Genomic DNA, 71,247 nt, shown 5'->3' on the forward strand with positions numbered 1-71,247 from the left:
CGGTGGTAGAGACCGACAACATTTGGTTGTCTATGGATGTGCAGAAGTAACAGGTTAATGTTGTCGGGCGTCTGTCCGATTACGACTGTTATCGGGCTTCATTTTGGCAACCTAGGCGGTGACGGTAAGACGGTGATGATGTGTATCTGAGTTTGATCTTTTAAATGTTGTACTTCTGGCTTCTTAAGTCGGTACAATTTCCATTCATATCCACATGTTAAATGTGAACTTCGTCAAGAGTTTGTTGTTTCACCTGTACGTGATTCAATTGTTTTTTCTGTGGCAGCGGCAGTGGCTGTCCGGTGGTTTACCCGTGAGTACTAATGTATATTAATGTTGTTGGGTTATGAAGGCCTTTGGGCCGGTTTTATTAGAAGGCCCGGTTTTGGCTCCTAATTATGTTTAACCCTAATCTTGTTTATTATATATATCCCATCATGTAATTGTAATCTTGGTTCTGAGCTAATAAGAAAACCTAGTTGCAGCCCGTGGACGTAGGTCCCCTCGCGGGGACCGAACCACGTTAAATTCTTGTGTCGTTTATATTTTCGTTTATGTGTGTTTATCGTTGTGCATGTGTGTGCTGTTTCGCTTCCGCGCGCCGCTTTGTTCCTAACAAGTGGTATCAGAGCTTTGGCTCGTTGTTTACACACGGTTTTGCACGGGTATCGATCGAAAAAAAAAAAAAAAGGTAGAAGAGGCTGGTTTGAGAAGGGCTGCTACAGTGCCGCCGCTACAGTGCCGCGGTGAACAGTATCCGGCATGAACAGTGTTTCCGGCCGTGAACAGTGATTCCGGCGGTGAACAGTATTGTCAGAGATCTTCGTTTTTCTGGTTAACAGGGCTGTTCGGGGCTGTTTTTCAGGGCTGTTTGGGACGGTTTTCCGGGTGATTTTGCAATTAGAATTCCTGTTTTGGACTTCTTGGAGTTGCAGGTTTCACTCGGGCGTTGCAGGTGAAGCACCGGGTCGGGTGTTTCGGGTTTTAGGGTTTTTCTTTGGAGGTTGCTCGGCTTCAGGGAACCGGGTTTTGTGAAGACCATTTAGGTTCGGGTTCAGATTTGTTTGCAAGAGATTAGTCTGAGTACTGGTGATGGATAAACTTGGAGAAAATGGAACCAGCGGGTGTGCTGGTGACGGCATAAGTGAAAAAAAAAAAAATGAGGTTAGTGGCAAGTCATGTTAACTATTGCTCGTTTGGATGATCTTTCGGTTAGGGTTTGAGTTAACTGATCGTGTGTACGGTCATAGAACCCTTGGTACCGCTTGATTTCATGAAAGTTCTACTGTTGTTATAGCTGTTTGCCTGTTAGCTGGTTCGAAACTGTGATTATTACTTCTTGTTCGTTTGGAATTGTGAAGTTATATCTTGTTTGGTGGTGATCAGTGGTACACCATTTGAGAGGTTCATAATCTCGTGTTGGGTAAAGTTATTTGCCGGGATAGTACGAGTGGGGTTCATCTCATGGAGTGTTGGTGTGGCATGGGTTGGGATAACAGGAACAGTGGGAGCTGGGCATAGTCGACTTGGTAGGTTGCGTAGAGGTGAGACATTTTAAGAGTCGATGTCGAAAGGTTTGGAATTCTGCTTTTGAGAATGTATCTGGGGTTAATGCATTGAGACTCAGTGAAGGCGGTGAAGACTCTTGGGTTCAAGATTCTAGTTTGCTTTATTTCTTGTTACTCACTTCAATGAAGCATTTGTTGAATCTTTTAGTTAAAGACTTTTGGAAGATACGGTCTCTGTATCGTCGGAAGAAGTGAACCAACTTCCGAGTTATAAGGTCTTGGCTCGCTGAATCGGGTAGAGCTAAGGGGTTTCAGTTTGCAGACATGAAGCCTGGAGCCACAGTGATGTTAGCTTGAGCGTATTCGGAGGTCTGAACATGTTCGGGGTTTTGGTAACAGTGGGAGCACGCGGTGTGTTCTAGGTTTGTTTCCAAAGGGACGTTGAGTTCGGAAGACTGGGAAATCCGAATGTGAAAATCTCTCCTGGTATAGTCTGCTGATTTTTGGAGAGTGATTATCCTCTGGAAGTCTTTGGAGCCGGTAGTGTGAGTAAGTGAGGGCCGGTTAAGATTGAGGATGAGCCATTGGCGGGTTTTGTCATGGCTGGGTCTGTGATGACCGGATTGGAGTTCTCGGGAGCTTCAATGGGCCTTTCAGGTAACTGATGGGAAGGGGCGCTGCAACTGGTGTGGATTGGTAGAAATCTTAGTTTGTTCCTAGAGAACTGGAGGCTTGGAGAACTTCTTTTGTTGAAGTTTTAGCTTGTTCTTGGAACTGGAGGCTTGGTTGATTTCTATTACTGAAGATTACTAGAGTTACTGGATGAATGAGATTGTTATATTTACTTGGATGGCAGGCTGGAATTTATCGCAAGGCCTTCAAGTGGGAGATTGTTGGGTTATGAAGGCCTTTGGGCCGGTTTTATTAGAAGGCCCGGTTTTGGCTCCTAATTATGTTTAACCCTAATCTTGTTTATTATATATATCCCATCATGTAATTGTAATCTTGGTTCTGAGCTAATAAGAAAACCTAGTTGCAGCCCGTGGACGTAGGTCCCCTCGCGGGGACCGAACCACGTTAAATTCTTGTGTCGTTTATATTTTCGTTTATGTGTGTTTATCGTTGTGCATGTGTGTGCTGTTTCGCTTCCGCGCGCCGCTTTGTTCCTAACAAATGTGTGTATAGTGTGCTGCAGTGGAATGATTTAATGATTTGTGGTTGTGTGAGCAAAAAACTCAAATTTTACCCATGTTAAATGTGTCATCATGTCATGGACTATTGGAGTATTGGACTTCAAGTACTAATGAAGGTTTGACTTTTATAAGTCAACAGTTCAGTTTTGAGTTTGTTTGCGAAAACATTGTGATCTCTGATCGTGGCGTAGCAAGATTTGGGTTCTTTCTCTTTTTAGTCGGCGATGATGGTGGTCAGTTACTTGGCATGGCAACCACGGTTGCAACCGTGATGACATTGAGCCGTACTTTGTTCACAATGGCAGTGAGGAATGGTGTATCTGAGCCTATAGGTTGGTGCTTTATGTTGTTTTTAGGCTATAATGATGCTTCGCTATATGTCATGCCAAACTATGTTGCAACCGTAGCGGAGATCCGAGCCTCAAGTAATTTAGTTTACCTTTCGAGCTTTTTTATAGGTTGTGAAATATGGTGGCCCGATTCGATGATGATGATGACCAGAAGCTCATCTGAGACCGCTTTACATGTTGATATTTATTAAAAAAAACCCATACTTTTTACGAATTGTTTGGTCCTCTAAACTAAATTTGGGCGTCTATTAGCATTAGATGTTTGAGGTGGAGTCACTGAATTTTGATTTCGCTTGATCTTGAAATCTCATAAATTAGTTGTCCGACTACGGGTCATAATCGAAGTGAGAGGAAGATTTGCAATATACATATATTTCGTACAGTTCGGGTACGGAAGAAAGTCGATGTTTGGAGTATTTGTTAACAGACCAGAGTGTTTGTTACCGGACAAACACGCTGTCAACTGATCAAGTTGATTTCAGTTGGTAATAAGGGTATTTTTGGGAATTCCAGTAGATTGTTTTTGGTTAATAACGGGTCAGCATTCGTTTTAATTGTTACATAACATTAAACACAAATTGTTGTAGGTGATCGTCCTGAGGATGTGAAAGAAAAACTCAAATATTGCCCATAAGCGATACCTTACACATTTAAATATTTTGTTAAATAAATCATCATATGAAAGAAATCTAAGATTTGGCCTTGAGATGGATGGTTGAGTTTCTGTTGATGAGGGGTTGCAAATTGCACTATTAGAAAGAGGCTGCAGGTTGTATTGCATATTGAAAGCCAAAGCCAGTTTGTTTTTCTTTTTTGCAAAGGTAGGCTGTTAGAATCATTTATTTGGTAACAAAATGGTTTATGTAAGAAAATAAAGTAAGAGATTCAATATTACCTTTGAAATTTGCGTTCTTGTCAACTGTTTTTAGCATTAACCAAGCTAGACGTTGTGGCTAATTTTATTGTAATCACAAACCCGCACAAAGACGGTATATGAAAGCTAGACCCAAACCCGCGCAACGCGCGGGTTATAAAACCTAGTTGTTTTTAAAAAGCTAAATTTATAAGGATTTTTACGATTACCAAACTCTCTTTAATTTATTGGGTTTTGGAAAAAAAATAATAAGTCAATAAGGTGTTTTCAAACTCAATCCCAAACACGTGTTAAGTTTTACATCAATCGAATCGTATCCTCCTCCCGATCAAAAGCCCTGAAACATTAGTTTTAAATTCATAAAAACATATAACACCGTTAAGTTCTTTTTAGTTGCGGGGCAGTGTGGAAAAAGTTTTTTTCTTATTTGGGACCACTAGAGGGAATAAACTCAATTGACAATATTAGGCTATGTGTAGTGGAGGGGTTACAATTGGGGGCGAATTGTGACACGTGGTGCACAGTCAGCAAAGGGTGTGAATTTGTTTTTGGGGTGTAATGGTGTAGGGGCTACAAGTTGAGCCCACAATATCTTTTTTTATTATTTTTTTTTATAATTAATCTAATTAAATAAAAACCAATTTATTTAAATAATTAAATAAAAATGCATTAAAATTAAAAAGAAATACAAAAAAATACATAACTAAAAAAATACGTAACTAAAAAAAATACTAATATCCATAATATTCGCGCAATTTTTCAATTCTTTGTCGTTGCAATAACGCGGCCTCTTCGTGTAACCCGGCCGCTTTGAGGGATTTGTATTCTTCACTCATTTCCCGCAATTTCAACATAGCGACAATCTTTTCGTGTTGTTTGTTGCTTTCTCTCATGGCATCGTTGAGTTCCTCGACACACTTTTTGTGTTTTTTGATGATTTATCTCAGGGTAGCGATGAGTTCCACGGAATTCGGTTGGTTCGGGTTGTTTGTAGGATTCATTTTGCTAGATTTTTTGAAGAATTTGGGTATGAATTGTGTATGGAATGGATATGAAATGGAGAAGAAGGTGTATGTTTATATATATATATATATATATATATATATATATATATATTGTTTTAATTAATTATTATTTTTTTAAATTTTGCCGTTGCAAACGGTCATTTGAATATAATAATATTATTTTTTAAACATCACGGCGACAAATACAAGCCGCCCCCGCCCCAAATCGCCCACATATTGCCCCGGGGGGGGGGGGGTGTTCGCGCCCAAATTCGCCCCTTTTCGACCCTGACCCACGCCCACTACGCATAGCCTTATTGGTCAATAGCATTTATCTTGGATTATTATTATTATCTAATTTACCTTTTCTTTATTTTTATTGAATTAATGATCGATCCCCGTTTTAGTTGCATCACGCCATAGGTGAAAGAACTTGGTAAGGTGAGGTAAGGTCAGTATCAGGGTAGTTGCCATTGACTCTTTTATAAATTTGAACAATTCAACTTCTTATGTCCACTTAAAGTGCTTTCTTTTCAAACTCAAACAATTTGTGAAGACACAACATTCCCGAAGTTATGGACGGATCTAATGTATAATGTAGTCAAACATTGAAAGCAATAAACATCAAACAATGTTTTTCGAGTCATCAAGCACATGAAAGGTGTGAGTGTATATGTTATGCCAAATGACATGACCAAACACTCATACTACCCGTCCTTCATATTGAACATTGTCTTCCATTAATCACTATGTTTGATTTAGATATGGTGACATACTTTTTTCATGTCCATATTCGATAACAACAATGATTCGAACATATTTTTCCAGTAAATTATCCAAGTGATTAATGTAATCTTGTATCTAATGTAATCTTATTGATAATAAGGTTGACCACACATGTTGTATTATTATTATTATTATGATGATGATGATGATGATGATGATGATGATGGTGCGAGGAGCTTGGATTTTGGGCATGTCACGAGAACTTGTGCCTTAATTAGCGTGGCATTTTTTTAACATCTCCTATACAACATTACGGCTACATATTGTCTTCCATAACACCATAGTCATTGGAATCCATTTGATAACATGGATGGTTTGGAAGACTCACATTAGGAGTGAAGTTTACATGACTAACTTATTTAGGATGCCCTCAAACATTGTGGTTTCAACTGACATGTCTTTATATGACCCATCATAATGTAGCACCCTAATTAAACTTGACATATGACTATTTCGAATGTAGATGCACAAATTTTTGGTATGTAGGTGTCGTGGTGCAGTACATTTGCTCAAGAAGCGAGAAGGAAGCATGTTTAATATGCTAACTAACGAGAAGGCGGTCATAATAGCTTCGTGGTTCTAAAAGACGATATTAGGGATGAACACGATTTGGTTCGGTTCGTAGGTGAAACCGAAACTGAATCATTGTTTTCTCTAATGTACAAACAATTCTGTTTTTGGTTATTTTTGGTTTCGGTGCAGTTATAATCGGGGTTTTTTAATTACGTGTAATGGTTATATCTATATTTTCACCGAGTACGGGTTAACAGATATAAACAGGCTAAAGTGAGTGAAGAATCCAACTGGATTTTAATATTCTCCAAAACAAATCATCATGAGCTTGTTAAGGGAATGGCAAAAGGGGGTGGGGGGCTTGTAACCACCATCCGACATGTGAATAAGTAGTGTTCTTATGGAGAGAGAAAATACAAAGTGATTAATGTAATACGTGAATGAATACCTCATGAAAACAAAGAGGGTTTTATAGTCGGGGATAAGCGAATACGATTGGTGGAGTTGTCACTATCTGAAAGATGTTTCCTTTTACCTGAATGGACACGTGTCTGCTTTTGATAGGAAATGACAACTTGGCCATGTGCCTGGTTATAACGGGATTGCCTAGATGGCCTCTTTTGACTGGTTGTGTTACCACGTGCTCTTCAGGAGGGTAATGTCACTATCAAGGAATATTTCTACCAACCTTATAAAAGGCATTTGCTGTAACTGTCTTTCTTTAATAAATATGAAGTCCTTCCTTTGTTCTCCTTTATGCGGGAGGCTTCCGCATCCAGGTAACTCATGGTTATTGGACTGACTTTTGGACTTCTATTCTTTGGTGTATAACCTCTGCGCACGGTATGCATGACCCGCGGGTGGCTTCTGCGGGTCTTCCAAATGACCAGCGGGTGCCATTACGTGGATCCTTTGATCTTTTTACTACCATACCTCTACAATGTAGACATTGCAAAATAAATTTAAAAATAAAAACGATGATTTTAACATTGTAAGAACGCATTATAGCACCACATATATATTGAATTCAAAAAACAAAAATAGATGCATGTTACGTGGAACTATACGAATACAAAATTGCTAGAATAGTATAATTTAAAATTCACCAAATTTATTAATTAAAAAAACTAAAAGTTTAGGTCCAATATTCTTTTATCATCTTTAAAGTTTAGTCATAATCTTCATCATCTACATAATCTTTATCACTATCAATCGATTCAGTTCGGTTTTTCAAAAAAACAAAAATTAACCAACAGTTATTTCTTCAATTCGATTTTTTTTAATTTTTTTCGATTTAGAGTCAGTCAATTCGGTTTTCTGCTCCGCCATAGAACTAAGAAGATATAGACACTGGAAGCATGTAATAACGTTTTATTACTTACCAAAAAAGTCCGCCAAAAAGTCACACTTCCTGTAATAATAATCACAATCAACAAATCACAGTCAACGTTAGAAACTACAACTCCAATCCAACGGTGGTAATCCTCCCAACCACGTCACTCAACTCTCTCAGATCAAATCAAACCCACCACTCTTTCACTCTCATCACTCAGATCCCAAATTTCCCAAACTACCCTCACCGGCACCGGCCACCATGCTTCCGCCGGATCTCCAACCTCGATCTTACCGTCCGTACATCTCTCCGTCCATCAGCACACCTAACTTCCCAACCACCACCACATTCAACCACCGAAACCCTAGCCCTAGCTACACCAACGGCCGTGTTAATAATAATAATAATAAAAACCAAAACCCTAGATTCTCGCCGTCAACGTTCGTTCACAACGGCCGTATTGCAATCGCACTGGTCCCGTGCGCCGCGTTTCTCCTAGACCTCGGTGGCACTCCGGTAGCTGCTGCGTTAACCCTAGGGCTTATGATCGCTTACATTCTCGACTCGGTGAACTTTAAGTCCGGTTCGTTCTTTGCGGTATGGTTTTCGCTTATTTTCGCACAGGTGGCGTTTGTGTTTAGTTCGAATATGTTCACCGCGTTTAATTCGATTGCCCTAGGGTTGCTTGGTTGTTGTGTGTGCGGTTTAGGTAACTTTTTGATAGGCGTGTGGGCTTCGTTACAGTTTAAGTGGATTCAGATTGAGTATCCGGTTATCGTGCTTGCGCTTGAACGGATTTTGTTTGCGTGTACTCCGTTTATTGCTTCGGTGTTCTTTACTTGGGCGACGGTTTCTGCTGTTGGGATGGTGAATGCTGCTTATTATCATATGATGTTTAATTGTGTTTTTTACTGGTTGTATTCCGTTCCGAGGGTTTCGTCGTTTAAGATGAAGCAGGAGGTTAGTTACCATGGGGGAGAGGTTCCGGATGATAATTTAATACTTGGACAGCTTGAGAGCTGTTTGCATACTATGAATTTGCTGTTCTTTCCGTTGATGTTTCATGTTGCGTCGCACTCTGCGATTATCTTTTCGTCGCCTTCGACTGTTTGTGACATGTTTTTGCTCTTTTTCGTTCCGTTTTTGTTTCAATTGTACGCGTCGACTCGTGGGGCGCTTTGGTGGGTTACTAAGAATGAGCATCAGTTGAGGAGTATTCGAGTTGTGAATGGTGCGGTTGCTTTGGTTATGGTTGTTGTTTGTTTGGAGGTCAGGGTTGTTTTCCATTCGTTTGCTCGGTATATTCAGGTTCCGTGGCCGTTGAATTATGTTTTGGTCACGGCCACAATGTTAGGAGGGGCTGCTGGTGCTGCGGCATATGAAATGGGGATGATCACCGATTCTTCTAGTTCACTGGCTTTTACTGGTTTGGCTGTCTTTGTGAGCGCTGCTGGAGCAATTGTCGTGGGATTTCCTGTGGTGGTATGTCATTTTTAATCGATGCTATTTTTTTAGTTTCAGGGTTATATTTGGTTATTTTCTGTGGTCGCATAGCTCTGTCATCAACTGCATTGGTCATCAACTAGATTATGAATAGTAATATAATTATGTTGCGATCTTTCTTTCTCATCCAATAATGTGCATTGTTTTGATTGAATATTTGAGCCACCAGTCCTTCCAGTCTTCTTCTAATTAGCTTGTTAAGTCATAAATGTTCAAACATACTGATTAGTGATGAAGTGGGATTAACGAATTTAAGCCTGATGGAATAAAGGGGACTGAAACCTGTTTTTTATTTAAGTGACCAAGTGAATTAAACATCTAAACAACTTTTTTTAGACGGTTACATTCCATGTGGTAGTGGAGATAGTTCCATTATCTCAAAAAATATTATTACATGTGTAATTTTCACCAATCTAGGAATAATGATGTTATTTTATTTTAGCAAATGCATGGGTTTTGCGTAGTTAAGTGTTGCTATTAGTTCATGAAGCTTAGTTTTTGGCTAGAAGTTCAAAGATTATATAGACTTTCTAGAAGTAGTAAGTGATTCATTTAAATTGTTGGAGATCCCTTTTTTTATGGTTGATGTATTCTTTTCAATTAGTTTAGTTCTATTAAGCCTATACGTAGCGTAGATGGTTTCACAAAACATGTCATAATACACTGTGTTATAAAGCTCACATTTTTACTTTGACAATCGTTCGCATGGTAAAATGTTTATACTAACCGTTAAAGATAGATGGCTCAATTTCTTGTCTAAAAGTTGACATGAGTGTGCGTGGATGAATATTAGTTGTGTGTCTAAAGAGGCCAAGAGGGTTTAACCTCTTTTATGTTTGTTTTGTGTTCTCTGCTTATGATCTCTTTTAATTTCATTTATGGCCTGATTAGATTGGAATAGAAGTCTCGTGTGGATAGCAATATATCAGTATCAAACATGAAAAGAGTGTAAAAAAGTTGTAACTTTGGGGGGGGGGGGTCAGGAATCTTATTTGATTATATACAATTTGTTTTTTCTAGTTACAAAAAGCTAGACATAACTTCAGTACCTACAGATTACAATTGATATGTCATCAAATCTTTCTAGTTAAAAATTCTAAACATAAGTTCAATACTTACAGATTACAATTGATATGCCATCAAATCTCATACCATCAATTTGATACATTGAAATTTAAAACACCCATCATTAACTGCAGAAAGAATAAGGAAGTTGGTGGAAGGAAGAGAAGACCATTAAGCAAACTGAAAACCAGTTTTGTTCGGCAACTGTTTGAAATAGGCTCGTCAAGCCTTAAGCCTTAACAAGCCTTGTATGGGAAACCACTTTAAAAACTTTTATTTTACAACTTTCTAAGTTTTTGGATATTATTGGTTACATAAAGTATGGATTTACAGATTTAACGATTCCAATATGACTTGACTTGGGTGTTATTTTGGTTGCTTTAGACCCTGTATCTTCTGAAAGTGTGTGTGTGCAGAAATGTGTATAAGGCAGTGAGCTTATTCACAGTTTGCTTATCATAGATTGCGTGATTTTTTTAGATACATGTGGACTTATTTCATTTGATTATATATATGAGGCATTATATATGATGTGTAAATTTTTATTTGAATTGTCTGCTACTTGCAATATTTCTTTTACCTACTATGAACTGTGTAAGAACTTATTGTTTTCATTGGTTGTTTGGTTCACTTTTAGACTACGCGTAGTATATACACACATACATATATGTTATTTATATTCATAGATCCTGTCAGAGTGTCAGATACAGGTCATTAATAAGCCATTTGTTTAAATAGTTATGTGGTCACTGTTTGAAAATGAAACCCAAATTTGATAGTGCTTGAGAAGTTTTTTTAGTTTAAAAAAGTATTATTTTAATATTGGTTTTCATTCACCCTGTTGCAGTTCATTCCAGTCCCTGCAATAACTGGATTCTATTTGGCTCGTTTTTTCACAAAGAAAAACATCTCATCATATTTTGCATTTGTTGGGCTTGGAAGCTTAATGGTTACATGGTTTGTAGTGCATAACTTCTGGGATCTCAATATCTGGCTGGCAGGCATGTCATTAAAATCCTTCTGTAAACTTATAGTCGCTGATGTCATATTAGCAATGGCTGTTCCCGGTTTAGCTCTTCTTCCACAAAAGCTGCATTATTTAACAGAAATTGGTTTGATTGGTCACGCCTTACTTCTATGCCACATAGAGAATCATTTTTATACTTATTCTGGCATTTATTACTATAGCTTTGATGATGAGGTCATGTACCCAAGTTACATGGTTGTTCTAACAACTTTTTTGGGATTGGCTCTTGTGAGAAGGCTTTCTGTTGACCACCGAATTGGACCAAAAGCCGTTTGGGTGCTAACTTGCTTGTATTCATCAAAGCTGATCTTGCTGTTTATGACATCAAAAGCTGCTTTGTGGACATCCGCCATTCTTTTATTGGCTGTTTCTCCATCATTGCTTTTATACAAGTATTTGCTCCACCTTATTCTCCATAATTTTACATGTCATTTAATCAGTTTTACATTCTTTAAACTTATTATAATTTGCAGGGATCGATCAAGAACAGCCTCAAAGATGAAACCGTGGCAAGGATATTCACATGCTTCAGTTTTTGCTTTGTCTGTCTGGTTTTGCCGTGAAACAATCTTCGAAGCTTTGCAATGGTGGAATGGTAGATCGCCATCTGGCGGGTTACTTTTGGGATTTTGTATACTGTTAACAGGATTGGCTTGTGTTCCCATTGTTGTTCTTCACTTTTCCCATGTCATGGTAAATAAACTTTTCCTATTCTTTCGCATGTCCAGGTGGCATTATGAAGTAATGAACCGGGTTGGGTTAACCCACAAACTGTTTTTTTCCTTTTTTTTAATCATTTTGTCCATTTGTTAGAATCAGTTTACAACTATTTATAATAGCTATTTTTAAATATAACAATCTTACGAGGCTGTAAGCAATAAAAGTAACATACTTGACCCGTTAGGAACCATACGTCCACACTCCACAACCCATTCATAAATAAATGGGTAGAAATAGCCACCTGACTTTCTGTTCCTGGCCTCTTTTCCAAGGGACATTTATCTCTCTTTAAAGCTCAATATTTAATATATGTCCTGATGTCCTTTTTAAGTTTCATAATCTCATATGTACCATTCTAAAACACTAAAATTTCACATTTAGTCATAAATATGATATCATGTTTCACTAAATAAATGAAAATAACATTACACGCTGAAAAGAATAACAGTAATAATGCTGTTTTTTATATACTTTTTCAGCAGAACAGCTTATTATAAGAAATTTGTAAAAAATTTTATATTTTTAATATTTCCAAAAGGTAAATAAGACATTACGAAATATTGAAAGAGATATTGGAATTAGTCCTTTAAATGTTTTTTCAAAGCTGTTTAATGTTCTTTAACTCTTATGCTGACTTTTCATTAATTGTTTTTTATATACAGTCTGCAAAAAGAAGCTTGGTACTAGTTATAGCAACGGGAATTCTTTTTATAGCTATGCAACCGCCAGTTCCATCTTCATGGACATACCATTCTGAACTTATCAAAGCTGCCCGCCAATCATCAGATGACATCTCAATATATGGTTTCATCACATCAAAGCCTACATGGCCATCATGGCTGCTGCTTTCAGCAATCCTTCTCTCACTTTCTGCAGTCACCTCCATTATTCCCATCAAATACATAGTCGAATTAAGAACAATTTTCTCAATCGCAATGGGAATTGCTCTCGGTGTTTACATATCAGCAGAATATTTCCTTCAAGCAACCGTTTTACACATCCTTATAGTCACAACCATGGTTTGCAGTTCTGTATTTGTGGTCTTTACACACCTACCATCTGCTTCTAGCACAAAGGTTCTACCATGGGTGTTTGCTTTACTCGTGGCTCTATTTCCAGTCACATATTTGTTAGAGGGTCAGATCCGGGTCAAGACCATCCTAGCCGAAAGTGGGGTCGGCGATCTGGATGAAGAAGACAGTAAGCTAACCGCTTTGTTGGCGGTTGAGGGTGCCCGGACGTCGCTTTTAGGATTGTATGCTGCAATCTTTATGCTGATAGCACTCGAGATTAAGTTTGAACTTGCATCACTCATGCGGGAAAAAGTCAATGAGAAGGGCGGTAGCGGTATTAGACATAGTCAATCCGGTCAAACCAGCAATTCTAGTTCTACCTTTCCGCCTAAAACGAGGTTCTTGCAGCAACGTCGCGTGTCTACTGTACCCGCTTTCACAATCAAACGGATGGCTGCAGAGGGCGCGTGGATGCCAGCTGTCGGTAACGTGGCGACCATTATGTGTTTTGCAATATGTCTTATATTGAACATTAATCTCACAGGCGGGTCAAACCGTGCAATATTCCTTTTGGCGCCTATACTTTTGCTGCTTAATCAAGATTCAGATTTTGTTGCTGGTTTTGGTGACAAACAAAGATACTTTCCCGTTACAATAGTGATATCCGGTTATTTGGTTTTGACTTCGGTTTACAGCATATGGGAAGAGGTTTGGCAAGGGAATGTCGGTTGGGGGATGCAAATCGGTGGGCCCAATTGGTTTTTTGCGGTTAAAAATTTGGCGTTATTGATATTAACATTTCCGAGCCATATCTTGTTCAATCAGTTTGTGTGGAGTTACAAAAAGAGGAACGATTCTGCCCCGTTGCTTACAATACCGCTTAATTTGCCTCCGTCATTAATCAGTGATGTAGTGAAGGTAAGGATATTGGGGTTGTTAGGGATTATATATTCCTTGGCTCAGTATCTAATATCCAGACAGCAATATATGTCAGGATTGAAGTATATCTAGAGGTTAGGATATAAAAGAAAAGGTTAAGGAACATTTGTACAATTAATGTTTTTCGGATTCAGGCAAGTAAAGTGGTGTTTTCTCTCTTTGTTCTGCAAGTTTGTTAAAGTGTAATCATAGGATTTTTTTTTAAATTTTGAGAGAGTGAAGAAGGCTTTATAATGAGTTATAAATACTTTCTTAGTTTCATACACAAATAAAATTCCATATAATGGTGGTATTAACTATCAAGCCACTGAGGTTATTATTTTAGCTCTAAAAAACAGGAACTAGTGCGAAAATCATTAGTCGTGTATCTAGTTTAGCCTCAAGTAATTACTTAATATCTCGCTCGAGAGACTTGGATCCTGTTAAGGCATTAGATTGCATGTTTATGTCTTACGCAATACGTTCTTTTGATAATACATGAATGAAGTTATGAATTGGTAAACATGATAATTGCACCCAAATCTCGTTTATTGTAATAAAAAAGCTGACTCTTAAACTTGATTACAATGTTAAACCTTGACTCGGTTTATATAGTGATTGAGAATCCGAATAATCCATTGAAATGCTAATGATAAGATGATTCAAAATGATCATTTAAGAAATTACCTACCATATAAGCTAATATTACACCATTATAACGACCTGAAATAGTTTACAAAGAGGTACATTGTGTTTTATCACATTTAGGGTGGGTAAATTTGAGGTCTAAATGGGTTAAAACCAACCACTTTAAACAACAAATTTCTTTCGATAAGCCTTTTTCTCTTTAATCAAAGAACCAATGCTTTTAAAATGTCGAAAGCACTTTTGAGTACGACATTGTGTCCCAAGCTTATTACAACGGTGTGCCTAACCTATTATAGCAACACATCCACCTGTTACCTTACCGGGTTCAAATTCTCATGTCTAAGTTACCATTATAATAATTTTCATAATTCAAATACCATTCTTTGGTAAGTTTTGATTATGCCAGCATGTCCTCTCGTTACAACGATCCGTCTAACTTATTACAATAACACATCCAAAGTTATAATATTTTATCAAAACTAAAAATTCTTTTCTCTATTTTTAACTAGTAGTTGACCCGTCCGGTGGACGGGAATATTAACTTTCGAATGTGTTGACTACATTAATTTGTTTTTTTTTGTGACATACATATCATATGAGTCGAAACATTATGCTAAGAAATGTTTATTCCCACCGAATTAATTACTATACTTTTATCATAGTCAATCCAACAATTGCTAAGAGTTGAAAATACCAGTTTGACTCACGAAAGTCAAATTTAAAAGGGCAGTTTCGATAGATACATGTCGATTGTCATGTTACTAATTTGCAAACGGGTCAAACTTAGGTTTGGATTCAACCCGTATCGTCTAATAGTTGAAAATACCATAATTGCCCTTGGTCATTGAGTTTCTGTTGTAACCGATACTATACATTAAAAAGTTCCCATATTGCCCTTGGACCAAAAACAGTTAAACAATCATATTAGCAGGGTTGGTCTTATAGCTGTAACTAATAATATTAAATTTAGTTTTCCTCTAGGGCATCATTCTTCATCCCAGCTTGGCTTTGGCTTTGGCTTCAGCGAACACCTTGACCACATATTAGCAGGGTTGCTTTGGCTTCTGCGAACACCTTGACCGAAACTGCTTTCCCGGTTCATCTTGTGGACCTGGATCATGGCATTAGCTAATGAGCTTTGTGTAACCATGTCCTTAGCATTAATGGTCAAGATCAACCCTGAGTCCCATCACCTACAACAAATTGAAGTAAACAAGCGCAGCTTGTTGCCCGCTTACCTGCCACTTCATTGTAAATCGTTTGGATGTTTCTATGAAATATAAAAATCTATGTTTTATCTAAAAAAAAAATAAAAAAAATTAGATGATTATTTAAACCGAATTTTAGTACAGACGATATTTGAGGAATAATTACACCTAATATGGTACTTCCTGGGTGTGTGTGTGTGTGTGTGTATACAAAGTATTACCGGTTAGTTCTTGTAAACTAAAGCACATGTGGATGTGAGTACACGTTCTGGTAGCTTTGAAAAAATTTTCCCCTGTCATTTGGAAACATTTTAACCTTCGCTGAAATTTGGGCATAATGCCCTCCCTCCATTATGCTTGAACGCCTACAAAATAGTCAATCATTAAACTTCCCCTCAATAATTAAATTAACTGCTATTTACTTATTAATGGCATCCTGGCCCTTCTAAGATATGCAAACATATGACTCAAAAGTAAAAGAAGGTAGAAATTAGTTACAAATAGGTGAAACAGTTTATTTTAATAAAAGCCACGTCTCAATGAGTAAAGTTTCCACAATTTTTTTGTATTTCTTCGGAATTATATAATCATTGGTGCATTCACACACGGGTAATTGACCCGACGCACGTAACTTGCACCTAAACAACTGACACACGAATACGCTAAGTGGCACTTAACACGTGCAATCAGCGCCTGAACGCGTATAACTGGGCCCGCTTTTACACATCGCTCGATTAAGCACATACATGGGCTGCGTTACGTGCATTATGTGGCGTCGGGCGCACGTTTCCTGGCTTCAGTAGTGTTAACAGCTATGCAAGCGACCAAAATTTTTTGCATGCGCAGCCAATGCCTGAGCGCGCGTAGCCACACCAAAACGTGCGTAACATGCATTTAAAGACATGTAAACCGACATATTCATACCCGAAACCCGTCTAGAACCGACATGTTTTGATCCAAACCCGTCCCCCGAACCAAAATAAACTTTTTTTGAATCCCTTTTAACATGTATGTTTTTAAGGTGATCAGATCAGGTTGCCAACACTTGGTTTTTTTATAAATATAAAAAAACTAATGCATTAATTATGAGTATAACAACTATATGATATGTGAAATTACCATATGTAAGTACAAGTGATGAAACAGATTTACCTCTGGCCATACAAGTGTATCCTTTTGCTTTCCACCCTCTCTGATCTCACCACGAAAACTCCATCACTCAACCTAAAAGTGAAAAATAATAACTTTTTTTTACTATATATTAAAAATTAAAAGTAGGTTTTATTAAGAGTATCTTATATTAAATTCAGAATACCTTTCTGGCTTTCCCCTGATTAGAACAGGGTATATCCGAGTGGCTCGTGTTGAGAACTACCCCTCCGGAACCTTTAATATACTTAATGGCATCATCATGGAAAGATGCACCTATGAACTAACCCTCCGGAATCTTTAACACCCCTCCAGAACCTTTAATACACTTAACGACTCCGCTCTGACCCGAACCAATTTGATTATTTTTAAAGCGGCCCGCTTTCGTACAAACACATTTCACCGTACCCGTTTTGACTCGGCACCCAATCGACCTGCCTGTTTTTTTACCCAAACTAACATGTTTTAAGAGGCCCGTCTTGACATGAACGAAATATGTTATTGTTCCCTTCAATCTCAGTATTAGCGACTCGTTGGTCAAGTCGAGGAACAGTATGATAGACTACTGATTCAATAGGGCCATCAGAGACAGAGATCAAAAGATCATCAGGTTGATCCAAGTACTATCATCTTCATCTTCTATTGAAATGGTAGAAAGACGGCCAACCCCAATATCTAAAATCCACTTATGAAACTGCGGTCGGACATGCATGGCCATATTAATTTTCAAGGTAAAACACTTGATAAATAGTTTATGATCATTAAACTTTCCGTATTAAAAGGCTTTATTTACCTGTTCTTAAAGGTAGTTCTTGTAAGTAGCTTCCTTTATGAGTATTAAGACAACAATAGCAAACGTTAGTATCATGCATTTTAACACTAATGCAAATTAAACTTATCACGGAAACCTACTCACCTGAAGTTCTTAAAAACCTCACCCCTTCATCTGACCTGCACAGATTTAACATCAATTCAGCGATTCAGAAATATATACACCAAAAAATACACATACAAACTCATTTCACAAACCAAATGACTTTGGCCCATTTTGACCCAAACCAATTTGGCTTTTTTTATTGGCACGTCTTGACCCTAACCAATTTGATTATTTTTGACGTGGCCAGTTTTCATACAACTTCATTTCACATTTTCACTCAAAACCTGTTTTGACTCGACACCCAATCCAACGTGCCTATTTTGACCAGAACCAAAAAAAAAAAAAAAAAAAAACCGTTTAATGCTTTGTCTTGACATGAACTAAATTCATTTTTATTAAAGTGGCCCGTTTTGACTTGAGCTCATTTTCACTCGAACTCGCTTGACCAATCCAGGTGTGACTCGAATCTGTTTTGACCCGTTACCCGACCCGCCCGACCCGACCAGCCTGTTCTACCAAACTTATGTTGTGTTGGTACATGCCCCAATTAAACACACAACCCTTTGTATATTGCAACAGTAAAACTTAGAGATCAAAAGTAAACATTTAATCTTTACACTACAACATAGAATATGTATATAACATCAGCAACCCTTTGTATATTGCAACAGTAGTTGCACTAGCCTGACTAAGTGGATGTAGCCTTGGATATCATATAGACTCCATGATGGGGGGGGGGGCAAGCAGTAACTCGTTATGCTTAGACCACCCACTATGGGGCGTGGTCAGCTGATGTGGCGGGCACCCTTGGGCGCAGAACACCGCCGTGGGGCGCGGTCCAACCAAGGGCGTGGAAGGTTGGGTGGTTCCAACGGCCGGCTCGGTTCATGGTGAATGTGGCCCCCCTCTCACACACACATACATACATATGCATATATATATATATAGGGGCGCCTTTGGGGGCATTAAACCACAGTGGGGCGGGCTTCAATGCCCCCCGTTGCTTACATGGCGTTGACGTGTTACGGTGGAGGGGCTTCGAAGCCCCTCACCATAGAGGATGGTCTTAGAGTTGCATGAAATGGTGATATAAATACGTGAAATGGAGGTAGGTATAAATACGTGAAATGAAGGTATAAATACATGAAATGGAGGTATAAAAGTTAGAAGTATATGATAATATGAATGGTTTGTTTCGGACTTTCGGTTAACCAAGGGTACAAAAAAGATATAATAATAAAACTGAACCGATTTTCAGTTAATTCAGTTTTCGGTTTGGTTAATGGTTTGGTTATTGCTCATTCCTAGTTTAAGTTTATTGGTTGATGAATTTATGATATTTATACGTGTGTTGTATTTGGTGTTTAATTACAGTTTCTAATTACCTGATTGCACAGAAAGGATTTAGATTTTAGAGTTTAGTGCTTGATAGCGGGATTCATAATAAAGAGATGAATGCTATTTGCTGCTGTCAATGTGATGATGATTTTGAAGAGTTTCCAACTAATGCTCTATATAGACACTGCATCTGCTTAAGATTCTTCTTCCACCAATTGTTTTCCGGGGTAAGCGTAACTATAACAGGCTTTACAATTATCACAGTTCGTCTTGACGGGGATAAAAAGGTGGCGTTTTTATCAAGTTTATAGGATAATCACCTTATTATCTTCTCTTTAGGGGTGCAAACGAGCCGAGTCGCTTGCGAACTACTTGAGATCGGAATGATATTGAACTCGGGAATTGTCGAGCCTAATTGAGCCCGAGCCTTAACTAAAGCTCGTTTAGTTATCGAGCCTGAGCTCGAGCCTTGTATGTGAAAATAGTTTAGGCTCGTCGAGCATTAACTAGCCTAGTGTATTCTTAAGTTTTAACTTAGTGTATTTTTAAATTTTAACTTTTTTGGGGCTTATATGTATTCATTTCACACTGCAATGCCGAGCTCGAGCCAAGCTTTTGCTCGTTTAAAGTAATGTACACGAGCTCGAGCCGAGTTAGGCTCGTTAAGCTTTTTTTCTAGGTATACGAAAATAATTAAATCTGTATATTAGTATTTTAAAAAAATAATAAACGAACCGAGCTTGAAAAACGACGCATGAGCTTAGCCTCGAGGTTTAGAAAAAAGAGTTTGAAGCGAACTTAGCTCGAGCTCTCGTACGTGCCTGGCTCGAGCCTAGTTAAGCTCGGGCTCGGCTCGTTTACATCCCTTTCTCTCTTCGATCAAGGTACAAACTTTCAAAAATGTTTTATTTAGGGTAGAAAGTTATCGCTTTTATGTAATTAACTCATTTGTTGTGTAGCTAACGATTATTAATTTGGGTATCATACAATGTACAGTATGGTGCATTTTTTCAGAGGATTGAAGGCCTACCCGTATCATCACCTACTCAAGGAACCGTTTCATCTTCGGGTGTTGGTTTTTCACTACCAACATCTTTAAATGATGAAATTCATTCGCCTACAAGATCCACGCCTTATGATTCTGACCACGTGGCCTAGTTTCTAGACGTGAGAAATCAATGACTCATTTTCAAGAAGATTCACAATCTGGTATTGATTCCACAGATGAAGATTCCAAAAGTGGTAATATAGAATCTTTAGAGAAGTCTTTGAAAGTCAAAGCCTCAGAAGGGCTGCTGTATGTGCAATCTTCAGATAATGAAGATGTCTGTCCAACATGTCTTGATGGTAAATTCTTTAATACAATATTCAATATTCATCTACAGTTCTACAACACTTGTTAAATGGTAAATTGTTTATCAGACAAAAGCTATGAAAAGTGCAGAATATACATTGGAGAATCCTAAAACAGTGACACAATGCTCTCATCATTTTCACCTTGGTTGTATATATGAATGGATGGAAAGAAGTGACACGTGTCCAATGTGTGGAAAGGTACTTCTGGTAACATAATCGCGATTTTTAGTTATTTCAAAGCCTTATTTTTTATATTTTTTTCGTTTTTTCGGTTGTTTTTCAGGCGATGGAGTTTTGTGAGAGCCCGTAGTCATTCGGTTATATAGCAAAAGTGGTTACAGTTATAGCAGGTTGTATTGTCAATAATGCAAATCAAGTTATTACAGGATGTGCTGAAAACAATATTTGCCTAATCTTATGGTATCTATATTTTCAACATGTGTTCATGTTATATGTGATGATTAATAGAATGTGTCCTTTTTTCTCTTTAATGTGTTATTATTTGTTTGGGTGAATAGTGTTATAATGTTGCTGTCACCTGAAGGTTTTATAGAAACTCATCATTCATGCTGATTTTAATGCTCGGGCTTGACTCACTATTAAGGAGGAAACCTATTATTGTGGGAAAACACCTTGGAGTCGGTTTCAAACACGAGACCTCAAAGATGTCAAACATTAACCATCATCCCCATGTCATGAGACTATTGGACCAGAAGGCTAACTAAACAAAATGACTTGATGACACTAAAATCACCGAACACTGATAGCTTGATCGACCCAACCAACTTTTCTTAAAACATTTCATATGATCAGGTATTCGATTATGTTCAACTTGATCATTGTCTTATGTGCATTCTAACAAAGCATTAAAGGTTTAAAACATAACCATCAAGTAGAGAATAGGATAAACGTACACTTGTATTTACACTTATATGTCACAGAGTTATTCTTTTGACTCTCGTGCGGCCTTAGAACTTCGTCTAAGTAAGCCTGTGTGGTTTGTTTGAACGAGTTTTTGGGCAGCGAAAGTCTTGAAGAGTAATGTTGGTTTCTTGAGGTGACTTGATTGCAAGTATTCAAGACAAGAGTTTTTATATTGCTGGAAGTTAAGCTTACAATGCTTAAGTGTTTACCAAGAGTTGGGTGATCTCAAATGAGATCCCTTTCACCTATTTATACTACTACACAAGATCTAGAGAATTCTTAATCTAGGTTATTCCATACAAAATATCTAGGACATAATTCTAGATATTTTATATCAAAATATCCAGCATCTTGATCTTTATGGACTCCTCTTGAAGCTTCTTCGTCGGTCTAGTAATGTCTTCGGTGTTACGGAGTATTCCGGATTGATGTAGATAGCTCATGGCTGTTCCGGAATGATGTAGACGATACCGGGCTGCTCTAGAGAGTACCGGGTTGTTCAAGACAGGACCAGGCTGTTCCGGAAGCATCCGGAGTGCACCGGGCTGTTCTGGAGAGTTCAAGTGATCCGGAGAGTTCCGGAGTGATCCGGGCTACTCTAGGTCGTTTCGGATTGTTCCGGGCAGCCCTAGATGCTTCCATACGGTTCCGGAATGATCCGGATATCGAGAAATATGATGGGTGATTTGACGGTGCGTGACATATAGATATTTTCTGCAATAGCAATTCACAATAGATTGATGACTCAACCAGTTTTTTTAACAAAGTGTTTAATTATGTTCAAGTTATGAATCATAACTGGAACTAGGAGACTTGACCCGAACCCGTTTAGTGGTCTTCTTAGGACCTGGGACCCGAACATATTGCAAATAATCGGGTCTGATCAGTTCGAGTTTCACAGGTCTTACTCGCTTTATGTAAGGACAAAATGGTCAAACTAACGATACCTGACCCGGACCAAGACCGGTTTAATGGTATTTTTAAGATAACGGAATCGACCATATTGTAAATAACCGGATTTGATCTATATCAGATCTCACGAGTCTTACCTGATTTATACTTACATGTGGTTAAAGCTCATTGTTAATTATACTCAACAAAACATTAAATTACAACCAACAAGGCACCAAGTAGGATAAACATATGTCACACTTGTACATATACTAGCACCACACACCCTCAAAAACCAAAGCTAAAATCCAAAACAAACCAAGCTGGATCCACATGTATGCATCCCAATAACATGTGATCACCAAATCCAAATCCAAATCCACCTTTCACCTGTTCCCATATCTTTAGCCCATAGTAATTAACCTTTTATAAAACTAGGTGTCAGCATTAACTAGGTAATTAACCTTACATGTGAGACCCGATCTAGATCAGACCCAGTTATTTAAAATAAGTTCGGTTTTTAGGTCTTAAGATTACCATTAAACGGTCCGGATCATATCTTACAGGTATAATATTTTATCATATGAGACCCAAACCAATCAAACCCAATTATTATTATATAAAACAATTGAGAGCTTTGGTGCCGCTAAATCCCCATTAGGCCACTTAGCGGCACCATATTGGTCAACGCATTGTTTTTTTTTTTTTAATTTCGTTTTACTTTTGGTACTGTAACGAAAAGATACCATATCCCAATTTTTTTCAGTTTTAAATCCGGTACCGTAACGAAAGTGACAGAACCGCGAATTCGCACAACTCACCACGATACCGGAAACCGACCGAATGACAAGTAAGTGTTTGTTTTTTGTTTTAGTTCTGGTACAGTATTACGAAAGTGACGTAAACCGAACGAATTTGAGTAGACTCACCACCTCACCGTCCGGGATCGACAGCGCTCGGTTTTACCTATTTCCAAATTTTACCCACCGACACCACCCTATTTGGCCACCTCAATTTTCATTTTTTTTTTGTTTTATTTTTGCTTTCATTTCCAGTATCATAAAGCACGTAACCGAAACCGACCGAATCCATGTTAAATTAACGCCTCAACGCGTGCATATATCACCACCCGAGTTTTACTAACATACCCGGCGTGCTAGTTAATATTATTTGTATTAACTTATCCCAGGTACTAAGAATATCACACCACCATGGATTTAGATCCAAAGCTTCTCAACGTCGTAACCCTCCTCATCGCCACCATCGCCGCCGCCAAATTCATCTCAACCTTCTTAATCCCCAGATCCCGTAAACGCCTGCCACCTGTCATCACCACCTGGCCTATCCTCGGCGGACTTGTCCGGTTCTTAAAGGGTCCGATAATAATGTTGAAACAAGAGTACCCGAAACTGGGTCAGGTGTTTACACTCAACCTGTTGAATAAGAATATTACGTTCTTGATTGGACCCAGCGTCTGAGTCAGATCTGAGTCAGCAAGAGGTGTACCAGTTTAATGTGCCGACGTTTGGACCGGGTGTGGTGTTTGATGTGGACTATTCGGTTCGGCAGGAGCAGTTTAGGTTTTTTACTGAGGCGCTTAGGGTTAATAAGCTTAAAGGGTATGTGGATCAGATGGTGTTTGAGGCTCAGGTAAATTTTAATATTTATGAAATTTATTTTTGGGGTTTTTTGCACAGTGAATATTAAAGTTATATATGTATGATTCTGATTGTCGGGTGCGATAGATTGAATGATTACTTTTTTTTTCTTACCAAATGACGATAATGCCCTTGGAAATTGGGTTTGTCGATATTGTTTATTAATGTTAGTTGTGTGTGTTGGGTAAACTTGGAAATTGGCTAATAAATTTTGAAAGTGGACATTTATGACGGAAAAAAAAAAGAAAATGTGGACACTTTTCATGTGATGGAGGAAGTAATAACTTTTGTTATAGGCTGGAGATATAAACGAATGTCATAGTGTCTAGAAACTGTTGACGTGTCGTACGGGCTGTATGGTAGGGAGAAAATGGTCATAAAGACCATATGGTCAAGAAATGAACTAGTTTCATCATATAGCCTGTGTGACATTATATGGTCTATAGATGTGACATGCATACTGGTATACAATATTAGAGTATGTGTAATGGGCTACAAACCTAGTTTTTGTCGCCTGATTTTTTGTTTCAATTATTATTATTTTAATCTTTTGTGTGTAGCATATATACATATACATATATATATATATACATACACACCCCTAAAACAAAAACCCACCATTTGCTGACTGGGCGCCACATGCCACAAAACGCTCCATTTTGTAGCCCCTTCACTACACATAGCCTTAGGGGTGTGCATGGATTGGTTTGGTTTGGTTTTTGAGTTTTTAAAAAATTAAAAGCTGTTTTTCCCGGTTGGGTTCAGTTCGGTTTTGGTTTTTTTGGCTTTTCCATTTAGGCTAGAAAACGTGGGACGGAAATAAAAATGGTCAAAATTAATGAATTTGGGCTTAAATTTGTTTGTTATTTAATAATTATTTTATTATTATACATTTGGGATAAAATTTATGGGTTGCAGTATATATTAAATTGTAATAAATAACTTCAAATTCTATGTTAAAAATGAAAATCTGTAAGTTCAATTCGGTTCAGATTTTTCGGTTTTAGTTACAAGAAAAGCCAAAACTGAACCGAAAGTTCGTTTTTTATGAAAACATAAAAACCAACCATGGGTTTTTGTTTCGGGTTTTTTTTTTCCGGGTTGTATAGTGCAGTATCTTTATGATCATCAGTTTCATTATATTATGATTCGAATAATGCAGGAATACTTCTCCAAATGGGGTGACAGTGGTGAAGTGGACCTAAAATATGAGCTAGAAAGATTAATCATTCTTACAGCCAGTAGATGTCTACTCGGTGAAGAAGTTCGCAACAAGCTGTTTGATGACGTGTCAGCTTTGTTCCATGATCTTGATAATGGAATGCAGCCCATCAGTGTCATATTCCCATACCTCCCGATCCCCGCTCACCGTCGCCGTGACCAAGCCCGCAAGAAACTAGCTGACATTTTTGCCAGCATCATAAATTCCCGTAAGCAAAGCGGTAAAACCGAAAACGACATGCTGCAATGCTTTATTGATTCTAAGTACAAGAACGGTCGTCCCACCACTGAATCTGAGGTCACCGGACTTCTCATTGCTGCCCTGTTTGCTGGTCAACACACGAGCTCGATAACCTCCACGTGGACCGGAGCCTACCTCCTCTGCAACCCGAAATACATGGCGGCTGTGATCGATGAACAAAAGGACATATTGAAAAACCATGGTGACAAGGTGGATCATGATATTTTATCAGAAATGAATGTTTTATACAGATGTATAAAAGAAGCATTGAGGCTTCACCCGCCGCTAATCATGTTGTTACGCAGCTCGCACTGTGATTTCACCGTGACTACAAAAGAAGGTAAGGATTACGACATCCCGAAAGGACACATCGTTGCCACATCACCTGCATTCGCCAACCGTCTGCCACGTGTTTAAAGATCCGGACACGTATGACCCTGATAGATTTGGGCCCGGTAGAGAGGAAGATAAGACATCAGGGGCGTTTTCGTACATTTCGTTTGGTGGTGGAAGGCATGGTTGTTTAGGTGAGCCATTTGCTTATCTTCAAATTAAGGCAATTTGAAGTCATTTGTTGAGGAACTTTGAGTTGGAATTGATTTCACCCTTTCCCGAGACGGATTGGAATGCTATGGTGGTTGGTGTCAAAGGGAAGGTTATGGTTCGTTATAAGCGAAAAGCGTTGCAGTGTTAGTAGGTTTAGCGCTCGTTTTGTTGGTTTGATTCTGTTGTGCTAAGGGTGTTGATGTTAACCTCTTTGAATTGATTTATGTATTGTTTAGAATTTGAATTTTTGGGAACTTTATTTATGGAATGAATTGGTTATGTTTTGCAAATCAACTCTATGGATATGAAAACAGATTAACAGAGGTAAAAAGATGTGATCTTTATAATGTAATACATTGCTTGTGTGAAAAAATAAAAGCAAAGATACTTTAGTTGTTGGGTATGATGTTTAAAAGCTCGATGTCAAACAAAAGCGTTTTGTCGATCAATCCTTGATTCTTTAGAACAAAATCCAGTGCTCTTTGACCCTGTGGAAAATGTAGATGTTAGAGTATTAGACATGTTTGTCAGGTTATTATATGAAGCAGGAATAAAGAAAGCGATGATGTTACCGAAAATGTTGTAGGTTTTGGGCCGCTCTTGTTGTAATCGTTTTCTGGGTATCCAAGATCCGGGGGCACGATGATCCTAAACAAAATGGTTCAAATGTATGAAGCAAACAATTTTACTTCATAAATTGTTTTGTATAGATGAATTAATAATCATCATGAGCTGAAATTTTACCTTCTAATGCCACCCAAAGACATGCCTGCAACAGCTTCTTCAAAAGCTGGTATCACCTGCAAATGATCATTTTTTTTAAATCTTTGGATTAACAGATCACACTTGTTGCAAAACTTAATTGAGACTATCATTTCCAGTTTCATAAAAATGTGGCTTTTCTCGCAAAAATGCATGTTTTTCCCATTTTGGGCAAACTTAAACAAACTTTTGGCTATCAACTGTCTTTGGCTACTACAGATGGTAAAAAATGAAGGTTATCTACGTTAACGTGTAAGTTTTGAGACTTTGATACATCAAAGGGGAACTTTTAAAGTTGTCTACACACAATTCAAATAAGTTACAAGTTACATTTTGTTTGAGTTAAACCGTTTCTCGGATAACACAAACATGCCTAAACACTATCTTCTATGTACTTGTACAGTTAATTATCTGCTTCTCGTTATTTAGTACAACCACTTTCAAAACACATATTTAAACTCCCCTTGATTACTCGTTTACTAAAAGCACAGGTTAAAACGAAAGTACCTCATGGGAACCTAATTTGAATCTGTAAAAGGACTTATCATCTCCCTGCAAAATTGTAAAACAGTAAATGCAAATCTACAGCTGATAAAAACAATATTGCATGTTTTTTCATTAATTTTTGGAACAACACAATGATAAGTTTGATATACCTCAAAAGAACCACCCTTGGTCTTGTTTCTAGCTTCAAATATTCGACCATAATAACCGATTGTGTAGCCATCCCAATCAACCTAATGCATTCACTACATCAAAACTTTCTTCCAACATTTCACTTTTCTTTTTCCTAACATTTTCTATTTTCTTTCATTGTGTTTACATGTTAAAATGATTTACATAAAAACATAAGCAGGGACGTACAAAAATACTGGCATACCACTACAGTGTCTCCCTTCTTTGGCGTTATACCATTCCCTGCTCGCAAGTCCTGCATATTCAGTTTTTGAACTTAAAAAGGTATAGCAAAAAATGTGCTAAATAAAATAGACATATAAAAGAAATTATTAATATCCTCCCTGGAAACAACCTTATATTGGAGTCCCGAGCTTGTCTCAGCATAATCCGGATATTTCATCTTTGATTTTCCATAATCCTTTCCCTTTAACGCTGGCACTGCAAATAAAAAAAATCACATATATACTCAATTACTATAACATTATAAATCAAGAAAATTTTCACCCCCGTGTAAAAGTTACAATCATGTTAAATACTTTTATAACAGCATTGCAGTGCATACCCAATTTATATACTGAATAAACCAAAAACACATGACCGTTGTAACAAAATGGGCTGCAAGGGATGATGTTTGGATATGCTTTTATTCTTTAAAGCTGTGATAACCATTTCCGATTTTACAATATTCGACAAATTCTGATTATGTAATGATTTGCAGATACAATGACCATTGAAGAATCAGATAATCAGAATCGATTTTCTTGAACCCAATTGATGACAACTAAGAAGTGTTAAAATAGCGCAAAGTAACAGATATATTACACATTGCTTCAAACACAAATTTGCATCCAAAATTTATAAAAAGCGCAATGCAGATAATAAACATTTCACTAAATAAAAGGCAAAAGAAGATTACTGTCAGCAAAATTAGACGCCAAAGCAACTCCATCTCCTAAATCACTTCCCAAAGTCACTGCTAATAACCCGACAGACGACACCAACCATTTTCTTCGATCAAATTTAGCCGATTTGGCATCATCTAACGAACCACTTCCACCTGCATCAAACAAGCACAGAAGCAGGTTAGTTGGCAATCAAGAGACGAGCGATTTCGATAGAATAAATAGGTGCAACGGTATATAACTTACGAATGTCTTAGATTCATAGTATACAAATAACATAATTAAGTTCACAAATAACATTTATGAAGGAATTAAAATATATAAACCAATAATTTGAAGTGCTAATCCAAGTTACCAACCTGATGATACAAGAATTCGATTTGAATTAGTTCGTTTGTGTACCCGTTGCTGCAAAATCAGGTGATGCAACAACAAATTTAGGTTTATATAATAATAATGATAATAATAATAATAATAATAATAATAATAATAATAATAATTTAGGAGTACCGATGAAGAAGATTTAGATTTAGGGGTTAAGAAGGAAGGAATCGATCCAATGGCTGCAACTGCAACCGCCAACACCATTTCTGCAACAATATTCCGTTACAGAGTTCATAGACTGACAGAACAAGTAATAGATACAAACATATATATACATACATACATCAAAAAAAAGATAACGGCCTTAACGGATTTACCATCCTATCCCATCTCATCTCTCACACCATACATTTTTTTTCAAGGGTCAAAAACCATTTTAATGATTTTGACTTTTTGTGGTATTGTTTTTTGGGTTTAATTTTTTAATTAAATATTAAATCTCTTTTTTTAATGTAAAATATTGAATGCTTAAATAACCTGATTTGGATTAATTTATATTAAAAAAAGGCTAGGGACAAATTATGTCTATATATTAATTTGCAACTTACGGTTGTCTCACATATTCTACTATACATGAATTAATGTCCTGCTTAACTAAGTTGTATCATTGATTTTTAGGGTTGTTTCCGTCCTCCTTAAGTGGTCTTTTTGTGTGGTGGCTTATTATCTTTCCTTCATGTACCTCTTCTTTTTATTTGTAATATGCAAGGTTGTGGGCTTTGCAAGTTGTGCATTATGCTTTGCAGGCTTGACCATTGAATAATTTTGACTTTTCAGGGTCTTGTTTCTAAATGTCAATATTGCACTTCAAAGTTCAAACAATAAGTGGACTTTTGTTGATTAATAAATTTATACACTGTTACTTTATTTATTTATTTTTATAACATAAATTTATGTTTACAAATGTTGATGTGAAGTATTTATTGCTTATATAAACTAATTTGGATTAAATTATATTAAAAAAATACTAGGAAAATTAACCTAACTTGGAACCATTGTATTGGTACTTTTGCAAACACTAGTCAAATTCATGTAGCAAACTTGTATTATTTATAATGGGCTTCAGATAAATTTAAAAGCTCTATCTTTTTCAAAACAAAATTTTAACCTAAAATATTTTGTTAAAAAGAAATCATCAAGGTAATTGTGTCTTTAATCTTTATATTTTACATTTTTGCCAGTCCACCAAGCTTTGTTTTTAATAGGTAAAAATAAAAACCAAATGGATACTTTCATATAACATGTAAAGAGAAAGATTGAAAAATAAACAGTGGACAGAAACAGTGACAAATAACCATCATATATGATATAACAACAACATTAATCGTTTCACTTAATAATTCCCATTACACAATCTTTATTAACTCTGTTGATGCAAATCAAATACTGCAAACAAATATTTTAAGTTTAAAGGCTCACTAATTTCATAGAATTAGGCAATTAGCCTTCTCTTGCAAGTTATCAAGCAGGCTGTCAAAGCTTTCCTTGAAAGAAACTAATCCTTCAACCTCCAACTGTGTGTATATTCCTTCGGCCTCGGTTACATTTGAATCAATCATTCGTCCAACCGTCCCATGGTCGATAAATGCTTGCAGAGCTTGATCAGGCATTGTTGACACCTAAACAACAAGATCAACGCAAATCGGTTAATGTTTTGTATGACCATCTTACAAGTGGTTACTTAAAATGGTTTACCATGTCAGGCCCAACAAGTTGATGATCATCATACAGTAAAAAAATATCCAAAGGTTTTATAAGTGAAACTTTTATTTATTTACTTTAACGGTTAGATATTTTTTTTTGTACCTTGCCTCGAAGGTCAAGTGCTTCAAATGTTCCAATTTTCTCTAGCATACTGTCGATAAATGTGTCTACTCGACTAACATAGAAAGAGGCGACACTTGTAACCTTAGATAAGTCATCTAGGCCTGAAGCCTCTAACCCGTCTAAATAAGCATCAATAACTGCCTCATATCTAGATAAAGAAAATATGAGCTGCAATAAATAACAAAAAAGATTAGTTACCGTTGGGTTGCTTGTAATGCCTCTAACACCACTTTCGATAAGGGGAACAAGATCGGTAACAGGGCGGCATATGTTATCATACCATGGGCTTTGTCCTTGCATTTCATAAAGATCATGAAGAGTTGTTCTTTTAACATGGCTTCCATTTTCACCATTCTGGCTGCATTTTACACTTTTAAAACAGAATTAAGTCAGCAGAAGTGTGATGTCACACTTTTACATACCCGAACTTCCGTTATGATAATTGCTAAAAGCCTAAAATTTTAAAGAAAAAATGCTTTATTTTATATTTCTTTTAATCAACTCGTGTAATATACGTGTTTTTAACCTAGTAATAATAATAAAAGGAATATAATTGCATATAATGCCTGCAATTTACATTATGTAAAAGATTATACTATTGAGCATAAATAAACAAATGCTTCTAGTAAATCACAACCTTAGCTTAAACAAAATCCAAAAAATTAAAAATAAAAAGACCTATTTATGTAAGTCAATTGTTTTAGAAGGGTGGCAAGTGAAAAATAATGTTTTACGTAAGTCAATAAGTTTTTAACGTAGCCGTTAAACTGTTATAAACCGATTGGTTCAATAGAGTGACTCGCACTCAACTAGTTTGATTTGTCGTTTCATGAAACCGTATTTTACATTTTGGCTCGGAATTTTCATCAAAAATGGTTGAAACAAACTATGAATACCCCTAGCAAGGATGCTAGAATTCGACTCGTTTATTATTATTTATTTATATACATACATGTATTATTTAGTTATATTTAACATACGCATACATACAGTATGATATACACTTAATTATTATGTTGCATACAATATTTTATATTTAAGAAATAGTCTTCAACCAAACGGCTTGTAACAAGTGGTACCAAGGTGTAAAGTATGCATAAACCAAAAGTTTGGTTGCGGTTTTGCATGTAACTAAAACCGAGCAAATTAATAGATTTAAGTGGTTAAGTCATACCGGTTAACATGTAATGACTAATGGGTGTTTGATGAATAACATTTTAACCTTACCGATCAAAATATATATATATATATATATATATATATATATATATATATTTGATCAAGATTTAACACCACAATGCAGATATGAAAATGAGTAAATGACAATGGACAAAAGGCACGTAATAAAAAAAAAGACATCAGTAATGAAAGTATAAATTAAAACAAAGATTTGGAGGGTTGAAATAAGAACAAAACAAGCATATATAAATTTTGTACGTTATATATGGTCTTTAACAAAGACCATATTTCGTTTTCTGTACGTTGCATGTATGATACATGGTTTTATAGAGATCATTCTACAATTAACTATTGTTAGAGGGTATTCAATTAGTTAACTAGTTACTTGTAACCCTTAATATATACAACTAATTCACAGTATATATACGACTTACACATCTTTTCACTTTTTCATTTTATATTGCATTTTATTTATACATTTATGAATGATTTTCCTACAATGTGTTCATGCAAATTACTGACAGTCATTCAAACATCATGGATATCGTCATATGGACGAATTCATAGTGTCCGTTTTGCACCTTTGCCGAAAGAATAAGTTTAACTAGTATGTTAGTTCTTGCTTAATTTGTCTTCAATCATTTGGATTAATATCATATTCTAATCATGGGTTTCCAAGTAGATTGGCCAACCAATTCGTCATCCTTTTGTGGATATTATTTTAAATTGTATTAGACTATCGACATGAATCATTATGTCACATTATTCGTCTATTTCCCTCCCTCTATGTGACAAAAACGGCGACGTGCTCATGTGAATTGCTTATAATCATTTGAACATCATGGACATCTACAAGTTCATTGTGATTCTGTAACTCCACTGAAAGCGAGTTTCAAACTAAAGTTTTCCCATTTGCTTGATCTAATCCGTGTCTACATGATTTATAACATGCATCCAATTACGAGTTTCTATGATGATTTGACAAACCAATGTGTCAACCTATTGCGGTTGTTAATTCGGATTTGTTTAGTCAATCTTGAAGTATCACAAGATCAAATCAAGCTCATCGATATGGCCTCTTGTATTTTTTTGTTAACTTTCGTTGATATGGTTTGTCGCATGTCAGTTAACCATGTGAGTTGGTGCGAATGGCAGACACAACTGTTGGTCTTGGAGTTAAAAAACAAAATCATATGAGCAGAAAGCGGTAACATAAATTACACTTTATCAGAAAATCTAAAACTTTAGAAGATGATATATACCTATAATATACAGCATATGTAAAGAGTTGATTTCTTCATATCTAAATTTAATTTGTTGTATAACTTGTAATATTACTACACAAATCATTTTTATGCTGAAGCCCCCAAAAAGAATCATTGTGGCAATAAAAATTTCAATAAGCAAACCAACCCGAAACCTCGAAATCTCAAAAGAACATGTAACGGAAAACAACAGCCGGCCCATCAGACCGAGCTTCAGACAATTTCCCCATAATTTAGAAATCACAACATGTATTAGTTATTCCAAACAAATCATGCTGCCTTATTCAAAACTCAAATGCAGCAGCACATACAAAATTCTGACACAAAATGAAATGAAATCAAAATTAAACCAACAGTACCTGCTTTCTTGCAGTCTTTATACTAGACCTTGTTCATAACATTTTCACCCTATCAGCAACTTATTGTCACCCAAGAAGCTATAAGTAGGCACTTCCAGGTTATAAGGAGCTGGACCCTTTCGGATTCTTCCAGAGATATCATAGTGAGAACCATGGCACGGGCAGAACCAGCCACCAAAGTCACCTGCATTTGGCAGCGGAATGCAACCCAGATGAGTACACACCCCAACAACTATGAGCCACTCTGGGTCCTTAACCCTAACCGCATCCTCCTGTGGGTCCCTAAAGAGAGTTCACATCAACACTGTTGGCTAACTTGATGTCATCATCGGTTCTACGCCTGATGAAAACTGGTTTCCCACGCCACTTGACTGTGACCGTGGTCCCGGGCTCGATGCTTGAGAGGTCAACTTCAAGAGAAGCAAGAGCGAGAACATCTTTACTTGCAGACATGCTTAAAACAAACTTGAGTACCAAAAGACGGATTAGTGATGCGTTAACAAATCGCCCACCAGTCAACACGAAGTATGCAAATGCACGTTTGCTGGGGTTGCCAGGTGGATAACGTTCATGGTTGTACTCATCATAAGTGATTTTGGAAGTTGGGTTCTGAATCGCTGCAACTGTAGCAGGGACTTGAAAACCTAGGTCGTTTGTTGGAGCAACTGAACCAGTAGACAGACCTGTAATAAAAAAAATAAATTAAACCATAATGCTATATGGTTTTCGGTTTATGAACTTGAACATGAGGTATCAAGTATCAACACAAAGCATGAAAAGTTATTTAGGCAGCATAATGTTGACAAGCAGAACAATCAACCAAATGATTCATAAGAAACAACATATCAAGCCTGCACTAGCTTACACGCTCTAGAGCATCTAAATTCGCCAAAATCCAAATTTGTGGTGACCACTTGACCTAACATGGATGTGAACTAACAGTTTAGATAGAAGATATGTTCTTGATGCTTCTTCAAATAATTGAAAAATGAACTTCTTTATCAAGACAAACATATGCTAACGAGTAGCTTCATATAAACACAAAAAATTAAAATGACATCACAAACTGAATATTTGACACGTATTTAATTTATCTTCTTTCAGTCTTGTTACATCTTCAAAACGTCACTAAAAATGTGTTCTCGTATTTAATAAAAACAAAACTTGTGTTCAAAATCCTTCATTTTCCATCTTTTCTCTACATTTCTTTCCCTAAAAAAACTATGAAACCACGATTTTTTCTGGCGTCCTCCAAATCCCTCGTGAAATTAAACTCGGATACACAGCATAAAACCAGATAAACAAACGAATATCGGCTGATGCATCTATTGACAAGCAACGCAGGCATCTAAAACGTCCAAAAACATCATAAGGCGCGTGAAAAAAATCCAAAAAAACAATCCTAAACTCCTAGAAAAGAAGAAACACTAATATTCCTTCTTTTCTCTACATTTCTTTCCCTAAAAAAACTATGAAACCACGATTTTTTCTTGCTTCATCCCAATCCCTTTCATTTCCCTAGTTAAATTAAACTCGGAAACACAGCGTAAAACCAGATAAACAAACGAATATCGGCTAATACGTCTATTGACGAGCAAACACCGGCATCTAAAACATCATAAACCGCGTGAAGAAAATTCAAAATACAATCCAAAATTCCTAGAAAAAAAAAAGAAACACTAATATTCCTTCTTTTCTCTACATTTCTTTCCCTAAAAAACCTACGAAACCACGATTTTTTTCTGGCTTCCTCCCAATTCCTTTCATATCTTTCGTTAAACTAAACTCGGAAACACAGCATAAAACCAGATAAACAAATGAATATCGGCTGATACATCCGTTTACAAGCAAAAACGCCATCTAAAACATCCAAAAACATCAGAAACCGCGTAAATAAAATCCAAAAAAGCAATCCTAAATTCCTAGAAAAGAACAAAAAGTTGTTCGAATTAACCGAAACTCACAAACGTCCATCACTAACCACGACAAAAACCGCAGCAAACCATCGGTATACGATTTCTAGCTCAAATAATATTAAATCACCAAACAAACAAATAACACGTTGCCCTAAAACGTCTAAACAGTAAATAATCAGGTCAAATACGCATCTAATCAAATCGATAATCAATATAACAATATAAGAAATAGCGTTGAACCGGCTGACCTCTGATATGTTGCAGAACCATAGAATTGAGGTACGACGGGTTTGAATTAAAACCGGATCTGGAATCATCGGTGGATGTTGATCGACGCCGTGTCCGTTGATTGGATTGCGAGATACGATGGCGGATGATGCCGGTGTAGACGACCACCATGAAGAGCATCTTCTTCCGGCGACTCGCAGCATGATTTGTTGATTTCAGATCTTCTCTATGGTACCGAATTAGGGTTTCGGAGATGCGATGTAATGAAATGAAATGAAATGAAATGAAAAGAAGAAGTCGTCTGGTCATTCTGCATCGGGTTCGAGTCGTGTATAATCTGGTATTCTAAAACGGAGTATTTAAATACCTTATTTTCAGGTATTAAAAAGCCCATATTTTTGGGTTTTTCAAGTTTTTTTTCGGGTATAGATTGAATTTATAAGGAATTGCATTTTTTCGGAGTATTTTCGTGTATTTATCATGTTTTTTCGAGGAAATTTTTTTTATTTGAAAAACTGAGTTTCGGGTATTGGCAAAACTCGGTTTCGGGTATGAAACAGGTTTCGGTTTTCGAGTATTACTGGGTATAAATCGGGTCCGGATACGGGTTTTGGTACTAAAATGCATACTGTATCCGTACCCTACGGGTAGGGTCAGTTTCGGGTGTTAAAAAAACCGATTTCGGGTATTTTTTTCCGGGTTCGGGTTTTTGTGCACCTCTAATGGCAATGAGTCAAGTTTAGGTCAGGTTTAGGTATTTCCAAACCAATACCTGGTTATTAAAGTCCGTCTCAAATCCGATGGGTATTTATTAATTACTCATTGGATTTTAAATACACCCATCGATGGGTTTCAGGTTTCCTATCAGGTTTCTCATAGTATAATAATATTATTTAACTTCAAACGCTACAATTATGTTATTGGATGAAACTTTTGTACATAAACAATATATGCAAAGGTAATAAAAACAAACAAATTTGCACGAAGAAAAAAAACTTAACTGTTGGAAAGAACTAATAATATTCTCTATTTCTCTACGATAAATAGTTGTGATTGTAAATGGATATTATTTAATTCTTGTGTAAATATTGGTGAAACCTACGGGATAAGTGATAAATCATTAAATACAAATTGTGACCAAAGAACGTTGCAGATTTAAAAAATCAAACTAAAATGTTGAATACGTATTCAACGTATTAAAGAAATATGTAGAGCGGTGGGGGTGGTCCGTGATGGACACCCACCACGCGTTATAGACGCACCAACATCGTCGTCGGTACCCCCATCACGCGTGATGGGGATCTAGCGTGATGGCTATCACGTGTATCAAATCAAGAAAAGTGAACGTTGGGGGAGGGGGGGAGGGAATTTAATAAAAAAAAGTAAACAATATAAATAAACAACTGTTTCAATTCAACTCAAAACCAAATCCAAATCAAAACACTCTCAATCTTCAACTTCGTTCAAAACAAAAAAAAAAATATTGAATTTTCGAGTAACTTGGTTCCGTTAGACACCGGTAGCTCTTCGTCTACGGACGATGGCATCGTCGAATGGTTCCCGTTGTTATATAACGAACTCAAAGGCCTGAGCCGTCCAAAGAAAAAAATGGTGGATCGTGATCGTATACATTCCCACGAAGTGCTAATGAACACCTATTTTGTGGAGAGCCGAAATACAATGACGAGACGTTTAGGGAACAGTTTCGTTTTCCGAAATCTTTATCTTTAAATATTGTAGCCGACGTCGAAGCAAGTGAAGAATGGTTTCAAGAATCATACGAAGCGAGGGGCAAACGAAGTTTTACGACGCATAAAAAATGCACATCCGTTGTTCGTCAATTAGCGATAGGTAACCCACCCGACCAATTCGATGAATACTTACTTACAAATGTCTCAGAGAACTTCACATGAATGTCTGTATTTCTTTTGTAACGCAATTATTAAATTGTATGGTAAAGGTTTCTACGAAAACCAACAAGACACGACATTACACGTCTTTACGCTGCGCATGAGGCTAAATGACATTTTTCAGGGATGCTCGGTAGCATCAATCGTACACATATCTAATGGAGGAATTGTCCATGTGAGTTTCGAGGGGCGTATGTTATGTGTGATATCAAACGACCGACCATCTCACTTGAAGCGGTTGCGTCGAATGATTTATGGATTTGGCATTCTTATTTTGGTGTTCCTTGCTTAAACAACGACATCATTGTTCTGTACACATCACCGTTGTTTTAGAGCGTAACAGATGGTATCGCACCTTTCTGTCCGTATTTTGTCAACGGGAGATATTACAGACGTGGCTACTATCTTGTCGATGGTATCTACCCGAAATGGTCTGTTTTTGTGAAAGCCTTTTCGTTTCCTGTCGAGACCAATGAAAAGGTGTTTAAGAAGTTGCAATAATCGGCAAGAAAAGATGTCGAGAGAGCTTTCGGTGTCTTAAAGGGTAGATGGTGCATACTTAGTCGACCGGTTCGTGCAATGAAAAAACCCACGATCTCTAGCTACGTATATGCATGCATCATAATACACAATACGTTAATAAAAGAATATGGACATGCAATTTCTCCAGATTGGGTGCCGTATCATCTTACTCAAGTTCCTGTTCCTGAGAATGTGCAATTAGACTTGTGGGGTGAGGATATTCACCATTAGTTGAGATATGATCTAGTTGAAGTTATAGGTTCTTTAGGTTTGGAATTTCCGGATTCAGACGAGGATTAGATTGTTTATTGTAATTTTTTTAATTATAATTTTTAAGTTGTAATTGTTCTATTTAAAATATTGTTTTTATATTTCAAGTTATAAAAAAACAAAAAAAAATAAAATAAAATAACTAAACCATCACACCACACCACCACCCCCACTAAATTGTAAGGTCCCGTTACCGGTCCCTCACGTTGGACGTTGGATTTACTCATAAACACAGTTCTTTATATCATAGTTAATTAAAACTTTACGCGGAATAAAAAAAACTTTTATAAAACATTACATATCAAATCATAAGCATGTCTTAAAACATTCTTCTCGTCTTTCAAAATCAAAACATAACTTATAAAACATAGCAGATCTTCAGATGTCAGGCTTCTATCCTTCTGCTATGTGTCCCGCTCACGCCAGCTGTCGCATCCTACTCGCCTGCGTGCATACTAAAAGTCAGATACACTGAATGAGTTCTAGTTAAACATACATCATACAATACCTTTACTTACCTTCAATTACGCATCCGAAGATACATAATAATTACTTTACTCATTTTCATTAATAATTTCATACATACGTTCATACTTTATTATTTTCATACTATATAACTACTGTTTATTCTATCTCATATATTATTAGGGTCTGATCCCTCTTTCCTTTGTCTATCTCAGATATTATTAGGGTATGATCCCTTTCTTGTCTATCTCATATATTATTAGGGTCTGATCTCTCTTTCCTTTGTCTATCTCAGATATTTTAGGGTCTGATCCCTTTCCTGTCTATCTCATATATTATTAGGGTCTGATCCCTTTTTACTCCTCTATCTCAGATATTATTAGGGTCTGATCCCTTTCTTCTCTATCTCATATATTATTAGGGTCTGATCCCTCTTTCTTCATCTTCGTACATACTGTCTTTACATACCCATAACATACATTTACTTTCTTTTTTCATTTATTCATATTCATATGTTGTACATATATATATTTATATATCATGCACATTCATCTTTCATATACATACCTCCCTTGTCTATACGCGCAATATCCAAAGATCTTTCGCGTACCGACAAGCTTTCATTCATAATCATGAGATATATCTATCACATAAATCATACAAGGCATACACTCACCATTTAAGGTAAGTGTATTAACTATCACATCGAGTATGCACACAGCCCCGAAAACATAACAAGGAAATGGGGCTAGAAACTCACCTGGATCCTGTTGCGCTCGCTGTTAATCGTAATTCCTTTCTTTAACTGGGCTCGGCTAACTGTTAAATATATATATATATATATATACATATGTTAATTAACCTTTCACTTGATTAAGTTGGTATCTAAGTCAACCAACATGGTTCTAAGTTGGGCTTGGTTTGTTAAATTCCTACACATGTGCCAACTAGCTAGATTAGGTTCACTAATCATAACATCTGGGCCCAACTGATCAGGCCCAAGGTCAACAGGTCTTGACCGAGAACCTGTTTCAGCCGAGAACCCATGCTGACCCAAGCTTATTCCCGATCGACTACCCGTAACCGACTACCCGTAACCGACTGAGAACTCGTATCCGACCGAGAACCCGTATTCGACCGAGAACCCGTATCCGACCGAGAACTCATTAGCCGAGAAATCGTTTGGCCGAGAACTTTGTTGACTGCCAGCTGACCGAGAACCCTAAGGGTTAACCATGGATTCCCCAAGCTTGGCCGAAAACCCCCAGTTTAGCCCATTATCTATCTTAAGTTTCCATCCTACCCAGATTACATGGTTCATGGTTTAAATCATGAACTTTTAATCCTATATCATCATCGTTCATACTTGTTTTACACCCATTACTATCACGGCTTCAAGATCTATCCCGTTTTAGGCATAAAGCTTAGACCTTTATATGTTTAAAACGTTCTAGGTTAGATCTAGGGTTCATCTTGAGCCGTATACTATCATTAGACCATTAGGTCCCTTTTTAATCATCAAGTTTGCATTTTTATGAAGCATCTAGACCCAATATACTCTAGGGTCAAGTTTCATAGCAAACCGTTCATAAAAACATAAACTTTATGGCTAAAGCACATACCTTTAGGCGTATTTAGGCTTCGGGTTAGCTTGTTTATGAACTAGGATCTTGTATTTATCTTGTATATGAAGATCTATCTATATTCAACTTGATTTCGGTCTCGGCTCATTCCTTTTCCCCTTGCGTCCGATTATGGTAAGTTTGGGTGTGTTTTTAGGGTGTAGAGAGAATAAGATGGATAAGATGGATGAAAATGGAAAGATTTAGGGTTTAAGGAGTATTTATACTCCCTTAAGCTCATGGACCTAAGGCCCATCTTTCCTTTTTTAGTCCGTGATTAATTATCTTTAATTAACCTCCTAGTCTTTCCCTTTTTACCATTTTACTACTCATCTATTGACTCAAGTAACCTTCCCATTATAAGAGATAATATGTAGAATATTATTATTGAAATTTCGGGATGTTACGTAAATTCTATCACTAGTGATGGAATGTGGTAGGGTGAGGTGGCACCATACCATTGGGTATTTGGGTGTGGTGAGTGATGGATTTGGAACCACCTCCACCCCCCGTATATAGGATGGAACATGCGATAAATTATATTACAGTGAGAAGTTTGATAAATGAATTTGAACCGTTGATTGTGTTTAATCAATGGTCTACAATATAAATGACATTATTGTAATTAAAAACAGATATTTATTGTAACACCCCGACCAAAGGCGGATTATACATCGGGGCGCCACATATTGTTTCATTACTCGTGACACTATTGGTGTCAATATTTATTAATACACATTTTATCGCGCACGCGCAGCGGGGAAAATAAAGAACATAAATCAAACATAAATCAATATATTATAAATTATAACATTCAAACAACATTAACTTGTCTTGATACATTTTAATTCTAGGTCCAAAAGTAAAAACGTCCTACGTGTCCACAAGCTCCAAAACAGCTACTGCAAACCTGAACATGTGTTAAAATAAACGTCAAACACTTGCGTGTTGGTGAGAAATCAAGTTTAATACAATACATAGATAACAATAAATCTGCGCGCAACATGTGTATGTCTGGTTTTCAACAAGGGTGTAATCTGATCGGGACCAACTCTAAGAGACAAGACTGCCAGTGCTCACAATTGAGCTCACAAACAAGACTAACTGTGCATGTGTAAACAAAAGAGAAAATCATAAACGAATGTTCTCCCGTGTTCATCTAATGGTACCATGAAAACTGCGGAATAGACCGACAAGACGGTTAATGATCCACACATACAAATAAACAGCCAAGTCTACGTCCTCAACACATGGGATACTGCGCGACTAAAGTTCATAAACAGTTTAAGACTCAAGTTTTGTATGAACACATGAACATCCCAAAGCATTTAAAATAAAAAGGGATTAGATACGAGATAACTCACTTGATAAACGATGCGGTGTAAGATAAAGCAAGAACCAACTTTAAACAAGCACAAGTTAACCTATAAATAAGATTATTGTTTTAACGATCGGTTTTAAGTCTTGATTACAAGTTAGCGTAATTAATAAGTTATTATATATATTACCGGAAATCAGGGCAGAGGAGAGGAGAAAACGGAGGCAGAGAGGGAGGCGGCAGAGAGAGCAAGGAGGAGGTCAGGAGAGAGTAAGTGTTTTGTGTGTGTAGTGTTAGGAAAAATAATATTATTATTTATAGAGAAACCCTAGGAGACATAAATCCAGAAAAAAAGGGAAAAGATTCCAAGACAAACAGAACAAGACAAAACAAAAGATAACAAAAGATATCAAAAGATATGGCAGCTGCAGGGGGCAAGATAAAGCTGACAGCGAACAGTAAAAAGGCATGGGCAGGTCAGATAAAGGTACTGGTCAAGCATGGCAAAAGCAGATCTCAAAAGATAATGTCAGTCACTTTATCTGTCAACCAATGGGGTTGGTACGCATGCTGCGCCGAAAGTAACTATTCAGACATAAAGCAGATTAGGTCAACAACACAAAAGATAAGACAACACAAAAGCAAACGGCTAGATTAAACAGAAGAAAAACTCAAAGGGTTAAGCGCGGGAAGGCTGAGTGCGCGAGCGCGAAGGCTGGCACAACAATCCTTAGCGCACTGCGGGAAGAATCACAAATCCTTCGCGTGCTGCGTGAAGAACAAGAATTCTAAGCGCATCGCGGGAAGAACATACATTCTTAGCGCATTGCGGAAGAACATGCATTCTTAGCGCGCTGCGAGAAGAGTTCTCTTCACGCATCGCAGGAACAAGATGTCTTCACGCAGGCTTCCTATGTAAGGAGTCTGGCGCGTGGAGCTGCAGACATCCTTAGGCGGGAAGAACCAAAGGACAAGCAAAGAGTTAGAAGAAAAAGAGGAAACAAGGCTTAAGGGCGGGACAGCGACAAGAGGGAACAGAAGGCGGAAAGAGAGAAGAGGGATGGGACGGCGGAAAGAAAGAGAGAGAGAGGCGGGAAGGAAAATATATATATTATTATTAAAAGTAAAATATAAGTATAAATAAATATTAAATCATAAAAAAAGAGATCGGGTCAGAGAAACGGGTACCTGGGTCGGGTCGGATCAGGGCAGATGTCACAGTCTCCCCTACTTTAAGAAATTTCGTCCCGAAATTTATCTCGAAGTAGGTTGCGCAGAGAACAGGTGCGGGTACTTGATCTTCATTTGATCTTCCCTTTCCCATGTAAACTCGGCTCCGCGCTTGGACTCCCAACGAACTTTCACGATAGGGATACGACTGCGCTTGGTTTGCTTAACCTCGCGATCCATAATCTCAACAGGCTTCTCAACGAAATGCATAGATTCATCAACTTGGACTTCATCAAGTGGAATGTGAAGGTTCTCGTCAGCTAAACACTTCTTGAGATTGGATACATGGAACGTTGGATGCACATTACAGAGCGCGGGCGGCAGGTCAAGTCTGTAGGCAACTTTTCCCACACGCGCGAGAATCTTGAATGGACCAACATAACGAGGAGCAAGCTTACCCTTCTTCCCAAAGCGGACAACACCTTTCCAAGGCGACACTTTGAGGAGAACAAGATCACCAACTTGAAATTCGAGAGGCTTTCGCCTACGATCTGCGTAACTCTTCTGTCGGCTTCTGGCAGTCAGCAGATGATCACGGATCTTGGCGATTTTATCGGTTGTCTCTTGAACAAGTTCGGGTCCTGTGATTTGAGTTTCACCCACTTCGCTCCAACAGATCGGGGAGCGGCACTTACGACCGTAAAGTGCTTCAAATGGGGCCATACCAATACTGGAATGATAGCTGTTATTATAAGAAAACTCAATCAAAGGCAGGTGCGAATCCCAATTACCTCCAAAATCAAGAACACAAGATCGGAGCATATCCTCAAGAGTTTGAATAGTTCGCTCAGACTGTCCGTCAGTCTGAGGATGATATGCCGTACTCATGTCCAAGCGAGTTCCTAGCGCAGATTGGAGAGATTTCCAAAAGCGAGATATAAAACGGCCATCGCGATCGGATATGATGCTCAAAGGAGTACCATGGCGGCAGACAATATCCTTGACATAAAGCTGCGCGAGATGCTCAACACGGTAGTTTTCACGAATGGGCAGAAAGTGAGCAGATTTAGTCAATCGATCCACTATTACCCAAATGCTATCATGCTTGCTTGCTGTCAAAGGTAACTTGGTAATAAAGTCCATCGCTACACATTCCCATTTCCACGTAGGAATTTCTGGTTGTTCGAGCAAACCAGATGGGCGTTGGTGTTCAGCTTTTACTTTAGAACAAGTCAGACATTTAGCTACGAACACAGCAATATCCTTCTTCATACCGGGCCACCAATAAGTAATGCGCAAATCCTTGTACATCTTATCAGCGCCAGGATGAATAGAATATCGAGATTTGTGTGCTTCACTCAGGATATCTGCGCGAAGATTCTCATCAAAGGGAATCCAGATGCGATTGAGATAGCAGAGAATTCCACTCAGATTAGGGACAAAGTGCGCTTCCGCGCCACACGCTAACTCGGCGCGAAGGTTACCATTACTGATGGATGCGCGCTGCGCGTCACGAATACGCGATTCAAGGTTGCTTTGAATCGGCGCGAAGTGAAGATGCGTGCGCGGCAAAATACAGTTAAGCTGGCAGGGTTTTCGGCTGAGCGCATCGGCTACCACATTAGCCTTACCAGGATGATACCGGATCTCACAATCGTAATCGCTGATGAGTTCGCTCCATCGGCGTTGTCTCATGTTAAGTTCCTTTTGATCAAAGATATGCTGAAGGCTTTTATGGTCAGTGTAGAGGATACACTTAGTACCATAAAGGTAGTGTCTCCAGATCTTCAAGGCAAAAACAACTGCACCAAGTTCGAGGTCGTGAGTTGTATAATTCTTCTCGTGAACCTTGAGTTGCCTCGATGCGTAAGCGATAACCTTGCCTCGTTGCATAAGAACACAACCGAGACCTTGGTTGGAGGCATCGCAGTACACGACAAAATCATCATTACCCTCAGGTAGTGCAAGAACAGGAGCTTCACACAACAAACGCTTGAGCGTCAGAAAGGCTTCTTCTTGCTTCGAGCCCCAAATATACGGTTTACCTTTGTGCGTAAGAGCTGTTAAAGGCAAAGCGATCTTTGAAAAGTTCGAAATAAAGCGCCGGTAATAACCAGCTAAGCCTAGAAAGGAACGGATCTCAGAAGGAGAGGATGGCGTAATCCAGTTCTTGATTGCTTCAATCTTGGATGGGTCGACATGAATACCCATCTTGTTTACAACATGACCAAGAAACTGTACTTCATCAGACCAGAATTCACACTTGGAAAGCTTAGCATAGAGCTGCTCGGTTCGAAGCTTCTGCAACACTAACCGAAGATGTTGCTCATGCTCGGCCTTGGTCTTAGAATACACCAGAACATCATCGATAAACACGATCACGAATTTATCCAAGAAAGGCCTACACACCCGATTCATAAGATCCATGAAAACGGCGGGTGCGTTGGTTAGACCGAAGGACATGACCAAGAATTCAAAATGGCCATAACGAGTTCGAAAAGCAGTCTTCGGAACATCTTCATCGCGGATGCGCAACTGATGATAGCCAGAGCGGAGATCAATCTTCGAGAAACAAGAGGCACCTTGGAGTTGATCAAAGAGGTCGTCAATACGCGGTAAGGGATACCGGTTTTTAATGGTGAGTTTGTTTAACTCGCGGTAATCAATACACATGCGAAACGATCCATCTTTCTTTTTAACGAACAACACCGGAGCACCCCAGGGCGAAGAGCTAGGGCGAATGAATCCTTTAGCAGTCAACTCTTGAAGTTGGCTTGCCAATTCTTGCATCTCAGCGGGTGCAAGACGATAAGGAGATTTAGCTACGGGGGAAGCACCAGGGACAAGATCAATACGGAACTCGACTTCACGAGCGGGAGGGATACCAGGAAGATCATCAGGAAAAACTTCAGGAAAATCACGCACAACAGGGATATCGCGAAGCTTCTTCTCTTCAGCAGGTTTGACCACATGGGCTAGAAATGCAATACACTTCTTCCGCATGAGTCTTTGGGCTTCGGCGCAAGACATAAGTTTAAGACCACTGGAGGGTTTTTCGCCGTAAATGTAAAGATCACCATTTTCTCGAGGTATGCGAATCAATTTCTTGGCGCAAATAACTTCGACGCGATTATGCGAGAGCCAGTCCATACCAATAATAACATCAAAGCTTCCAAGAGGCATAGGGATGAGGTCGATCAGAAAATCGTTTTCGTTAAGGTTAAGCGTACAATCCTTAATCACTGAGTTAATTAAAATAATTTCACCATTAGCCAATTCAACTGAAAAATCTTCTTTTAAATCGTTGCGCGGTCGCGCAAGCTTCTGCTCGAAGGCGCGAGAGATAAAGCTTCGATCGGCGCCAGTATCAAAAAGTACAGAAGCATAAAATCCGTTAAGCAAAAATGTACCATTAACTACGTCATTATTCGCTTGCGCTTGGTGCGCGGTTATGTTAAAAGCTCGTCCACGCGTCACTTGGTTCGAAATCTGGTTCACCGGATTCGCTTGTGTGATTTGCACTTGCAGTCTCGGGCACGCGTTCCGGAAATGACTGGGATCACCGCAGTTAAAGCACGATCTGGGTCGTGGGTTTTGGTAGATTGATTGTGGGTTCTGCGGGTAGACTGGTGGTGTTGGCGCAATTGGATTGGCGGGAAGGACTCTACAGTTTTCAGCAGTGTGACCAGTACGGCCACATCGGTTACAAAGTCGACACGGGGTTTGGGTTGGGTGGTGAAATCTACAGGTTGGGCAAAAGGGATGGTTTCCTGTGTAAGGTTTCTTAGGAGGCGGGGCAGGGAGTGCTGGATTGGTTAGGGCATAGTTGTGAACTACAGGGGGAGTTGGGTAAGCTGACAGAGGGTTAGGCGCGTAAACTGGGGGTTGGTATGCGGGTTGCTGGACAATGGGCGGGTTGGTAAGCGCATAGGCCTTGCGCCTGCGCTTGAGGTTGTTACGGTTTGAGGGTTCAGGTTTGGTTTCTGCGGGTTCAGGGGCAGTTTTGGTGGGTTTGGTCTTCTCAGATCCCCGCAGGAACAGGGTTCCTGCTCTGACATGGTTGTCGCTGAGCACAGCGGCCAACTCAATGGCGTCAGAGAGGGTAACTGGGTTTCTGGCCCATACAGAATCTTGAATTTCCATGGGGAGACCCCCAAGGAATTTCTCGATTGCTCGGCGTGAAGGGGTAACAAGGTGAGGGACCAGTAAGCTTAGCTCGTGGAAGCGCGTCGCGTACTCGCGCGCTTCACCGCTGTATTGCTTCAAGTTCCAGAATTCTTCCTCCAGGCGCTTAATTTCGTTGGGAGGGCAGAATTCTCGCGTAAGAATTTCCTTGAATTCCTCCCATGTCATGCTAGAAGCAGCTTCTGCGCCACGCGCATGGGCTACTCCATTCCACCATGTAAGCGCTCTGGATTCCAGGACACTGGAAGCATATAGGGTTCGTCTTTCTGAGGGGCATTGGGTGTGAAGGAAAGTGTTTTCTATCTTCTCGAGCCACTGGAGCATCACGGTGGCTCCTTCAAGACCTGTGAACTTTGGAGGGTTACCCGCGTTAAAGGACTTAATGTTATAACTCGAGGTATTGGTATTGTTTTGGCTCAAAGCTTGGGCTATTGCGGCGGCCATTTCCTGGGAACGTTGCTGTCTACGCATGCGCGAGGCTTCTCTTCTCTGAAATCGGCGAGATAGCGGAGGCATTCTATAAAAGTTTTAATTTTAGTTAATATCTTGGTTTTATCGCAAAGTATAACTTTATAAAGCTTGGTTTCACGGAGTTAGATGCTATCAAAAGTTAAAGTAAAATAAATGACCCAAAATGCAGACTTAATAAAGGTAACAAATTCGAATCAGAAATCGACAATTCATGTATCACCATGACTTTCCGAATTCCCAATTTAAAATATACGAGTAAACGAGTATTGGAGATTGACGATTCATGTATCACCATGACTTTCCAATCTTCAATATAAAATATACAAGAAAATGAGTATTGGAGGTTGACAATTCATGTATCACCATGACTTTTCAAGTCTCCAACCTCAGAACATAATCGTAAATGGAAATTGAAAATCAACTATTCATGTATCACCATGACTTTTCGGATTTTCAATCCCAACAAACGAATATGTAAGTAAAATCAATAAAAATCGAAATTCACAAAAATCGAAATATCGCGGAATAAAACATAAAATCATATACTGCGCAAGTGCGAGCATATTCATAAATAACGAGTAATTAACAATAAGCGCGCAAACATGAGATTTCTCTCATGCGCGAGAAGGGACTCTTAGGTATTCTAGGCCGTTACGTCTAACCACCTATCCTAAAGTCAACGAGCTCTGATACCAATCTGTAACACCCCGACCAAAGGCGGATTATACATCGGGGCGCCACATATTGTTTCATTACTCGTGACACTATTGGTGTCAATATTTATTAATACACATTTTATCGCGCACGCGCAGCGGGGAAAATAAAGAACATAAATCAAACATAAATCAATATATTATAAATTATAACATTCAAACAACATTAACTTGTCTTGATACATTTTAATTCTAGGTCCAAAAGTAAAAACGTCCTACGTGTCCACAAGCTCCAAAACAGCTACTGCAAACCTGAACATGTGTTAAAATAAACGTCAAACACTTGCGTGTTGGTGAGAAATCAAGTTTAATACAATACATAGATAACAATAAATCTGCGCGCAACATGTGTATGTCTGGTTTTCAACAAGGGTGTAATCTGATCGGGACCAACTCTAAGAGACAAGACTGCCAGTGCTCACAATTGAGCTCACAAACAAGACTAACTGTGCATGTGTAAACAAAAGAGAAAATCATAAACGAATGTTCTCCCGTGTTCATCTAATGGTACCATGAAAACTGCGGAATAGACCGACAAGACGGTTAATGATCCACACATACAAATAAACAGCCAAGTCTACGTCCTCAACACATGGGATACTGCGCGACTAAAGTTCATAAACAGTTTAAGACTCAAGTTTTGTATGAACACATGAACATCCCAAAGCATTTAAAATAAAAAGGGATTAGATACGAGATAACTCACTTGATAAACGATGCGGTGTAAGATAAAGCAAGAACCAACTTTAAACAAGCACAAGTTAACCTATAAATAAGATTATTGTTTTAACGATCGGTTTTAAGTCTTGATTACAAGTTAGCGTAATTAATAAGTTATTATATATATTACCGGAAATCAGGGCAGAGGAGAGGAGAAAACGGAGGCAGAGAGGGAGGCGGCAGAGAGAGCAAGGAGGAGGTCAGGAGAGAGTAAGTGTTTTGTGTGTGTAGTGTTAGGAAAAATAATATTATTATTTATAGAGAAACCCTAGGAGACATAAATCCAGAAAAAAAGGGAAAAGATTCCAAGACAAACAGAACAAGACAAAACAAAAGATAACAAAAGATATCAAAAGATATGGCAGCTGCAGGGGGCAAGATAAAGCTGACAGCGAACAGTAAAAAGGCATGGGCAGGTCAGATAAAGGTACTGGTCAAGCATGGCAAAAGCAGATCTCAAAAGATAATGTCAGTCACTTTATCTGTCAACCAATGGGGTTGGTACGCATGCTGCGCCGAAAGTAACTATTCAGACATAAAGCAGATTAGGTCAACAACACAAAAGATAAGACAACACAAAAGCAAACGGCTAGATTAAACAGAAGAAAAACTCAAAGGGTTAAGCGCGGGAAGGCTGAGTGCGCGAGCGCGAAGGCTGGCACAACAATCCTTAGCGCACTGCGGGAAGAATCACAAATCCTTCGCGTGCTGCGTGAAGAACAAGAATTCTAAGCGCATCGCGGGAAGAACATACATTCTTAGCGCATTGCGGAAGAACATGCATTCTTAGCGCGCTGCGAGAAGAGTTCTCTTCACGCATCGCAGGAACAAGATGTCTTCACGCAGGCTTCCTATGTAAGGAGTCTGGCGCGTGGAGCTGCAGACATCCTTAGGCGGGAAGAACCAAAGGACAAGCAAAGAGTTAGAAGAAAAAGAGGAAACAAGGCTTAAGGGCGGGACAGCGACAAGAGGGAACAGAAGGCGGAAAGAGAGAAGAGGGATGGGACGGCGGAAAGAAAGAGAGAGAGAGGCGGGAAGGAAAATATATATATTATTATTAAAAGTAAAATATAAGTATAAATAAATATTAAATCATAAAAAAAGAGATCGGGTCAGAGAAACGGGTACCTGGGTCGGGTCGGATCAGGGCAGATGTCACATTTATAACATGTTTTTAATTAAAAAATATAGACATGTCTTTTGTGGTGTAGACATCATTAAACCATACATTAATGTATTCAACGATTATAGTTTCTTATGCATAATCAATGCTTATAAGATTATTAATACTATTTAATTTTCCTTGTTAAAATTTTGCTACTAATAATTTATATATATATGTATATATATATATATATATATTGAAATTTATGGTTGTGTAATTTGTTTATTTGTTTTCAATCTTTATTCATAAAGCACATAATTTTTTCAACATTATGCTGTATATTATGGATTTTTTCATATAGTACATACGTAGCAAAATTAGAAACATACAGTTAAGTGTAGGGGTTTTGTGAATGTGTAGTTACATATTGAATACAAATTGTGGGGGGGGGGGGGGGTTGTTAAATGTTTGTATAGTAGTGTATTATGTGGGTTAATGTATTTTAGTATGTAAGGATTGTCTTTTACGATGTAATTTCACATGTGTATTGTGTAGATGGTATCACGAAGGTAGGTTATTAGCATTATCCGTTATTTATCATATGTAGTTTAATGTGATAAAAAAAGAGTTTATTTTGTCCTATGTAGGTGATATTTCTAATTATTTATGTGCATTTTTCGTGTGTATGTTTATTTATGTACTATGTAGGTTCATATATGTATATTGTGTTGGTAGTATTTCTAATTGTGTATGTGTAATTTTTATCGTGTGTAGGTTAATTTATGTATTATGTAGGTTGATATTTGTACCGTGTAGGTGGCATTTTGAATTACGTATGTGTAACTTTTATCACGTGTGGTGTAGGTTCATTTATGTAGTGTATATGTTCATATATGTACTATGTAGGTGATATTTTGAATTGTATGCGTGTAATTTTTATCATGTATATGTTCATTTATGTATTGTGTAGCTAGTCTTTTGAGGTGTAAATGTATAATTTATACAAAAATATTGAAATAAAAAAATAAAATAAAATAAAATAAAAGATGTAGATTTGTAAGTTAAGAATAACAATAATAACAACAACAGTAGCAATACTTAGCCATGTTTTATAAAAATAATGATCTAGAACAAATAGATTCTAATGGTGATCAAATTTTCAACAAAATAAAAATAATAACAATAGTTTGTAACTTATCATTTGTTGATAACTTATTATTAATTATTAAATCATTAATAAGCATGAGTTACAAAACAAAACACTTTATATATTATTAATATACCCTTGTATATAAATACTAATAAAATAAATAAATAAATTATGTGATTTGTTAGAATCTCTTCTCAATAAGAAACACTTTTGAAATGAACATATATATATATATATATATGGTTGAGTTATAATAAGAAGATTAGTGTTCCTAAAAATGATAGAAAATATTCTTGTTCATTCATTTTAAAATTGAATGGTTGAGATTAGATTAGAGATATCATAAAGTGTAAAACAAGGGTAAGGGCATAATAGGGATAACACATTTGTTGACTTTCTCTCTCCACATGCAAGACACATGTCAAATACACCAATCATTTTAAAACGCTCATAACATTTTTATACGACATTTTTTTTCAAAACAATTTCACCATAATAACGAGTGCTTTTTTTTATCTTTTATATGAGTACCATATTGTTATACAAAAATTAAAAAAAATTTCATGGGTTTTTTGCAAAGTGTGTTTTATTTTTTCATAGTGTTTTTTGCATTGTATTTTTTACATTGTGTAATTTAATTGTGTTTTTCATTGTGTTTTTGTCATTGTGTTTTTATTTTCATAGTGTTTATTCCATTGTGTTTTTTACATTGTGTCTTTTTCATTGTGTTTTATTTTCCGACGAAATTTCCAAAGACTTTTCCGGCAAGGTGGTGGCGGTGGGCGGTGGTGGTTGTAGGAGATAAGTGAAAATTTAAATGGGTTTTAATTAAGTGGGTTTTTGAAATTAAATTAAGTGGGTTTTCAATATTAAGGTATTAGACAAAAATACCATCCTTCCTAGCATTCTTAAGATAATCAAACTTCATGTTTGATCTTTTCTCTCTCTCTCTCTCTATATATATATATATATATATATATATATAATAAAGTTACCCGGATCCGGACTTGAAAAAAAAAAACCCGGAACCGGGTTTTTTTAAACCTGGGTTTCTAATACCCGAACCCGACCATACCCGTAAGGTACGGATAGGGTATGACTTTCAATGTTGAAACTCGAACCCGATAATACCCAAAACCCGGTTCTAGTTATACCCGAAACCCAGGTTATTTGCACGGAATGAAGACCCTGTATGACCAGCACACGAAACAAGGCAGAATGTGAAGTTTGCTGGTGAATAGACCCATTGCGATACGCGGCGGGGTTGACAAAAGGCCATCGCGTACCACGATGATATTAATTATTAAAATTGTTTGACCAAGGTTCATCGCGATACGTGGTGGACACGTGAAGGCCCCATCACATACTGCGATGGGTGCCACCAATGACGAGAAATTTAGGGTTTTATTAAAAACATGTGTTGACAACCATATTATCATCTAACACTTTCCAGGATAGTTCTAGAGGCTTAGAAGACCATTTTCCATCATTCCTATTCATCCCGAGATCATCTACATGGTCTACATCATCGAAATTGAAGATCTTGTGATGTCGATGCGCGACTAATCTTCTTACTTCATACCCGAGATGTAGTGTATTGCATTTTTTAGTTTTCTCATGTGTTTAAGAACGAATGACATGTAATTATCTTTGATTAATCTATGATATTGATGGTTGGTATCAATGTGCATTCAGTCGGTTTAGATTTATTACGACCATATCGATTAGTTTGCTATTTACTATGATAATTGCTTGTAGGATTGTTTTGATAGTTGAATATGATGAGACATACAATTGCCCTTAGTTGAGTCACACTGACAGAAACCATCTGATAACCATTGTCGTGCATTAGCGATTGGTGATGCCTAAGGTTTATCTAATTAGTCAGCCCGTGTTGATCATTGATAACTTGTCTGTTAAGTTAACATAAGATTACTGTTTAATTGCTTGCTTGAAACCTATGTGTGATTTGTATTTGTTAATTGTTTTAAAGTTATATATACTGCTTTTTTATTTGTAAACCATATTGGTTGCTAGCGTGATCAGCACTTTTGACATTCACCTCATAATTCTTAAAACTTGTTACATATTACACTGACCACGTACTCCTCGTGGTTCGACACATTACTTACGTAGCTTGCTTAAGTGTTTAGGAACTTGATATAATTGTTTTTCACTAGATAGTGACATCTAGTATAACTAATGAACATCTTACACCTATAACGAGGTATATTTTAAGTAACCGAAGTTACTATGTTAACTAATAATGACATTATCCGACAGATAAACAACCATTCACGTGACACATCCGCTATCAATAAATAAACACGCGTGTCCATCACTAACGAATAATATCACAGTCTATTCATTTAAATAATTGAATATTATCCGATAAATAAACAACCGTTCACGTGACACATCCGCCATCAATAAATAAACAAGTGTGTCCGTCTCTAACTAGTAATATCACACAGTTTATTCAAATTACAACGTTCTTCATGACAATTACTTTTACTCATTAACGCCAACACATTTAAAAAACCATTTAACAAACTCAATAACATCCTTAAATCAAGATATATCTTTCCTACTTACCTGATCCATTGTCTAAGTTTAACAAATGATAAATTCATCAACAACCCTCATTCCATAAATAGTCAACACACTTTTGAGTTTTGATAAATCAAACCGTCAAAAGTTTGAAACCACACAAACAGAGTAAAAACTAAAAACACAAAAAGAGGGAAAATTCAAATCAATTCCAAAACCCTCAATTTTCATTTTCCCCAACAAACGAAATATTTCAACTCTCTTTATAATATTAACAACTCAACACACTCCTCATTCATCATCATTCATCACCACTACACACATTAATAATAATAATAATAATAATATTATTATTATTATTATTATTGCTCCAATGGCGAACAATAGCAGCAGCAACCTCCCCTGCGACGGCGACGGCCGGTGCATGATCTGCAAACTCAACCCACCAGAAGAAGAAAAGATAACATGCAAAACATGTGTCACTCCATGGCACCTCGACTGTTTAACCTCTCGTCCACAAACCCTAGCTGATGCCGCACAATGGGAGTGTCCCGACTGTACTAATCTCGTACCCGCCAACGCGCCGCCGGTCACCGGCGCGTCGGGATCTGAGCCGTCGGATGGGCTTGTGGCGGCGATTAGGGCGATTGAGTCGGACGCGTCATTGTCTGACGTGGAGAAGGCTAGACGACGTCAGCAGTTGTTGACTGGATCCGGACCCGGATCCGATGGGAGAAAAGAGAGTGGTGGTGGTGGTGGGAGTGGTGGCAATGATGTGTTGAAGCTTCTTAGTGGAAGCTTTAACTGTTCTTTTTGTATGCAATTACCCGAGAGGCCCGTTACGGTAAAGATCGAATTTTTATATGTTTTGCAGTGTTTGAAGTTTGGTTATTATGTTTTAGGTTGTTGAGTACATATGGTAGTTTAACACTTAGACATGTTAGGGGGTGTAAAACTGTAAATGGTTTGATTTGGTTCAGTTCGGTTATTAATTAGCCTTAACTGGAACTGAAGTAATTGGTTAATTTATTCTATTAACCAATTGGTTTGTTTGGTTTGGTTAATTTCAGTTAATAACCAAAACCGAACATGCTTTTAACTTTTTTGCTAAGAAATACATGAAATTTAGGTATAAATACATAAATTGGAGGTATAATAGCTACAAGTATATTAAACTATGAATGATTCAGATTGGTTAATCTAAATTAACCGGGGGTACATGAAAAAACTGGTAACTGATTTCTGTTAATTTGGTTTTTGGTTAATCTGGTGCTTGGTTAATTTTGGTATGGTTTTGTCGGTTTTAGAGCTGAGGGTCTCTCTGGAAGTCACCTCTTTATCCCTTTGGATAGAGGTACGGTGTGCCTACATCCCACCCTCTCCGGACCTTACTTATAGCTTTGCTGTTGGTGGGACTTCACTGGGTATGATTGATAGATTGATTTTTGTCGTTTTTTGGTTTGGTTATTGCTCACCACAGTTTTACATAATTCAAACAGCATGCACATAAATAGTTTTAAGAGTTTATGAAAGTGCATGCACAAACTGTTTGTTCTGTTATTCATATATTTACATGTATTCTTAGCAGTTTTTAACAAACACCTTGAAGTTTTAAATTTCAAACTGCTTATTTTAGAAGTAATAAACAGATAATTATTTGTGATTAGCAACAAACTTATGTGTTAATAATAGTTAGTTCATATTAATCTGGTTGGCTTATAAAAAGATCTTCTGTTTATGTTACAGACACCGTGCGGTCACAACTTTTGCCTCAAATGCTTTGAGAAATGGGTTGGTCAGGGGAAGAAAACATGTGCCATATGTAGAACTACAATTCCTGCTAAAATGGCTAGTAACCCTAGAATCAACTCGTCTCTTGTCATTGCCATCAGAATGGCGAAGATGACGAAATCAAATGCTGCTTCTGGGCCACCAAAGCCGTACTATTCTGTGTTAAACCAGAATAAACCAGACAAAGCGTACACGACAGAAAGAGCAAAGAAGACTGGAAAAGCTAATGCTTGCAGCGGGAAGATATTTGTAACGGTACCACCTGATCATTTCGGACCCATTCTTGCAGAGAATGATCCCGAAAGAGGAATGGGAGTTATGGTGGGTGAAACATGGGAGGACCGTTTGGAATGTCGGCAGTGGGGGGCTCATCTTCCTCATGTTGCTGGGATATGTGGGCAGTCTGATTATGGCGCACAATCTGTTGCGTTATCTGGAGGGTATGAAGATGATGAAGACCATGGAGAGTGGTTTCTTTACACTGGAAGGTATCATATGCATATTTTTTTTTATTTTGTGTGTTTTATTTGACGTTGTTTTGTGTTTTTTTGTCTTACTTAACAGTGGTGGAAGGGATTTGAGTGGAAACAAAAGGACTAACAAGACGCAGTCTTTTGATCAGAAGTTTGACAAATCTAACGAAGCTCTACGGGTTAGTTGTAAGAAGGGCTACCCGGTCCGTGTTGTGAGGTATGCACTTATGACATTTATACATGTTTATCTTATTGTGAGTCTATTTACAAGTATCATTTTAGTTATGCAATATTACAAATAATCACATTTTTTTTGCACTTTATTACATTTGATTTCAATGAAATGATTACATGCAGTTTATTTGAAAGATATTTATTTGTCAAAACAAGCGGCACTGTTTGAGTAATTTATCTTTTCTTTGGGTAGGTCCCACAAGGAAAAGCGATCGGCTTATGCACCTGAGCAAGGGGTCAGATATGACGGTGTATATAGAATTGAGAAATGCTGGAGGAAACCTGGAATTCAAGTATGATATTCTCAGTTTTGACATGTTATTTGGTTTGACTTTTTTAAAAGTGTTTGTTGACTAATAATTCACTCCTAATAGGGTTACAAAGTGTGTCGGTATCTGTTTGTTCGTTGTGATAATGATCCTGCCCCTTGGACAAGGTATACCATTGCTCTTATAACTGTGACATTTTATAGCATATGAAACCTGTATAATGGATTTTTAATTTTCCTTCACTTTCATTTTATTATAATTTTTCAGTGATGAAATTGGAGACCGTCCTAGGCCTTTACCTGTTATTAAAGAGCTGAAAGATGCAAGTGATGTAACCGAGAGGAAGGGATCCCCTTCTTGGGATTATGATGTAATATTATCCAACTTTTTATTATATTAAACTTTTTAGAAACTGTTCAGTGCATTTTATAAATTATAATATCTAATTTGTGCGCAGGAGGAAAAGGCTTGTTGGTTATGGAAAATTCCTCCACCTGTAAGCAAAAAACAAAATAACCAAAGAGATGCCGGGGATGGCACACAAACAAGGGTGGTTCGTCGTAAGACACAAATGATGTCAGTTAGTGAACGGCTTCTCAAAGGTTAGTTATTTTATCAAATTGAATGTTTTTTTTCCAAAGAACACCAGTTTCGTAAACTTGTATGTAAAATGTGAATCTAATAAAGTGTTTATGCTGCAGAGTTCTGTTGTCTGATCTGCCATAAAGTGATGAATCTCCCGCTTACTACTCCATGTGCACACAATTTCTGCAAGTCATGTTTGCAGGATACTTTTGCTGGTCAAACTTTTATAAGGGAGAGAAACTGTGAAGGTAGACATTCGTTAAGGGCGCAAAAGAATGTTATGAAATGTCCTTCATGCACCAATGACATTTCAGAATACTTGCAGAATCCACAGGTAAACAGAGAAACGGTTGTTTTGAACATAATATAAACAGATTTAAGTAGTTAAATAGCTATACTAATTTGTTTTCTTGACAGGTTAATAGAGAATTGATGAGTGTGATCGAAACACTTCAGAGACAGATCAAAGAATCAGAGGAAAATGCAGCTTCGGAAGAGGAAAAGTCGAATGAAGATGAGAAAAACGATGTTGATGTTAAAGAGGAAGAGAAAGACGACAAGTCTGAGGTTGAGGTTAAAGATTTGTGTTCTGAAGCTGATGAGGATGTTAAAGAAAGCGATGAAGACGAAGTTGTTATTGCAAAGACTTCACCTAAAGCTAACAAGAAAAGGAAGGCTGAAGATGTTACTGAAAATGCCCCTGGTGAGAAGCTGCTTGAAGAGACTGTTAATGATTCTGATAAGCAAAACATCAAGGACGCAGGTGTAAATTCAGGATTGGTTGAAAGTGAAGAATTGAAGGCAGACGAAGTGGCGAAACGAGGCAAGAAAGGTTCAAAGAAGAAAGATGACGGGAAATGCTCTTCACCTAAAGCTAACAAGAAAAGGAAGGCTGCGGATGTTACCGAAAACGCCCCTGGTGAGAAGCTGCTCGAAGAGACTGTCAATGATTCTGACAAGCAAACTATTAAGGACTCAGGTGTAAATCCGGGATTGGTTGAAAGTGAAGATTTGAAGGCTGATGAAGTGGCGAAAAGAGGCAAGAAAGGTTCAAAGAAGAAGAATGATGATGGGAAATGCTCTTCACCTAAAGCTAACAAGAAAAGGAAGGCTGCGGATGTTACCGAAAGCGCCCCTGGTGAGAAGCTGCTCGAAGAGACTGTTAATGATTCTGACAAGCAAACTATTAAGGACTCAGGTGTAAATCTGGGATTGGTTGAAAGTGAAGATTTGAAGGCTGACGAAGTGGCGAAAAGAGGCAAGAAAGGTTCAAAGAAGAAAGATGATGGGAAATGCTCTTCATCTGCGGGTGCAGGTGCCAGGACTAGAAGCAGGAAGGCTTAACTGAAGCTATGTGGCGCAGTGGCGGTGATGACTTGAGACGCAGAATGTTTTGATTGGTTGCAGACTAATGGTTGCAATTTTGGAAAACTGTTCCATATGATATTATAATATGGTGTTGAATTTGTGATGTTTTTCGAATTTTCGGGTGCCTCTTGATACATTGCATTGCTATATGATGGTTGTTATGAATATATGATGATTATGTTATATATTATTTTGGTGTCAAATCCCTTACTTTTCCTTATAGCATTGAAATATAAACCAGATGCATGCACTTAATGATGTGTTTGTAGCTACTGTTAGGTTAACTATTGAACTTGTATGTGCTTTTGCCTTCTTCTATAAGATGGGCATTAAAACTTAACCCACTCTATATTAGGCTATCCACTATTGTGACTTACGAACTGATAGTGAATAGCTTGATGTGGAGTGGGTTTTAAGTTTTAACGCTCATAACACTCAATCTTATAGAAGTGAAAAAACAAAATTTGTTTTCAATAAAAAATGTGAAATTCAATTTAATCCCACAACTAGTTCGATCCAACAACTTGAGTTTACAAATGATTGTGATATACTTTACGGTTTACACATATGTTTTGAAATGATGCACGGAAACGCGGCCAACCTGCCGTACCCCGTCCCGGAAACTCGCAGGGGACGGAAACGTTTCTTGACCGTTTCCTTAAAGTTGGGGACGGCCGTTGACCGTTTCGAAAAGTCATAGGTTGTTTCGATACGTTTCCAGAACTTTGGGGACGATTTTTAAACGTTTCCGCAATTTAAAGGGTGCTCATCGGCGGATTTAGGGGAGGGTCCATGGACCTTCCGGTTGCCGGAATTTATGTTAACTGAGATATACCAAGAAGAACCTTTCTTTAAGCTTGACCAGTTGACCCTCTAAATTGTCACTTCAGAAGCGTTTAAAGTGTGAACAATAAATAGCATGGTTGGAGTGTTTTTCCGGCAACTATGGCGACAAGCTTTCATAAATAGGTGAAGAAGAAGGAAGGAGATGTTGGTAATGAGTAAAGTTATTAAATGACTTCTGTGTTATGGAGTAAAAACTAAAAAGTAGGCTATATGCCTATATTGTTTTACTAGTCTACGTTTACTATTTACGAGGCTCGCGCATGGCTTAGTTTTTTTCTTTTCACTTGTTTAACTTTTCAACGTTTATCCAAATTAACGTACTAGGTAAATAATTACATGATTGATAAAATTTGATTACTTTATGTATGAATTTTGAAAAATTTATGATTGATTATCATTGAAAGATATATGAATTTTGAAGTTTACATCAACGTATGAATATATTTTGGACTTTGTGGTACATTATCTATAATATATATTTATTTTTTATATGTATTTATTGTCGTACCCGTGCCGTACCCGTTTCTTGATTTTTTGAGTTTTGGCGTATCCCGTTCCCGTACCCGTGCCCGCTTCCCGTTCCCGTACCGGTTCCCGTGCAACATAGATATTTATTAATTATTTCTATCTTGCAAAAGTTGATCAGTCTCGTGCTTTAAGTTCTATAGACGAACGACTAAAGAAGGTATACTTGAACTTATATGCTACACAAGTCTAGCACATATTAACGTTATGCAAAAGTATGATAATCATGTTAAATGTTAATTACTTGGCTTGTGCAGAAACGTAAAATCCAACAAGAAAATGGTACGTCTTCAGAGATTGAAGGTGATCAGCAAGCAGCAAAAGTGATTCGCCAGTTCCCTCAGAATAAACCAGTCAAAGATGGTGCTGAAAAGCAAAAGCGGCTTATTTGCTATATGAAGCATGTTGTCCCTTGTAGGTATTTGGTGGCTCTTGATGAAGTTACTCGCCAACGGGTTGAAGTTGTGATTGTTCATGCTGAATGCAAACCAGTTTTGTAGTGATAAAAAAAACAGAATCATGTGCAATAGAATGCAATACTTAAGGTCATCCATAAGTTTATATTTACCATCTTTGATATAGTTCTAAAGCTCATAAAATATAAATTAACCGAAGGACAAATGGTTATTTAGTAACTAAAAGAGGCATACGTGTATGTAGAAAGATCTACAGATTCGAAAACAATTAGGAGGAAAAATAATAAGAGACCTAAAACAGTCAATTAGTTAAGTAACAAGATACGCAAATCAGCTCGTCCCACATCGACCAGAAGATAAAACTGCTCCTAGTATAAATATCGCTTCTTGGAATGGATGTTTGTCCCCTTGTGGACATCTGATAAAATTGGAACGATACAGAGAAGATTAGCATGGCCCCTGCGCAAGGATGACACGCACAAATCGAGAAATGGTCCAAATTTTTTTCTTCCCTTTTTACGGCTTTCATTAATCGGTTTGGGTTATTTGGTTACTTTCTCGTTTTTTTTTATTCGGTTATTAACTAAAATCAAGGGTGAGCAAAAACTGAGCCATAACCGAAAACCAAAATATTAACCAGAATTAACCATCATTGATTTTCAGTTAATCGGTTCGGTTTATTCGTTTAGTTTGCCGTTTTCCAGTTCGGTTAATAACTAAAATAAAACTCAGGCTAACATTTTTACTTGGAACTACATGAAACGAAAGTATGAACCGGGGGTGAGTAAAAACCGAACCATAACAAAAAACCAAACGATATACCGGAATATTAACCAAAATTAACCATAACCGAACAGAACAGAGATTGAAGGTATACTCGAACTCACAAGTTAAACCGCTTATGCAAAAAGTCTATTAATCATATTAACTACCTGGGAACATCTTTTGTCCATCTTTCCACTTGTATCTCATTTTATTTGATATCTATATGACAAATCAATGAATCAATATAAAATGGACTTTCAAAAGAAGGCATACAAGGGCAAATTGAGGATCTTTAAAGAGCATGTTATGCATCTTCAAGTTCATGTTTCTCTTCTATAATATATATACAAATAAATCCTACAAACAAGTCATCTGTTAATCAACAGTGTGCTACAACACCTTTCAAATTAAAACTTTTTTTTACTAATCATATGTACATGTATTTGTCTGTCAGCTCGAGTTGAATGAGAGTTTACCCTAAAGTAGGCAAGATGAGCGAGTTAGTAAACCAAACCTTCGCATTGATGATAAAATGAAGACGCTAAAACTCAAATCGTTGGGTTTTCTGTGATTGTACCACAGAAAACCCAACGATTTAGTCTCCCTTAAAATCAAATCGATCTTGATCTCTTTCAAAAATTCTTTCGTTCCTCGCCCTCCAAATGCTCCAATATATTTTATATAATAAACAACAATCTTGATAAAATGTTGGTTCAAGTTGGATTGTGAACGTGAGTAAAATATTAGATTGGGTTGGGTAGGCCATAGGTGAAAGAAAGAAAGAAATGTTTTGAAGCGATCTCTTTTTCATTTTTAGGTTCTTTTATAGTGAGAACTTGTTCTGGAAAATATTTGTCTCTAAGACTCTTATTTTCGAAAAACTTTTGTTCACATTCTTTATCACTTAGTGACATTAATTGAACTAGTTCATGAATTTGTTCAGCTGAGCCTGTCTCTAGCTGGCTATCAAATATTTGTTCTAGATTTTGAGAGATAGAATTCATTTTTTCTATCTATTTAAATTTGGTCATAAATTCACAAATTTAAATGTTATCATGTGGGTGTAGACCCTTTTATGACAATTTTTGTCGAGACATTTACAATTTTCAAAGAATTGCTTATTATTCTTTTGTTCCAAAAGGCCATTTTAAAGCATTTGGACATTTAGTTTTTATTGAAATATCGGGTTGGGTTAGGTTGCGATAATGAATTGTCTCAGCCATAAGAGCGCCACAAACCATTACGCCTGGGACATGGATGAACTATATATGCCACTTTTAAAACCGCCAATATGTATACAGGTTCCCCATGTCGTCACCGAAACCAGTTCGTAACCTGACTCGATTCGAAACCGGCAAACCGCTTTTGAATCGACTAAACCGCAAGTTTGTATAGGTAAACCAGTTTTTGAACCAACCAAACTGATTTCTATAGCGTTCGAATAGTTTTCAACAAAACTGGTTTATGACCCGAACTGGTTTCTCCTCAAACCGGTTTTGACCAAGCTGATAATCATCACTGTAACACACTAACCTGATAATCAATCTGCTATCTAACACTTACCTGATGTAGCCTGTAGTTAAAGGTGGTTTAACTTTTTATAACAAACACAATCTGTCCTAAGAAAAGCTAGTGCTTGATCTTGTTTTATGATTTAAAGATGTTTAAATTTTTTGACTGAAAAAAAAAACTGACCCGTTAATTAAACGCGTAAAAAACATGCTCAAAAGTCAAATGTCAACACCAAATGCAACAAGTTTTACTACATTTATAGCTCAAATATATCTATACAGTAATTGTAACACTTTTGAAAATATACAATCATACATTACATATTTTGCTGCTCTAGTTTCTGTATCAAAGCCGTCTTTTCTTCTTCAGGCAAAGCATTGAATATAAAAACAGATTTGTCTCCGATATCATCCTGGACACGCATATAAGTCTAATCACAAACACGCTACATTTATATTACAAATTTCATCTAAAACTCACCTTAATCGGCTGAGTAAACTTTCTTGCTGCAAATATTACAAAGAGCGCCATCCACGCCCCAAGCAGACCGGTCTTTGCTCCATCGTCCATTAAACCACTCTAGTCCACAAGAAAACAAACAACTTAATAACGTTTAAAGCATTATAGTGACAAAATCTAATATTTTATAATCACTGTCTTAAGTGAAAGGATTAAAATTCATGTACCAGGTGCCCGAGAAGAACCGAAGGAATGATAAATGTCAAAATGCCAGCTTCCAACTTGCCATAACAAAGTCCTGTTCCATTATCCACCAACAAACATTCGAATAGTTATATGTATAATATATCAAGGCATGCGATATTCAGACACCGGGATCTTATATCCATACACCGTTTGGCATCTATACGACACGTATAAGCATATATGGGACATATAGATGGCAGTGTGTTTTAGGATACGTTGACCAGTAAAATATACGCCTCGTATAGGCCTATACGAGTCATATAGGCACCCATACAAAACACACCTATACAAGTCATATAGTCCTCCCTATACGACTTGTATAGGCCTGAGGCTATATACGAGACATCGGGGCCTATACGCCTCATATAAGGCTATTTGCTTCGCATAGTAGGTAACATAATAGGTTTGAGTGTTTGACACCTAAGTACCTATACGTCTTGTGTAGAGGCATACGGATCGTAGAAGACTGGTGTCTGAATATAAGATCCCTATATTAATATTTTACCTTCTTTGAATACAAGCCCAGTTAATGCTGCAAACAAAGGACCAACAAACCAAACCGCAACGGGATTATCGACAACATACTGCACTAAACTAGCATCTGCGGGTTGAGCCAGACATATTTTAGCTGCAACTGATCCAACAACACCAAGAAGCCACAGTGCTTGAAGAGTTCTTTTAATCTCAGTCACATAGATATGAATCAGCACCAATGATAACCCTAATCCAGCCGCCCCAATTGAATACAATATATCGATATTTTGCTTTAAAAGACCAGTCAATATGAAATCATCAGGCAAGAAAACTGTTGACGAGGCGAGAACAAAAGATGTTGCAGCTGTCACTAATCCAGACCTGTATGATATTACCTGTAACAGAAGAGGTGAACAATAACCGAACCGAACCGAAAACTGATGAAACCGAAAAGCGGTTATCAGTTACTTTTTGACTTTTTGCACCCTCAGTTGACCGAAATTAACCAAACAGAATCATTCATCGTTTCATATATTTCTAGCTTTTATACTTCCATTTCATGTATTTATATCACAATTTCGTGTATTTATATTTTCGTTTCATGTTTATGCATCCATTTCATTTCATTTCATGTATTTCTAATTAATAATTTTAGTCCAAATTTTGACCAAACCGAACTGAAACCGATAAAAATTAACCGAATAAACCGAACTGATTAACCAAAAACCGATTGTTTAATTTGATTGAGGCTCTTAACCCAACCCAACCCAACCGAACCGAACCGTGCACACAGAAACGGTAATAAATGAATAATAATTGTATCCGAAATTAACCAAAAACCGAATTAACCGAAAAGCGGTTATCGATTATTATTTTCATACCCTTGGTTAACCGAAATTAACTTAACCGAATCACGCATAGTTTCATAGATTTTTATCTTTATAATTCATGTATATCTAATTAAAAACTAACCGAACCAAAAACCGAAAAATTAACTGAACAAACCGGACCGATTAACCGAAAATCGGGAGGTTATTAATTATAAATATACCTCACGGATATCGGAGGAATCAACGGACCAAGGGCCGTAAACGCCTTGATAAACAGTTGGGGGTTGTAATAAAGTATCGTCTCCGGCTGCTTGACATTTAAGGTTGAATGAAAGTGGTGGTCTTCTGTGTGTGGATGATGTGAGCTTGAAAAGATGGGTTGGGTTGTATGTAGAAGAAGATGAAGTCAGTAGTCTGGAATGTTGGAGAAGAGTGGAAGTAAGTGTAACCATAGCCATAGACATCGTTGTTGCCAATCGTTAGTTGCTCAACTTACAAAACCATGACTCGTTAAGTGTTATGGTCGGTTGATACTTTCTTCTTATGGACGAAAATTTAAGCGATATCTGCATTCATTATATTTGTAAAAAGTAGTTTATACATGTATCGACTAGGTTCAAAAAATAAAAACTCGTAAATAACAAGTTGTATTAATATTGTAGATTTATAATGATGATTGTTTAATTTTATTATGCACTAGTTTGAGGCCCGTGTATTACACGAGTAGTTCTTGAAAATACAATATTTAATTAATAATCAGTATACAAGAAACAATATACCCGTAAACACTATTAATACAGTCATTGTATAATAGTCTTTAAACAATTTTAAAGTAACAGATAATTATATATATCAATTGTTTGAAAAAAAATAGGATATAAATATTAAATTAACAAATTTGAAGCATTAATGTTAAGAATGATAACTATTATTTTACTATTATAAATTTGTTAGAAATAGTGAGGTTTAATGTAGGAGTGACAAGTGACAAAACTTGTAGTCTTTTATTAGAGAGTATAGATTTGAAATTTAATAGGGTTTTATTTATTTATAATGCGACCCAACCTGGACATGAAAAATTAATATTTAACAGTTGACGAATATATAAATTTTTAGTGATTGCAACTATGACCATTTATTCAACATCTTGTTGCCGATAACATTATGGGTATGTTTGGCAAAACTAGCTGGTAGCTGTAGCTGGAAGTTGTTGGCTGGTAGCTGGAAGCTGTAGCTGGTAGCTGTTAGCTGTAGCTTTTTAGATAAATTTAAATGTTTGACAGAGTAGCTTGAGCTTTTAATAAAACGTATAAAATTACTAAAATATGCATAATTAAAAACAATAATTGTAAATGCATTTATTTTTGAAGGTTATTTAAGTAAATTAACATACTAAAAGCTTTTAGCTCTTTCTAAACGCTACTAGTAGAAGTTTAAGCTTTAAGCTTTTTCTCCTGATCTAAAAGCTTCAAACTCCTTGAATCAAACAAAACTTTTAATTGAGTATAAACTTTTTCTTAAAAGCTTGAAGATTGAAGCTTCTAAAATCCCCTAAAAGCTTCATGCCAAACATACCCTATTTGCAAAACTACCGTATCCGTCTTCTCATATTCATTAAAAGATTTCCATTTATTCATATTAAATCACACATAAATTAAACAAATTTGATTAAAACTTATCAGGTTAAGTCTCATTTATATCTGTTTAATGATAGATCAACGGAAGACGTGTTTTAATAACTAGATTATATGTAAAAATAAAATTTCATCTAAATTATCTTTTAATTTTTCTTTCAAATAATGTGTTTTAAATACAGTATGTCCCCCAAATAATGTTAGTCAAAAACATATGTTGTGCACAAATTCTCTACAAAAAGATGTTAGGTAAAATAAGACATTAGCCAGCTATGTCACCTACTTATTCAAATTAGTCTACATCCTAAAAATAAAAGTAAATTACCCAAATTGACTTAAAAAAAAAAAAGAAACTCATGATCAATAATATAAAAAACGCACAATATCATCAAACTAAAATCCTACTCATATAATTTCATGTTAAAATTATAACATTCCATTCATAATTTACCGCAGTCGTACTTTTTAATGTGGAGTATCGATAGAAAATATGTATTTTTCAATGTAGACTCAGGATCAATTCCTACATATAATATTTTCGGGAAAATATGGATGACTCAATGAAGAAAGACCAAGATCTTTGTGATATACGATTTGATCCCGAGAGCGTCTGAGTATTACCCTTAATGAGCCATCGGACGGGTGAGTTTTCTCGAAACTAAAGATAACTTCGTACGACCGGGTTAGGGATGCTATCGGATTGCTGTTAAAAAAAATAATAATAAATATGGGAAAATTCCCAAAATAAGCGTTTATGAAAACGTTTTTCAGGTTTTAGGTCATTTGCAAGAAAATTCCCAAAATAAATATTATAAACTGGTCGTGACGAGTAGTTTATGATTACACACGAGTAGTTTGTAGAACCAGTTAAAACTTGCCATGTGCCCTTAAACTAACCGTAACGAGCAGGTTCACTAATCATTTGCTCGTAAAGACTAAATGAGTTTCATGCTTCGTAATCAACGCCACGGGTAATTTATAAGTACTTTAGTCGCGACGACTAGCTTACCTGGTTTACATTCCCTACACAAGTAGTTTATTAGTAGTTAACTCGTCGCGACTAGTTTAACCTTACAATCTACCATTCGCGACTAAAGAACTTATGAATTACTCGTGGACGTTGATAACGAGGCATAAAACTTATTTAGTCGTGACGAGTAAATGGTTAGTAAATCTGCTCGTTATGGTTAGTTTAAAGACACGTGTCAAGTTTTAATTGATCATACAAGTCACGAGAATACCTATTTTGCGAATTTTTTGCGAATGACACGTAATAAACCCTGAAAAACTATTTTGGAATTCCTAATTTTATTTATGGTAGGCAGGCGAAGACAACCAATGAGACCTCTTTTTCCTTAAAAAACTGCACCCAACCCAATTGACGCCTTTCCGTCTACACCGGCAGCTTCCCATTTTCACCGAGTTTTCAATTATCATCAATGTCGGCGCTCAACTTATTATTATTACTATAGTATAGTCTTCTTCAGGTATTCATTTCATTCCTTTTGCATTTACACACAACTTTAACTTCATACGTATTATCAAACCTTTTTAATTCAATTCAATTCAATTCATTCATGCGTTACACGTTCTTTATCTTTACCCTTTTCATTCATTTTCGATTATTATTATTATTATTTCCTATCAATCAATTTTATATATTTAGGGTCTAGCATAAGCTGTGCTGTGCTGTCTTGGTAGATGGAAGAACCGGGTCAACTTAAACGGGCGGTTATTGATGCCACGGCCGGTTTGATCTCCGGAGCTATATCCTGGACCGTTACGTCGCCCTTAGATGTTATTAAAATCCGGTTTCAGGTTAGTTTTTATTATATCGTTTGTAGAACCTTAATTGTAAAGCCTTTTGCTTTTTATCAGTTTATTATTATCTGCAACAAGTAGTTTTTGTATGTTCCCGAGTTTCATTTAACTGAGGAAAGAGAAAGAAAAGGAGGGATGGAAAAAATATGTTGTGTTCCCGAGTTTCATTTAAGAAAGGAAAACGAAGGAAAATTTAAAAGAGGTGTTCCCGAGTTTCATTTAAAGAAAGAAAAGGAGGGGAGGGAAGAGCAAATGATGAGTAAAATAAAAGAATTTGTATCTTTCCAAATTGGAAAGATTAGGAAGGAAAATAAGTTGAAGCAAAAGAGGAGATACCAAAAGAAAAGATAAGAAGAGAAAATTTTCTTTTCCATGCCTTTCTTTTCTTAAATGAACTCGGGAACACAGCGTAATTGTTACGTGGCGCTGGAAGGCGCATAACTGACGTCTGAATGCGTATGCCGGAAACCAGAAGCAAAGCTAAAATGTACAGTAATTTAAAAAACCATTTTATATAACCAACCCGTTTTTAACCTGTAGTTACCAAATTCGCTAGGCGCAAAAAAAGTGAGGGCCTAAGAAAAAAAGCGAAATGTAAAAAAATTTAAATAAAATATATTATGTATTGGAAAAATAATACTATTTTTTCATGTAAAATAAACCAAAGCTTTATATAACATTTGATATAATCTAATTAGTACCAAAAGTTTTAAAAGAGTCAAGATTCAAATGTAATTTCAAAACTTGAATAATAAAATGTTTATAGTATAAAGTATCAAAAATTCAAATACCAAAATGTTCAAAAAGTAATAATTGGTAAAGGTTCAAATGATCGTTGTTGTTCCGTCATCAATACGATGTTGTCAACTTCAACAAAACCTAGGAACTAGAAGCGCACATATTAGGCCTCGACCGGAAAATGGGCCTAGGCGAAGCAAGGGCTTTTAATAACTATGATCTTAATTCTGACCCCTTCGACCAAAACCGAATTAAACCCTTTTGAATCGATTCATTCTGACCCCAACTTGTTTTGACCTGTGTCCCGAAGCTGCCCAACCCATTTGCGTGTCCTAATTTATGTATTTTGATGGTTGAGTTTTATACCTTATGTAAAATGTGTGTTATATGAGTTTTGGTTGATTTATGAGATGAACCTGAGGTTAGAACATAAAGTTGCTGGTTGTGTTTACAGGTTCAACTGGAACCGACTACTAGGTTTGCATTGCTTACAAAAAATGTATATGGCACTCCCAAATATACTGGCATGTTTCAAGCATCTAAAGACATTCTTAGAGAAGAAGGCCTTTCGGTATGAGTCGTCTACTAGTATTCTGAAGTTTATTATTTAACTTAAATGCTTCTATTTCTAGTAATATAGTTTGATTTTGCTTGGTTCTTAGCAAGGAGCCGTTTGTTTGGTTGGTGCTTATGGTTGTGTGGAAGCTAGAGGGGTTATGTACATTAATATGGGACCTTGTTTTGCAAGGCACGGGTCACATACTTATAATTGAAATATACATGACAATTGGAATATACTTATAATTGAGGTGCGGAGATGCTAGTCACTCGTGCCTAATATAAAAAATACTTGTAATTGAAATGTACATGACAATTAACAAAAGAATAACAATTTGCAAAATATACATAGAAAATAAAAAAAAGTTATTATCTTTCCACATATTATAATAAAACCTAACATAATTAGCATCTAGAAAATTTAGTTAGTACAGAGTTAATAACAATTTTATGTGATTGAGAAGAAGGCCTTTCTGTATGAGTTTATCAACTGGTATTTTGAATACTTTTTTATTTACTCTAATGCTTCAGAGTTTGCAACTATTATGAAAACCACGATTTTAGGGCCTGTATTATCTGGTGGGAATTCCAAAAAAATATATTGTTTTGAAATTAATACCTTTTTCTTGTTGGGTTAAAGTTTTTTTTTATTATTATTTTTTTAGTTTTATTTTGTCAAATGATATTCTACGTCTCTCTAATTGCATGTTACAGATTACACCGGTCAACATATAGTTATGCTAGGATTGCCATGGTATTTAATATTTGATGCTTTTGTCATATACAGTCTTATAGTTCAATTTTTATTTTTAGGAAGTTTGGTGTAATATGATTGTTTACAACACATAACAACTTCCAATTGTTCATTCGGCTGTGACCACTTACATGCACCCAACTTAATTCTGACCGTTGATGACCCTTGCTAGATGAAGGCCATAGCTCATGTCTTTGGTTTTTGAGTTCTCTTTTTGTATCTTACGGGGAGATTTTGTAATCATTTATGTCATTCTTACTTGTGTTTATTATAATTTATATTTTAGGGCTTTTGGCGTGGTAATGTTCCAGCACTTCTCATGGTCATGCCATACACAGCTATACAGTTTATGGTGTTGCATAAAGTGAAGACTTTTGCTTCCGGGTCGTCCAAGTCGGGTCTGATTAAAGTGGACTTTATAATAGTGCACATTTTTAGGTTGTTTTTTTTCACACTTCTCAATTTTGGATTTGTGTGTGATGCAGAAGATCATATCCATTTAAGTCCATATTTATCTTTCATGAGTGGGGCCCTTGCTGGGTGTGCTGCTACAGTTGGGTCTTACCCGTTTGACTTAATACGGACCATTTTAGCTTCACAAGGGGAACCAAAGGTATGATCATAGATATAATACATTTACACCGACTTCTGAAACTTTTTATGACATGTTTCATTACTTTTAGCAATTAGCATAATAAATGTGCTAAAGATGCATACGAGACATAAACTCATGAGTGCAATGGATTAACTAGTATATGCTTTTTAGTAATATCTAAATAATTTCTTTACATTATTTGTTATGTTACTTTGATCTTTTTACTAGTTAACAGGGCACACTTTCATGTTTTGTTTAACCTTGTGTTGCAATGTAAGAATGTCTGCTCAGATTTTAGTGTTTGATTGAAGAACATATGAGAACTTTATATGAGAAACACGTGGATATAATTTTGAGTCTATATACTGCTAAAGGTCATATAGATTGGATGTGGAATAGTCAGTTTTAGTCAACTATTAATGGGCATGCCATATGCACTTTAGTAAATTCAGATATTCATTTAAAGAATAAGTAAATATACTTTGTTTTTGAGCCTACATACCGCTAAATGTCATGTATATTTTTGAGTCTTTTGTAGCGTAGCTTTGTTTGATTCACAATTGTTTAAACTCAAAGCATGAACATTATATGTTTGTTGATATAGACAGCTTCATCTGTAGAAGTTTTTATATGCTCAAATACTTCCATGGGGGTTAAGTAGGCCTGTATAGAACCGAGCAAACAGGGATATGTTCAAGTTCGTTCGTATAACCTTAATCAAACGCGAACACGAACACAAACATGAACAATTAAATGAGCAAATTTTTGTGTCAACGTCAATTATGCTACAACCCCGGATCGTCGGTGAAGAAGAACATT

General features: G+C 36.9%; 4 protein-coding genes, 1 non-coding gene and 5 pseudogenes across 10 annotated transcripts in view; 6 read left to right on the plus strand and 4 right to left on the minus strand.

The window, feature by feature from the left end:
* Positions 1–7,683: 7,683 nt before the first annotated feature.
* Positions 7,684–14,079, plus strand: LOC143542525 (uncharacterized). 2 transcript variants are annotated; one of them, XM_077035103.1, is made up of 4 exons: positions 7,684–9,043; positions 10,977–11,548; positions 11,630–11,849; positions 12,539–14,079. In XM_077035103.1, the coding sequence occupies exons 1-4, from the start codon at positions 7,823–7,825 to the stop codon at positions 13,898–13,900; spliced, it is 3,375 nt and encodes a 1,124-aa protein (XP_076891218.1). In that variant the 5' UTR covers positions 7,684–7,822; the 3' UTR covers positions 13,901–14,079. The 2 variants fall into 2 exon arrangements, with proteins under 2 accessions (XP_076891218.1, XP_076891211.1); XM_077035096.1 differs by having other exon boundaries at positions 10,977–11,849.
* Positions 14,080–18,987: 4,908 nt separating this feature from the next.
* Positions 18,988–20,912, plus strand: LOC143540022 (E3 ubiquitin-protein ligase At3g02290-like; annotated as a pseudogene). Its single transcript, XR_013136528.1, has 4 exons — positions 18,988–19,254; positions 20,024–20,374; positions 20,472–20,581; positions 20,667–20,912. The product of XR_013136528.1 is annotated as an E3 ubiquitin-protein ligase At3g02290-like (transcript).
* Positions 20,913–23,408: 2,496 nt separating this feature from the next.
* LOC143542543 (sterol 14-demethylase-like) lies at positions 23,409–26,189 on the plus strand (annotated as a pseudogene). The gene is made up of 2 exons (XR_013136917.1): positions 23,409–23,848; positions 25,019–26,189. The product of XR_013136917.1 is annotated as a sterol 14-demethylase-like (transcript).
* LOC143542553 (peptidyl-prolyl cis-trans isomerase FKBP19, chloroplastic-like) lies at positions 26,157–28,798 on the minus strand. The gene is made up of 10 exons (XM_077035118.1): positions 28,717–28,798; positions 28,566–28,614; positions 28,221–28,361; positions 27,657–27,742; positions 27,507–27,557; positions 27,283–27,363; positions 27,134–27,178; positions 26,609–26,664; positions 26,437–26,512; positions 26,157–26,352 (listed from the first exon to the last, which is right to left on the minus strand). The coding sequence occupies exons 1-10, from the start codon at positions 28,792–28,794 to the stop codon at positions 26,254–26,256; spliced, it is 762 nt and encodes a 253-aa protein (XP_076891233.1). The 5' UTR covers positions 28,795–28,798; the 3' UTR covers positions 26,157–26,253.
* Positions 28,799–30,014: 1,216 nt separating this feature from the next.
* On the minus strand, positions 30,015–30,770 carry LOC143541305 (uncharacterized; annotated as a pseudogene).
* Positions 30,771–33,038: 2,268 nt separating this feature from the next.
* LOC143542564 (cytochrome b-c1 complex subunit Rieske-4, mitochondrial-like) lies at positions 33,039–35,637 on the minus strand (annotated as a pseudogene). Its single transcript, XR_013136922.1, has 2 exons — positions 35,385–35,637; positions 33,039–33,903 (listed from the first exon to the last, which is right to left on the minus strand). The product of XR_013136922.1 is annotated as a cytochrome b-c1 complex subunit Rieske-4, mitochondrial-like (transcript).
* An 18,249-nt stretch (positions 35,638–53,886) lies between these two features.
* LOC143542574 (E3 ubiquitin-protein ligase ORTHRUS 2-like) lies at positions 53,887–58,354 on the plus strand. Its single transcript, XM_077035133.1, has 9 exons — positions 53,887–54,379; positions 55,282–55,814; positions 55,891–56,016; positions 56,227–56,326; positions 56,408–56,469; positions 56,570–56,672; positions 56,760–56,904; positions 57,004–57,221; positions 57,305–58,354. Exons 1-9 carry the CDS (start codon positions 53,909–53,911, stop codon positions 58,229–58,231), a joined length of 2,685 nt encoding a protein of 894 aa, XP_076891248.1. The 5' UTR covers positions 53,887–53,908; the 3' UTR covers positions 58,232–58,354.
* A 2,090-nt stretch (positions 58,355–60,444) lies between these two features.
* LOC143543052 (U6 spliceosomal RNA) lies at positions 60,445–60,547 on the plus strand. The gene has a single exon (XR_013137006.1). It is a non-coding gene; the product is annotated as a U6 spliceosomal RNA (small nuclear RNA).
* A 2,010-nt stretch (positions 60,548–62,557) lies between these two features.
* On the minus strand, positions 62,558–64,824 carry LOC143540030 (uncharacterized). The gene is made up of 5 exons (XM_077033203.1): positions 64,550–64,824; positions 63,530–63,893; positions 63,006–63,076; positions 62,800–62,898; positions 62,558–62,731 (listed from the first exon to the last, which is right to left on the minus strand). The coding sequence occupies exons 1-5, from the start codon at positions 64,790–64,792 to the stop codon at positions 62,636–62,638; spliced, it is 873 nt and encodes a 290-aa protein (XP_076889318.1). The 5' UTR covers positions 64,793–64,824; the 3' UTR covers positions 62,558–62,635.
* A 2,731-nt stretch (positions 64,825–67,555) lies between these two features.
* LOC143540039 (mitochondrial thiamine diphosphate carrier 2-like) overlaps positions 67,556–71,247 on the plus strand; it is a 6,715-nt pseudogene continuing 3,023 nt past the window's right edge. Inside the window, exons 1-4 of the transcript XR_013136532.1 lie at positions 67,556–67,780; positions 68,976–69,092; positions 70,120–70,231; positions 70,319–70,446. The product of XR_013136532.1 is annotated as a mitochondrial thiamine diphosphate carrier 2-like (transcript). The remainder of the gene's footprint in view (positions 67,781–68,975; positions 69,093–70,119; positions 70,232–70,318; positions 70,447–71,247) is intronic.

Source organism: Bidens hawaiensis, unplaced genomic scaffold (assembly GCF_021521415.1).
Source record: "Bidens hawaiensis isolate Kalapana, Puna unplaced genomic scaffold, B.hawaiensis_p1.1 tig00000820_1, whole genome shotgun sequence".
NCBI lineage: Eukaryota > Viridiplantae > Streptophyta > Magnoliopsida > Asterales > Asteraceae > Bidens > Bidens hawaiensis.

Excerpts from the sequence above, each read along its gene's own strand:
- LOC143542574 (XM_077035133.1), top strand. The coding sequence starts at position 53,909 with ATGGCGAACAATAGCAGCAGCAACCTCCCCTGCGACGGCGACGGCCGG. Across the intron at positions 56,327-56,407 it reads GGAGGAAACCTGGAATTCAA|GGTTACAAAGTGTGTCGGTA; the intron begins GTATGATATTCT and ends CACTCCTAATAG. Across the intron at positions 56,905-57,003 it reads TAGTGAACGGCTTCTCAAAG|AGTTCTGTTGTCTGATCTGC; the intron begins GTTAGTTATTTT and ends TTTATGCTGCAG.
- LOC143542553 (XM_077035118.1), bottom strand. The coding sequence starts at position 28,794 with ATGGTGTTGGCGGTTGCAGTTGCAGCCATTGGATCGATTCCTTCCTTC. Across the intron at positions 27,558-27,656 it reads GCTCGGGACTCCAATATAAG|GACTTGCGAGCAGGGAATGG; the intron begins GTTGTTTCCAGG and ends CTGAATATGCAG. Across the intron at positions 27,179-27,282 it reads CCAAGGGTGGTTCTTTTGAG|GGAGATGATAAGTCCTTTTA; the intron begins GTATATCAAACT and ends ACAATTTTGCAG.
- LOC143542525 (XM_077035096.1), top strand. The coding sequence starts at position 7,823 with ATGCTTCCGCCGGATCTCCAACCTCGATCTTACCGTCCGTACATCTCT. Across the intron at positions 9,044-10,976 it reads TCGTGGGATTTCCTGTGGTG|TTCATTCCAGTCCCTGCAAT; the intron begins GTATGTCATTTT and ends ACCCTGTTGCAG. Across the intron at positions 11,850-12,538 it reads TTCACTTTTCCCATGTCATG|TCTGCAAAAAGAAGCTTGGT; the intron begins GTAAATAAACTT and ends TTTTATATACAG.
- LOC143540030 (XM_077033203.1), bottom strand. The coding sequence starts at position 64,792 with ATGTCTATGGCTATGGTTACACTTACTTCCACTCTTCTCCAACATTCC. Across the intron at positions 63,894-64,549 it reads ATTCCTCCGATATCCGTGAG|GTAATATCATACAGGTCTGG; the intron begins GTATATTTATAA and ends CTTCTGTTACAG. Across the intron at positions 63,077-63,529 it reads TGGGCTTGTATTCAAAGAAG|GACTTTGTTATGGCAAGTTG; the intron begins GTAAAATATTAA and ends ATAATGGAACAG.